A 68806-nucleotide genomic window follows, 5' to 3' on the forward strand; every position below is an offset into this window, starting at 1 on the left:
CGCGAGCAGGACCACCCCGACACCATGCGGGCTCAGAGCAACGCGCCACGCTCCGCCGGCACCCCGTGCCCGGCTGTTGGTACAGAGTCCCTGGCTGGGGACCTGTCTAACTTAAGCCTGGGCAAGGGAAAGACGCCGATGGCGCACGACGACGCCCCGTCATCAAGCTCTGTCCCGCCACCTCCTGAGGAGTCAGCTCTGGCGGAGCGAAACCCGGCGATAGCACCATCCCCGTACCCCTTCGGGTTGATCAATGCAGCCGTCGCCTTAGCTTCCGCCTACGCTTCCGCTCATGCGGAGCCCTCAGGACGCCCTCAGGACGACAAGGATGACGGGTTCCCTGAGGTTCACAATGCCTTCATGATCTTTGGCGGGCCCTCGGCGTGCCTCATGGCGCGTCAACGAAAGAGGGAGCGCCGGGAGGTCTTCTCGGTCAAGGTGGCCACTCCCCGGTACCTCGAATGGTCTTGGGAGGCGATCACCTTTGATCGGGATGACCACCCCGATTATGTCCCAAACCCCGGGCAGTACCCACTCGTCGTCGACCCGATCGTCGGCAACACCCGGCTCACCAAGGTGCTTATGGACGGAGGCAGCGGCCTCAACATCCTCTACGTCAACACCCTGGAGCTCCTGGAGCTCAATCAGTCATGGCTCCGAGGCGGTGGTGCACCCTTCCACGGCGTCGTGCCCGGAAAGCGCACGCGACCCCTCGGGCGCATCGACTTGCCCGTCTGCTTTGGCACTCCCTCCAACTACCACAAGGAGGTCCTCACCTTCAAAGTGGTTGGGTTCAAGGGGGCCTATCACGCCATCTTGGGGCGCCCGTGCTACGCCAAGTTCATGGCGGTCCCCAACTACACCTACTTCAAGCTCAAGATACCGGGTCCCAATGGCGTCATCATTGTCGAGTCCATGTACGAGCATGCATACGACTGCGACGTCGAATGCATCGAGTACGCCGAGGCTCTCATGGAGGCCGAGACCCTCATCGTCAACCTCGACCAGCTTGGCAGCGAGGCGCCCGACACCAAGCATCGTGCCGGGACTTTCGAGCCCGCAGCGGCCGTCAAGCTCGTCCCGATCGACCCCGCTTGCCCCGACGGCTGAGCGCTGAAGGTCAGTGCCACCCTCGACAGCAAATAGGAAGACGTGCTCATCGACTTTCTTCGCGTGAACGTCGACATGTTCGTGTGGAGTCCCTCGAACATGTCGGGCATACCGAGGGAGGTCGCCGAGCACGCCTTGGACATCCGGGCTGGCTCCAGGCCGGTAAGGCAGCGCCTGCGCCGATTCGACGAGGAGAAGTGCAGGGCCATCGGCGAAGAGGTACAGAAGCTTTTGGCGGCCAGATTCATCAAGGAAGTGTTCCATCCAGAGTGGTTAGCTAATCCTGTATTAGTTAAGAAGAAAAGTGGCAGGTGGAGGATGTGTGTGGACTACACCGGTTTGAATAAAGCATGTCCGAAAGTTCCATTCCCACTACCTCGAATCGACCAAATCGTCGACTCCACTACGGGATGCGAAACCCTTTCCTTCCTTGATGCGTATTTCGGTTACCAGCAAATCAAGATGAAAGAATCCGACCAGCTCACGACTTCTTTTATTACTCCATTCAGCATGTACTGCTATGTGACTATGTCGTTCGGCCTCAGGAACGCAGGGTCCACGTACCAGCGGTGCATGACCTAGGTCTTTGGCGAGCACATCGGGCGAACTGTCGAGACCTACGTGGATGACATCGTGGTCAAGTCTAGGAAGGCCAACGATCTCGTCGGTGACTTGGAAGTAGCCTTCAAGTGCCTCAGGGAGAAGGGCATTAAGCTCAACCCCGAGAAGTGTGTCTTCGGGGTCCCCTGATGCATGCTCTTGGGATTCATAGTCTCAGAGCACGGCATCAAGGCCAACCTAGAGAAGGTCTCGGCCGTGACCAACATGGGACCAATTCGAGACCTCAAAGGAGTGTAGACGGTCATGGGATGCCTTGCGGTCCTGAGCCGCTTCATCTCGCGCCTTGGCGAAAAGGGCTTGCCTCTGTACCGCCTCTTGAGGAAATCCGAACACTTTTCTTGGACCCCCGAGGCCGAAGAAGCCCTCACCTAGCTCAAGGCACTGCTCTCCAATCCTCCCGTCTTGGTACCGCCAACTAGGGCGGAGGCCCTCTTACTCTATGTTGCCACAACAACCCAAGTGGTCAGCGCGGCCATAGTGGTCGAGAGGCGAGAAGAGGGGCATGCTCTACCCGTCCAATGACCTGTCTACTTCATCAGCGAAGAGCTCTCCGAGACCAAGACGCGCTACCCCCATGTCCAGAAGTTGGTGAAAGCTCTAGTTTGGTTTTGGTTAATTGATGAAACCCTAAGTGCTAACCTAGTTTATCAAAGTAATTATGAGATAGGTAGCACTACTCCAAGTGATGAAGCAATGGCGAAGATCATGACGATGGTGATGGCATGGTGATGATCAAATGCTTAAACTTGGAAAAGAAGAAAGAGAAAAACAAAAGACTCAAGGCAAATGTATATTTGATAGGAGCTATTTTGTTTTAGTGATCAAGACACTTAGTGAGTGTGATCACATTTAGAATTGATAGCCATACTATTAAGAGGGATAAAACTCATATCGAAATGCGGTTGACAAAGTGCCACTAGATGCTCTAACTCATTGCATATGCATTTAGGATCTAGTGGAATACTAACACCCTTGAAATTGTTTGTGAAATTATGCTAACACATGTGCACAAGGTGATACACTTGGTGGTTGGCACATTTGAGCAAGGGTGGAGAAGTTAGAAGTGAAAAGGAGTTGGTCGTGAAGACGCTGGCATCGGTCAACTGACCGGACGCTGGGTCTGAAAGCACCGGACGCTGAATGCCTGCGTCCGGTCGCGCTGACCAGGCGGTACAGTGCCTAGGGTTAACCACATGATGCTGGACTGTGTCCGGCCGAGGAGGACCGGACGCGTCCGGTCGAAGAAAAATGGCTTTTGACCCTTACTGTACTCGACCGGACGCTGGGGCTTCAGCGTCCGATCAGTTTAGCCGGAGTGTCCGGTCAGCACTTAGCCGTTGAGATCTGATGGTTTAGTTTTAACTCAAAGTGACACGTGGCAAAAATCAGTGGACCGGACGCTAAGTCCAGGGTCTGGTCAGAGCGCATTTTGCCTAGTGAAGGGGTATAACGGCTCTATTTCGTGGGGGCTTCTATTTAAGCCCCATGGCCGGCTCAAGCTCACTTCTGTTGCACATTTTTATTGACATAGCAACCTTGTGAGCTTAGCCAAAGCCCTCCCACTCATCTCCATCATTGATTCATCATCTTTGTGAGATTGGGAGAGAATTCAAGTGCATTGCTTGAGTGATTGCATTTAGATGCAGTTGGCATTCGTGTTGCGCTGTGGGTTTTGCTTGTTTCTCTTGGTGGTTGCCACCACCTAGATGGTTGGAGCAGCGGTGGAGGATCGGCATGAATTGGTGATTGTTTGTGGCCGTCTCCGGTAATTGTGAGGGGAGTTGTACCTTCCCGGCGGAGCACCGAAAGGTAACTCTAGTAAATTGCTCGTGTCATTGAGTTACCTCACTTGTGGGTCGGTTCTTGCGGTGTCTTATTGTGTGGACGAGGTTTGTGAAACATCTCTTAGCCGCCGAACCACCAAGTGTTGGTTGACACAACGGGGACGTAGCGTGTTGGCAAGCACGTGAACCTCGGGAGAAAATCGATTGTCTCTTGTCTTTGGTATTCTCCCGGTGATTGGCTATATATTCATCTTGTGATTGATTCATCCCCTACACGGCGGTATAATCACCCTACTCTTTTATTTACATTCTTGCAAACTAGTTGATACAAGCTCTTTAGTGTAATTAGAATTGAGAGCTTGCTTTATTATTTACATTCATCTAGTTGAGCTCTTTAGAGTAGCAAGATTGAGAGCTCTTAGTGAGTAGTTACATAGCAAATTTGTGTGCCTAAGTAATCATTGCAACTAGAATTGTTGGATAGGTGGTTTGCAATCCTTGTAGAGCTAGAGCAAGTTCGCATTACGCTATTTGTCATACTAATCAAATTGCTCTAGTTTATTTATAGATTTTAAATAGGCTATTCACCCCCCTCTAGCCATATTAGGACCTTTCGAGTGGTATCGGAGCCGTGGTCACCGTTTGATTAAAGGCATAACAACCTCGGTGTCAAATTATGGCTCAAGTTGTGTTCAACCATGTGGGGGTAAACCACCGTTCTTTGATGGCACAAGCTATATGATTATTGGAAGAGAAAGATAAGGGTTTGTAACACCCAAAATTCTACTACAAATTAGCAATTAAATTCTTGCCCTTTTAATACATTTTCTAGGTATTTCTAACTTAGGCCAAATAATAAATATTGTATAAATAAAATAAACTATAAGTTTAGAAACTTGTTTGTTGCATTCATGCCGAATCATATGGTTTTTGATTGAGTGTAGGGCGAGATGATTTGAAATTGAATTCAAATCTTATTTGCATTTGGCTTAAAAGTGAAAATCGAGAAAATAGATTTGGAAAAAGGAATTTATTTTGAAAAATCCATCTCATTCCCTTTTGAGCCCAATCGAAATCAGCCCAGCCCCTTCCTCCTTTCTTTTTTTTCCCGCGCTGGCCTCTCTCGGCGGCCCGTCTCGACGGCCTGCCCCGCACCAGCGCACTGGCCCGCGGCCTTTTTCCTACTGCTGCGCGTGGCCCAGCCTGCTGCCGGCCTGCCTTGTTTTCCTCCCGCACGCGCGCCGCACAGCTCGGCGGCCTAGCCAGGAGCACCGGCCTGCCCAGCCTTCATCGTCGAAGCGCCGTCCGCTCTCTCTCACTGCGCCCTGTCCCCACCCGTCAGCGTCTTCTCCCTCCTTTCCTTTCTTCTTCCTCAGCCTTCCGTTCTTCACCGCCGGCGCCTTCCTTTCTCTCCGGTCACCACCGATGGAAAGCCATCCGCGCCGTCGCCCGCTTATGGAAGGCGGCCAATCTGCTGCTTCCCTTCCCTATTTCCCCCACCGGCTGGCCTATATAACCCCGAGCAGAGCCCTGCCTCGACCTCCCATCCTCTGTCTTCGTTTTTTCGCAGCTGCCGCCGTAGGTTCCATCGCCCGCGCCTCAATCGCTGACGCCGACACGACCTAGAGCTTCGCTGTACTTCCCCGCAGCCAAAGGTACCTCCATCTCGTCAATTTGATGACCCCATGTTCGGATTCGACCTCAACCGCCGGCTTTCTCTCTCTCCAGAGCTCCGCCGTCGTCGACCAAGCTTCTAGACCCGCCCCGAACGCCAAGATCATCTCGAACGGACTCACGGTGAGCTCCTGACCATGCCCGTACCCTCCGTTCATGATTTGGTGCCCTGGAAAGCCGTACCGGCGACTCCAGTTCACGCTGGCCATGGCGCCGCCGGCTTACCCTTCTTCCCCGGTGACCCGCTGCCCTGCTCTCACCCTACGCCGTTGGATTCGCGTGGACGGTCCAGATTAGCTGGTACCGATTCGGTCCACAGCGAACCGTGGACTCGGTCCACCGTGGCTACGTCAGCGCCCATGTTAGCGCGCCCACGCCTGCGTGGTGCACCGCGCCTATCAGCAGCCGCCACGTGGCCGCCCAGTCAACAGCCGCAGTCAAGCCGAGCACTTTTGCGTTTTAGCCCCTCTGTTTTCTCAGATTCAACCCGCGGTACTCATCAGTTCAAATTAATTTCTATTCAGTCCTGTTTTTATTCAATTTAGACCCTGTACTTTTTAGATTTAATGCCCGCAGTCCTGCAACCGTGGTAATTTATATTTTTAATTGTTTTAATTCAAAAATAGGTTCAGTTTATTTACAGAATTGCCATTACAACTTATTTCATGCATAACTTTCACGTTTTAAGTCCGATTTGAGTGATTCTTTCGCTCACGTGTTCGTAGCAATGCGTAGAATAGTTTTGTAAGCTTTTCAACTTATGTTTTCACTGTTTGGTGTACTTTTCTAATGGAAGTCTATCTTGTATGCATGTAATGATTGGTATGATGCTTGATTGATGATTGGATCACGATTAGAGGGTGAGCCATTTGAGGTGACTGAGGACCCCCAGCAGGATCAGCAGTACTCCTAGGATGACTTTGAGGAAGGCAAGTGTACCAAAGGCCCCTTGTTACCTATGAATTACTATCACTTACATTCATGCATGTGTTTAAATTGAAATGCCTTTAAGGACTTTACCTAGATGATTCCTTGTACCACATATCCTTGATACCTGGGATTATCGGGTAGGCATTTTGGATAGATGCTGCAGCGCTTAACATGAAGTAATTATTAAACATGATTAAAGGCTATATGCAATGTGATAAAATAGAGCTTTTTAGCAACAGATAGGGGGCTGGAGTACGGGTTGAGTACTCTAGTGCCTCTCCATAAGGACTTAATCCTGAAGCGGCAACCTAGGAGGGACCGTACAACCCTGAGTGTCACATGGCTCTGACTTTAACCTATTAACTAGTTTGTACTAGCTCGTCTGTAGCTCTTTAGGGGTAAGAGGGTATCTTTCCTTTTTCTGTTAGGGTGTGCACCGTGCTGCGATGCCCACGTGTGCCATTCCTTTGTAGCTATGACCTGTTAGTGCAACTAGCTAAGGGTTTTATAGTGAAACTCTACCACACTTCCTGGGAAGAGGTGTAGTGGGTCTCACGAACCCCGACATTGGGAATCACAGCTCGATGGGTAAAGATGTACAATTTTTTTAGAAATAATTAACCTGTTATAACAGCCGTGCTCACGGATATGAGCGGTCTGGATCCTTCGAGATTAATGGTTACTGTGGATGATGGATGGTTGGGAATTGAGATAAAACTTGATGATGCTTTAATATCACTTGGGAATTGGGACTGTTCATTAAAGTAGTGATTCAGGATGCTAAAATTTGATCAACTAAAATTGCGAACCGCAGTCAAACAGTGTCAAGACTTTTTGAGCCTCATAGATCCCTTTGTTATACTTGCTAAGCATGGTGAGCTTACACTTGCTTTACATCCAATGAAAATCCCGGATGGGTAACAGATAATGGATATGAAGAGTTTCCGGAGGATGTCCAGGATTACTAGGGAGACGTTCACCAGTTGGAGTCCCTGTGGCAGTTGGGCTAAATATTCCGCTGTGATTGTAATAATATTGCCTTTGAGCAAACTTTGTATTTATTTTATGATGAGATATGCGATGTAATAAGTACTTTACTTTGATACTATTGCAATTTGTGATATATGTGTGTGATTGGACATCCTAGGCGCACATATATGAGTACTTGGTTTTGCTACGCAAAATTGGGTGCGACAAATTGGTATCAAAGCTATAACTGACTGTAGGACGAACAACCTAATTAGAAATGGACGTTTCTAGGATTTCATTACCTTTATTTTACTACTTTTAATTTGCTATAAAATTTATGCTTATATTCTGTTCTTTATCTATTGTCAAAAATTATTTTGTTCTAATACTCAACATTTTCGTTCTTGTAGATGGCCCGTACCAAGCAGACCCCGCGCAAGAGGACCATCCTGATGCCCACTAGGAGGACCAGGTTCACTTTGGGCAAGCGTATCCCGACACACCTGGTGGAGGCTCTGAGGACCCTAGAGGAGGAACCGTCTGTGGAGGTGTCCATGGAGGAACCTCTGGAGAACTTGCTGGAGCATCCAATGGATGAAGAAATAGAAGAGGGACCTGTGTTCGAGGAGCCCATTGAGATAGAGGAATCTGAGGAGGATCCTATGGAGGAGCAGGAACAAGGTGGCCAGGAGGGAGCTGGTGACCCCGACGATGGAGATGGCTCTGATGATTCTGATGCTGATGATGATGATGATGGAGACTGTGAAGATGGTGGTGATGATGGAGGAGACAGTGGGAATGGGGGTGATGACAGTGATGATGATCATAATGCACTATTGGCTCAGGGATGGACCGCGGAGATCCACTATGACTTGGAGGGTGATGGCTACTACCACCCCAGGCTTCTCGCACTTGTGCATCGCTACCACCCCGGAGGCACTGTTCAGTATGGGACGGAGCATTGGACCCACCCCGACTACACCGGCTTCTGGGAGACAGAAGTGTACATTCGAGAGGGGACTCGGGTGCGCTACATCCACCGCGCCACCACTGCACGCCTCACACGTGCGGCCGTCATCAGGGATGCAGCTCGACAGGCGTTGATGGTCAACCGCGACCGTCACTTCAACGACATCGCCTGGGAGGATGACCGTTATCTTCCCCGCCGTCGGAGCGGACAGTCTACGTGCAACATCGCTGCACCACTTGGAGAGGCGAACCTGAGGCTGAGGCCTACCTTGTTATGCTTGGCTGAGACCCACACTGACTTGGATCAGGCCCTGGACGAGCTCGATGTCATGGGGAGGGCCTACATGCAGCTGGCTCGTGAGCACGCTACACTGAAGCAGCAGCTAGGAGGTCCAGATGTGAAAGATTCAGGAGTACCCGCTCAGTCGCCCCCGAGGACCAGAGGAGAGTTTGGAGACCCCAGCACCAGCACCAACATCGACCCGTACCCATAGAAGAGTTTTAAAAATATGTAATAGGCACGCGTAGTTACGCGAGAGAGTATTTAGTTTCTTTCTTTTAATGGTTGGACAAGTGTTAGTTGCATGGTTGGATGTTTATCATTATGAATAATGTTTGATTTGGATCTTTGATATGATTGTGATGACTTGTGGGCATGTCCATGGTCATTTAGATAGGGTTAAGGTTTAAGGATATTATGAATAAATAGTTGGGTTTCGTTTTATCATGCTATCCATTCTGTATTATTTGGAGTAGTATGTCTTTATCAGTTCATATCTCATAATCTAGATGTCCAATGATCATAAAATTTTTATGAAGATAAGTAGACTTCAACATCTTTCTTTTGGCTCTGGAATCACCTCAATACCTATTATAAATTGTGAGATACATCTGTTGTAAGTTGAGGTTTCTGTGCTGTCAGAATTCCGGAACAGTACTGCTTGTTGTCTGTGTTCGACTAAGTAAACGTCAGAATCTGGAAAAGTGTTCTAAATGAAAGTTGTAGAGAATTTCATAAGCTTTCCAGAAAGGTAAAATACGCAATCATATGATAAACGGAGATTGAGATATGCTCGTTTTACAGCACTGCTGTTGTCCAACTCGCTGGAAAAGTTCAGAACAAAAATCTTCCTGCATACCCTACATTTATCTCTGTCTACACCTACTCTTGTTACACCAGTATCTTGTAAGAGTTATATGCTTGAACATGTGAGACTTATATGATGCATCTATAGATGGTGAACACCAGGAGGAACAACCAGGGAGGCGAGGAACTGCCACCACCACCCCCAGTCACCATGGAGCAGCTGATGATGATGCAGACCTAGTTGCTTCAGCAGATGGCCCAGAATATGCAGAACATAGGGCAAGGGAATGGGAATGCACCCCCTCATGTCAGAGATAAGAGAGGAGAGTTCCTGAAAGGATACCCACCTGTATTCAAGCACTCTGCTGACCCACTCCAAGCTGATGATTGGCTATGTGCCATTGAGAGGCAACTGGAGATTGCCCAGTGTGAAGATAAAGAGAAGGTTTTATATGCTTCGGGACAGTTGTAAGGAGCTACACTGGATTGGTGGGACTCATTCCGCTTCGGCCGTACCGAAGCTAATCCCATCACTTGGGCTGAGTTCCGCAGTGCCTTTCGCACTCACCACGTGCCTGCAGGACTGATGAAGCTGAAGGAGTTCTTGGCTCTCAAGCAGGGGAGCATGACTGTTGCTGAATATCGTGACAAGTTTATACAATTGTCACGGTATGCACCGACTGAGGTAGATGAGGATGGAAAGAGGCAGGAGCTGTTTATGGAGGGCTTGAATGATGGTCTCCAGTACCAGCTGTTGTCTCATACCTTTGCTAACTTCCAACAGCTGGTGGACAAAGCTTTAGTGATTGAGAACAAGTACCGCCAGATGGAGGACAAAAAGAGGAAATTTCAAGGACAACAATCCGGGAGCAATTCTCGCTTCTATACCAACCCTCAACAAGCTCAACCTCAGCAGCGCTATCAAGGTCAGACAGGCCCCAACCGCAACCAGCAGCAGCGTGCACAGCAGCAACAGTATAAGGCACCAGCTCAGCGCCAGCAGTAGCCCAATAACGTACTGGTGAGGAATAATGCCCCTAATGCTCCGTAGAGGAATGGTGCACCAAAAGCGCCAAATGCAGTTAATGACAACAAATGCTTCAATTGTGGAGAGCCGGGACATTACTCCAATAGATGCCCCAAGATGATGGCTAACTCACAGCAGAACTATGTTCAGGGAAAGGTGAACCACATGACTGCTGAAACAGCTCAGGAGGCACCGGATGTGGTGATCGGTACGTTTCCGGTCAACTCAAAGTCAGCTACAATACTTTTTGATTCTGGTGCTTCGCATTCCTTCATAACATATATATTCATAAAGAAGCATGGTATTCCAGTAAGTGTTATGAAGAAACACATGTTAGTAAGCTCACCTGGTGGGGTAATGAAAGCAGAGTGGATATGCTTAGCTGCTAGTCTCGGCATAAGGGGGGTAGAATTTCAAGCAAATCTTGTAGTCATAAATTCCACCGGTATCGATGTCATCTTGGGTATAGATTGGCTAAGGTTGCAGAAAGCAGTTATTAATTGTGGTAATAGTTCTGTGAATCTTATCACTTCATCTGGAGAAGAAGTGGTGTATGTGGCAACTCAGTCAGCTGCAGAAATCTGCCGGATTAATCAGTTGGAGGGCACAACCTTAGAAGATATAAGGATAGTAAATGAGTACCTAGATGTCTTCCCTGAGGAATTGCCAGGTATGCCACCTGACCGAGACATCGAGTTTATAATTGAACTTTTACCTGGAACTGCACCCATAGCTAAGAGACCCTATAGAATGGGAGTGAATGAATTAGCAGAACTTAAGAAACAATTAAGGGAATTGTTAGATAAGGGTTATGTTCAACCTAGTTCATCACCTTAGGGTGCACCAGTACTGTTTGTAGAAAAGAAGGATGGTACACAAAGGATATGCATAGACTACAGGTCACTTAATGAGGTCACAATTAAGAACAAGTACCCATTACCTAGAATTGATGACCTATTTGACCAATTAAAAGGGGCTTGTGTGTTTTCCAAGATTGACCTTTGATCTGGATACCATCAGTTGAGGATAAGACATACTGACATCCCCAAGACCACTTTTGTGACCCAATATGGACTATATGAGTTCACAGTCATGTCTTTTGGTCTGACTAATGCACCTGCTTACTTTATGTATCTGATGAACAAAGTGTTTATGGAGTACCTTGACAAGTTTGTCATCGTGTTCATTGATGACATACTAGTGTACTCTAAGAATGAAGAAGAACATGAAGGACATTTGAGGTTGGTGTTGCAGAAGCTTAGAGAACATCAGCTTTATGCCAAGCTCAGCAAATGTGAGTTCTAGCTAAAAGAAGTATCTTTCCTTGGTCACATAATCTCTAATGGAGGAGTAGCAGTAGATCCCAAGAAGGTTAGATATGTGTTGAGTTGGAAGCCACCTAAGGATGTTAGTGAGATTTGGAGTTTTCTGGGTATGGCTGGGTATTATAGGAGATTCATCGAGGGATTTTCTAAGTTAGCCAAGCCCATGACTGCTTTGTTAGAGAAGAATGCCAAATTTGTATGGACTAAGCAATGTCAGGATAGTTTTGAGGAGTTGAAGAAGAGATTGACTTCTGCCCCAGTGCTTATCTTACCTGATCTCACCAAAAGCTTCTCTATCTACTGTGATGCCTCACGGCAAGGACTAGGTGGTGTTCTTATGCAAGAAGGTAGAGTTGTTGCCTACACATCCAGACAGCTGAGAAAACATGAGTTAAATTATCCGACTCATGATCTGGAATTGGCAGCTGTGGTGCATGCTCTTAAGATTTGGAGGCACTACTTGATTGGTCATAAGTGTGAGATTTATACGGACCATAAAAGTTTGAAGTACATATTCACGCAGTCAGATCTAAATCTGAGGTAGTGTAGATGGTTAGAGTTAATCAAGGATTATGATTTGGATATCTACTATCACCCAGGAAAGGCTAATGTTGTAGCAGACGCCTTGAGTAGGAGTTATGTGAACATGGCCTATACAACATAACTACCTGAAGAGTTGTGTGAGGAGTTCAAATACCAAAATTTGGGTATTGTGGCCAACACCATGGAGTTAGAGGTAGAATCCACTCTAGAACAAGAGATTCGTAAGGGACAGCTGAATGATGAGAGGATCAAGGATATTGCAGAGCGTATAGTGATTGGTAAAGCCCCAGGATTCCACATGGATGATCAAGGGACGGTATGGTTTTGTAAAAGGATTTGTGTGCTAGAAGTAAAATCTATTAGGGAGTCTATCTTGAGGGAAGCTCATGACTCAGCCTATTCCATACACCCAGGAAGTACTAAAATGTATCTTGATCTTAAAGAGAGATACTGGTGGTATGGACTAAAGAGAGATGTAGCTGAACATGTGGCCATATGTGATACGTGCCAAAGAGTGAAAGTAGAACATCAGAGGCCAGCAGGTTTGCTACAGCCTATGAAGATACCCAAGTGGAAATGGGAAGAAGTTGGAATGGACTTTATAGTTGGATTACCCCATACACAGAGAGGATTTGACTCTATCTGGGTGATTGTCGACCGTCTGACAAAAGTGGCACATTTCATTCCGGTCAAGGTAACTTATTCGAGTGCAAAGTTAGTAGAGTTATATATGGAAAGGATTGTATGCTTACATGGTGTACCAAAGAAGATTGTTTCGAATAGGGGTACCCAGTTCACATCACATTTTTGGCAGAAATTGCATGAGTCCATGGATACGAAGTTGAACTTTAGCTCAGCTTACCATCCTCAAACAGATGGACATACCGATAGAACAAATCAGATCTTAGAAGATATGCTAAGAGCTTGTGCTCTGCAGTATGGGACAAGTTGGGATAAGAGTTTACCTTATGCCGAATTCTCCTATAATAATAGCTACCAAAAGAGTCTCAAGATGGCACCGTTTGAGGCATTGTATGGCAGGAAGTGCATAACCCCATTGTTTTGGAATCAAACGGGGGAAAGTCAAGTTTTTGGACCAGATGTTCTGCAACTGGTAGAAAAACAAGTACAAACAATAAGGTAAAACCTAAAGGTTGCACAGTCCCGACAGAAAAGCTATGCGGACACGAGAAGAAGAGATTTGGCGTTTGAAATCGGTGACTTTGTCTATCTCAGTTTCACCTATGAAAGGAGTAAAGAGATTTCATACCAAGAGAAAGTTGTCACCCAGGTATGTGGGACCATTCAAGATCATCAATAGGAGAGAAGTTGCTTACCAGCTAGAGTTACCGGAGCAGCTCTCAGGTGTTCATGATGTTTTTCATGTGTCACAACTTAAGAAATGTTTGAGAGTACCTGAGGAACAACTACCTTTGGAAGAACTGGATATCCGAGGGGATCTATCATACAAAGAATATCCAGTAAGAATCCTAGAAACAGCGGAGAGAATCACAAGGAGCAAAATAATAAGAATGTGCAAGGTTCAGTGGAACAGACACTCAGTGGATGAGGCAACTTGGGAAAGAGAGGAAGATCTGAGAACTGACTATCTCAATCTCTTTGAACCATCCAAATCTCGAGGACAAGATTCATCTTAAGGGGGGTAGGTTTGTAACACCCAAAATTCTACTACAAATTAGCAATTAAATTCTTGCCCTTTTAATACATTTTCTAGGTATTTCTAACTTAGGCCAAATAATAAATATTGTATAAATAAAATAAACTATAAGTTTAGAAACTTGTTTGTTGCATTCATGCCGAATCATATGGTTTTTGATTGAGTGTAGGGCGAGATGATTTGAAATTGAATTCAAATCTTATTTGCATTTGGCTTAAAAGTGAAAATAGAGAAAATAGATTTGGAAAAAGGAATTTATTTTGAAAAATCCATCTCATTCCCTTTTCAGCCCAATCGAAATCAGCCCAGCCCCTTCCTCCTTTCTTTTTTTCCCGCGCTGGCCTCTCTCGGTGGCCTTTCTCGGCGGCCTGCCCCGCACCAGCGCACTGGCCCACGACCTTTTTCCTGCTGCTGCGCGTGGCCCAGTGATGAGTACAGGCCCGATCTTCCGAGAGGTAGCCGATAAGTTCGATTTCGTGGAGATCTCGACATTGGTGATCCGGCTTCAAATCAGACGTGATTCGAACCCTGCAACTGTTACACCACTGCTCCGTTGGTTATCAACCAAGCACAACTTGATTGACCTCGCCAAGAAGGCTTTTCCTGCAAGCGAATCGAAGAGCACAAGCAAGAAGGTAAAACACGCAATCTGAAATTGCAAATATGAATGACGCGAATATCAATAGAGGATTCAAGAACTCGGTTCCAAAGGACTAATCGACACAGTGGAGGAGATCAAGAACAGGGGCCCTGGATCACTGTAAAAGGATTTGTCACCACAGTTACAATGAACGATTCAGTTTCTCGATGGAAAACTAAACTCTAAACAAAAACCTAATTGTGTAGCAGCGGCAGCGGCTGTGTTTATAGTCTAAGACTCGACCTAGGGTTGGGGACGGCCAGGGGTTGGGCACCCACAACTTGGGCTTAAGGCCCAACACGATACATGGCCAAGTTGGCCCAAATAGGTGATGCAGCACCTTGCTGTGGTCACACAGAATGATCCACGGACCTTCTGGAGCTGGGACCAGATCCAAAACGACAGCGTCGTCGTCCCCTTTCCAACGCATCCAAGAACGGCCCGTTTCGATATCGTATGAGAAAGTTATGACCAAAACAGTGACGACGTGTCTGCTGAATCCGAGGGCGACGTGGCAGCTGAGTTGGGAACAAATTGCAACTTGGGGAAGACCATGGCGTCGGTGTGTCCAGCGTGGCGATGTCCTCATCATCCTCCCCTTCTCAAATTGGAGTTGTCCTCGACTCCATCTTGGCAATGTCCTCATCATCCCCTCCTTCTAGAATTGGAGTCGTCCTCGACTCCATCCCATCATCAGCGAACTCCTACAAAAGGTTAGTGACAGCAGGCAATGCACTAGACATAAAAGGTTGACAAAATATAGTATAACATGGTGCATCAGGATTATCACATAACTCAGCAGTAGTAGAAGTTATAGCAAGAAAAACACCTCCTTTTAACTTAATCCCATTATTTTTAGCAATGTCTGTTGGAGGTTTATTTTTGATCTCATTAGCATGTTTAATAATATCCGTAGGAGACAAAGGCAGCAATATAATTTTCTTGTCCTTATGTATGATAGTGTATGTATTAGTTCTACCATGGTGTAAAGCATCATTATCAAATTCCCATGGGCGACCTAACAAAATGGAGCAAGCTTGCATAGGGACAACATCAAAATCAGCAGTATCATGATAAGAGCCTATGAAAAAGCTAATGCGTGCTGATTTAGTTACCTTAGTCTTACCACTATTATTGAACCATTGAAGTTTATATGGATACGAATGTTGTCGTGTGGTCAAGCCAAGCTTGTCAACCAAATCTGAACTCACCAAGTTGTTGCAACTCCCGCTATCAATGATAGTGAGAACACGACAACCCTGCACAATGAGATACATGTGGAACAAATTGTGGTGTTGGATCTTTATCTCTTCTTCATGTCCCACATGTGTACTCAACACACGCTGCACAAGAAGGCTAGGGTAGTCCGCGGCAGCAGCCACGGAGTCAATGGTGATGGCCTCCTTGTCTTGATCGTCCTCGGTGGGATCTGCATCAATGTTAGCAGCAAGGGCTAAATCATCTTCAACATCACTAGCACTTACATATCCATCCTCGGTAGCAATGAAAGCGCGACGACTAGGGCAATCCTTCCTGACATGTCCCATGCCTTTGCATCGGTGGCAAATGATTTTAGAGCTGGACGAGGAGGAGCTAGTAGAAGCACCCGAAGTGCCACCTTTCTTCAGCTGTGGAAACTGCACATTAGACAATTTACTTACCCCGGAAGAAAATGGAGGTGTAGATGGCTGTGGTGCAACAGGAAGCTTGGGCGTCTCTGGCTCGGAACGCTGCTGAAAATTCCTCCCATTGTTAGACCTAAAAGGCTGGTGTTGTTTGCATCCCTGTACTTCTCGTTCTGCCTTAATAGCAAGATGATACAATTGGAAAAAATTGCGCCATTCTTTGTAATCAAGTATGTTCCGTATATCATGGTTTAAACCACCAAAAAATCTAGCACTAGCATCATGATCATCTTCATTTATACCACAACGTGCTAAACCAATAAGCAATTCTTGATAGTATGCTTCTACTCCTTTATCACCTTGTTTTAAAGTTTGTAGTTTCAAACATAAATCACGTTGGTAATAAGGAGGAACAAAACGAGATTTTATACGTTGCTTTAAAACATTCCAAGTTTGAGGCACAGCAGCAGCATTATTGGCATTGCAAAGATCACTCCACCAGAACAAAGCAAAATTAGTAAACTCACTAGTAGCAAGTCTAACTCTATGCTCAGCAGGAACATTATGAGAATCAAATTTTTGTTGAACAGCAAGCTCCCAATCTAAATATGCCTCTGGATCAACATTACCAGCAAAAGGAGGTAGACTAAATTTAATTTTAGCAAAAGGATCATTATTACCATGATTATTACCTTCCATACCGTGACGATTGAAGTTGAGGCGGCGACGGGCACCACCATCAGCATACGCATCTTCATCACCAAAAGCATCCGTATCTTCATCATCAGCACGATAAGGTGGAGGGCGTTGCTCAAGCTGTTCAATGTGGGTGACCAGATTGTTCACGTTGCGCGTCAGCTCGGTCATAAGATTGTGTTGTTCAGTCATGAACGTTGTAAGCTCGCCCTTGGACACACATTCATTGAAGTCCATCGGAGTTCCTGCCATGGTTAGAAGATAGCAAAAGACAACACCAAAGTATTATCCCTATCAACTAAAAGGAAACAAGTGGTGGTGGTGGTGATGGTGGTGAAAGTGGAATGCAAAATCACAAGCGGCTTACCACCGTCTTGCCTGTATTCTTACCAACGCCAAACAGGAGCAAAACCAAAGTGGCAAAGCAATCTATTGTTGAGCGTGGATAACAGTTGCAAGATGAACCTGTGCTGACAGAAGAATATGTGGAGCTATGGGTAGGCACACAATATGACAGCAAGGATTAGCAATTAACGAGTGCAGAGTAACGATTGTTCAATCTGGATCCAAAGTATAAATCACAGGTGCTGGCTAAGACGTGTCGAGACGTAGCGCAACAAGGTGAAAACAAAGGACGATCGAAAGAACTCACAGAACAAGCAAATAGCCCGGACTTCTCCTTTTTTCCTGAATTTTTTTCCCAGATTTTTCCAAAAGGCACTAGTAGGAAACAAACTTTTTTTATTTTTTTCACTATTTTTTATATACTTTTCTCTGAACAAGGATCACAAAAGATGCAACCACAAAAATTGGCACCTACAACTGAGGTGGGATGTGGTCTACAGAAATTCAGCACGTTCTCTGAAAAGCGTGCAAAAACTTTGACAATTTTTTTTTCTATATTTTCCCGAATTTTTTTGGCAATTCTGATGAAACCAAACAGGGCGTAGCCGAGTTTGGGTCGGCTCCAAATGGTGTCAAGAAGCTGCTGTAAAAATTTTAGATTTTTCTGATAAACGAGCGAAAAGTTATGCCTGTTTTACCGAAGGTATCTCAAGGTATATTTTCCGGAAGGCACAACACGGCGGCGGCAGTTAGGGCAAAGCGTCCCTAAACTCTAACACCAATCACAGGATCGTCGCTGTGACTAACAGCAGTAGGTATTCGCCTGATGATGTAAGGAGGGCTACGATGCAGGCAAAATAAGAGCGGCTGGCAACCTATCTAGGGTTTGCGCGGCGGCGAGAAGTTACACAAGGCGGCTAGCGGAGCAAGTCGAGTAATGTGGTGGCTTTGACTTGTTGTTTGGGAACGGTGGATGGGATAGCGGCGGAAAACAAAAATCACAGCAACGGGCGATTGAACTACGACCACGAACACAATCCTAAACCAGCAACAAGACTCGACCACGGACACAAACTCAACAACACGAATCTGAAACAAAATTGCAAAGGCACAAAGGGCGATAGGACAGTGGAAATTGAAATATTTTTGGGCTTTTTGTGGACTCTAGGTAATGAACAAATATGAATCTAAGGCAAACGAGATTATACCTCGCGGTAAACCAGAAATATCTGATACCAATTGATGAGTACAGGCCCGATCTTCTGAGAGGTAGCCGATAAGTTTGATTTCGTGGAGATCTCGACGTTGGCGATCTGGCTTCAAATCAGACGCGATTCGAACCCTGCAACCATTACACCACTGCTCCGTTGGTTATCAACCAAGCACAACTTGATTGACCTCACCAAGAAGGCTTTTCCTGCAAGCGAATCGAAGAGCACAAGCAAGAAGGTAAAACACGCAATCTGAAATTGCAAATATGAATGACGTGAATATCAATAGAGGATTCAAGAACTTGGTTCCAAAGGACTAATCGACACAGTGGAGGAGATCAAGAATGGGGGCCCTGGATCACTGTAAAAGGATTTGTCACCACAGTTACAATGAACGATTCAGTTTCTCGATGGAAAACTAAAGTCTAAACAAAAACCCAACTGTGTAGCAGCGGCAGCGGCTGTGTTTATAGTCTAAGACTCGACCTAGGGTTGGGGACGGCCAGGGGTTGGGCGCCCACAACTTGGGCTTAAGGCCCGACACGATACATGGCCAAGTTGGCCCAAATAGGTGACGCAGCACCTTGCCGTGGTCACACAGAATGATCCACGGACCTTCTGGAGCTAGGACCAGATCCAAAACGACGGCGTCGTCGCCCCCTTCCAGCGTGGCGATGTCCTCATCACCCAGCCTGCTGCCGGCCTGCCTTGTTTTCCTCCCGCGCGCGCCGCACGGCTCGGCGGCCCAGCCAGGCACACCGGCCTGCCCGGCCTTCATCGCCGAAGCGCTGTTCGCTCTCTCACACTGTGCCCTGTCCCCACCCGTCAGCGTCTTCTCCCTTCTTTCCTTTCTTCTTCCTCAGCCTTCCGTTCTTCACCGCCGGCGCCTTCCTTTCTCTCCGGTCACCACCGATGGAAAGCCATCCGCGCCGTCGCCCACTTATGGAAGGCGGCCAATCCACCGCTTCCCTTCCCTATTTTCCCCACCGGCTGGCCTATATAACCCCGAGCAGAGCCCTGCCTCGACCTCCCATCCTCTGTCTTCGTTTTTCCACAGCCGCCGCCGTAGGTTCCATCGCCCGCGCCTCAATCGCTGACGCTGACGCGACCTAGAGCTTCGCCGTACTTCCCCGCAGCCAAAGGTACCTCCATCTTGTCGATTTGATGACCCCATGTTCGGATTCGACCTCAACCGCTGGCTTTCTCTCTCTCCAGAGCTCCGCCGTCGTCGACCAAACTTTGGGACCCGCCTCGAACGCCGAGATCATCTCCAACGGACTCCCAGTGAGCTCCTAACCATGCCCGTACCCTCCGTTCACGATTTGGCACCCTAGAAAGCCGTACCGACGACTCCAGTTCACGCCGGCCATGGTGCCGCCGGCTTACCCTTCTTCCCCAGCGACCCGCTGCCCTGCTCTCACCCTGCGCCATTGGATTTGCGTGGACGGTCCAGATTAGCTGGTACCGGTTCGGTCCACGGCGAACCGTGGACTCGGTCCACCATGGCTGCGTCAGCGCCCACATCAGCGCGCCCACGCCTGCGTGGTGCACCGCGCCTATCAGCAGCCGCCACGTGGCCGCCCAGTCAACAGCCGCAGTCAAGCCGAGCACTTTTGCGTTTTAGCCCCTCTATTTTCTCAGATTCAACCCGCAGTACTCATTAGTTCAAATTAATTTCTATTCAGTCCTGTTTTTATTCAATTTAGACCCTGTACTTTTCAGATTTAATGCCCGCAGTCCTGTAACCGTGGTAATTTATATTTTTAATTGTTTTAATTCAAAAATAGGTTCAGTTTATTTACAGAATTGCCATTACAACTTATTTCATGCATAACTTTCACGTTTTAAGTCCGATTTGAGTGATTCTTTCACTCACGTGTTCGTAGCAATGCGTAGAATAGTTTTGTAAGCTTTTCAACTTATGTTTTCACTGTTTGGTGTACTATTCTAATGGAAGTCTATCTTGTATGCATGTAATGATTGGTATGATGCTTGATTGATGATTGGATCACGATTAGAGGTTGAGCCATTTGAGGTGACTGAGGACCCCTAGCAGGATCAGCAGTACTCCCAGGACAACTTTGAGAAAGGCAAGTGTACCAAAGGCCCCTTGTTACATATGAATTACTATCACTTACATTCATGCATGTGTTTAAATTGAAATGTCTTGAAGGACTTTACCTAGATGATTCCTTGTACCACATATCCTTGATACCTGGGATTATTGGGTAGGCATTTTGGATAGATGCTGCAGCGTTTAACATGAAGTAATTATTAAACATGATTAAAGGCTATATGCAATGTGATAAAATAGAGCTTTTTAGCAACAGATAGGGGGCTAGAGTACGGGGTTGAGTACTCTAGTGCCTCTCCATAAAGACTTAATCCTGAAGCGGCAACCTAGGAGGGACCGTACAACCCTGAGTGTCACATGGCTCTGACTTTAACCTATTAACTAGTTTGTACTAGCTCGTCTGTAGCTCTAGTAAGGGGTAAGAGGGTATCTTTCCTTTTTCTGTTAGGGTGTGCACCGTGCTGCGATGCCCACGCGTGCCATTCCTTTGTAGCTACGACCTATTAGTGCAACTAGCTAAGGGTTTCATAGTGAAACTCTGCCACACTTCCTGGGAAGAGGTGTAGTGGGTCTCACGAACCCCGGCATTGGGAATCATGGCTCGGTGGGTAAAGATGTACAATTTCTGCAGAAATAATTAACCTATTATAACAGCCGTGCTCACGGATATGAGCGGTCTAGATCCTTCGAGATTAGTGGTTACTGTGGATGATGGATGGTTGGGAATTGAGATAAAACTTGATGATGCTTTAATATCACTTGGGAATTGGGACTGTTCATTAAAGTAGTGATTCAGGTTGCTAAAATTTGATCAACTAAAATTGTGAACGCAGTCAAACAGTGTCAAGCCTTTTTGAGCCTCATAGATCCCTTTGTTATACTTGCTAAGCATGGTGAGCTTACACTTGCTTTACATCTAATGAAAATCCCGGATGGGTAACAGATAATGGATATGAAGAGTTTCCAGAGGATGTCCAGGATTACTAGGGAGACGTTCACCAGTTGGAGTCCCTATGGTAGTTGGGCTAAATATTCCGCTGTGATTGTAATAATATTGCCTTTGAGCAAACTTTGTATTTATTTTATGATGAGATATGCGATGTAATAAGTACTTTACTTTGATACTATTGCAATTTGTGATATATGTGTGTGATTGGACATCCTGGGCGCACATATATGAGTACTTGGTTTTGCTACACAAAATTGGGTGCGATAGGGTGTATCTTGGTTCAATCAATAATCAAGTATGGGATGTAACCGAGAATGATTATGCTATCATTGATCCCGACAATCCCACCAACCAAGATAAGTCTAACAAGCAATGCAATACAATGGCTCTCAACACCTTATACAATGCCCTTGATCCAAAGGTGTTTGAGCAAATCAAGGATTGTGAAAGAGCAAATGAAGTGTGGAGGAGATTGGAGGAAACCTATGAGGGCACACCGGAGGTGAAGAGTGCCAAGTTATATATTCTCAAGGACAAGTTGATAGGTTTCAAGATGAAAGATGATGAGAGCATATCGGAGATGTTTCATCGTTTGCAAGTCATTGTCAATTATTTGAAGGCTTTGGGAGAAAAGATCAAGAATGATGATGTCTCTTATCGGTTCTTGATGAGTCTACCTCCAAGGTTTGAAATGTTGAGATTGCTAATCATAAGAGGAGGATTAAAGGAGATCACCCCAACCAAGTACTAGGTGAAATCATGACACAAGAGACATACCGTGTGGAAAGGGAGGGGGATGAAAAGGAAGACAAGAAGGAAGATGAGGACAAGAAGAAGAAGAGTGTAGCATTCAAGGCTAGCTCATCATCATACAAGAACAAGGGCGAGTCAAAGAAAGAGTCAAGTGATGATGAGGATCTTAGTGATATTGATGATGAAGCTATGGCTCTCTTTGTGCGCAAGATGGGCAAGTTCATGAAGAAGAAGGGCTATGGTGCAAGAAAAAGAAGAGATCATACCAAGAGCAAAGAATATGTGAGAAGATGTTACAATTGCAAGAGTCCCGATCATGTAGTAGCTAATTGTCCTTACAATAGTGACAATGATGAAGATGAGAAGAACAAACACAATAAGGACAAGAAAGAAAAGGAGAAGAAGGAGAAGAGGATGACCTTCCAAAAGAAGAAGAAGGGTGGAGGCTATGTGGTCACTTGGGATAGTGATGGCTCATCGGATAGTGATGACTCTAGCGATGGTGGCAAGAAATCAATTAAGAAAGCACTAGCAAGCATCGCCATCAACGACAAGCCCTCCATCTTCGACACTCCATCAACATGCCTCATGACTAAGCCTACCAAGGTAAAATTTGATGAGAGTGATGATGATGAATGTGAAAGTGACTCTTGTAGGGATGATAATGATGATGATGACGATGATGAGTACTCCAAGGAGGAGCTCATGGACATGTGTGAGCAAGTGCATGCTTGCAATGAGATGAAGAGAAAGGAGTGTAAAGAATTGCACAAGAGAGTAAAATTTCTTGAGCAATCCTTTGATGAGCTCAATGCCACTCATGAGGGGCTAATGGATGCCCATGAGAAGCTTGGCAAAGCTCACTCAAAGCTTGAAAAAGCTCACTCCTCTCTCATTGAGCAAGTCAAGAAGGAGGAAGCCAAGAAGGAGCAAGTGATAGTTACATGTGATGTGGGACTAACATGTGATCTTATTGATGAATCTACTTATAAGCCTATTGCTATTGCTCCCACTAACACTTCTTATAGCACTACCACTTCCACTCCACCTATGAATGATACATCACTAGTGGTGAAAAATGAGACCCTCAAGAAGGAGGTGAATGAGCTCACTCGTGCCTTAGGCAATGCCTATGGTGGAGATGCCCGCTTGCTAAAGTGTTTGGGTAGCCAAAGATTTTCTCTCAACAAAGAGGGATTGTGCTATACCCCCAAGAAATGCAAAGCGGCCTTTGTCACTCCCAAAGCTAGCTTTGTGAAGGGCAATGGTCGGTTTTGCAATAGATGCAAGCAAGTTGGGCATATAGAGCAACATTGCAAGATTAACAAGAACAAGCTACCTAATATATCCTCAATCAAATTTGATTCTTGTTACATGCTTTATAAGGGTGCCAATTGTGTGAAGGCTAAGTTCATTGGTACACCAATTGTGGGCCCAAAGAAGAAGGCCATTTGGGTACCAAAGACCTTGGTAACTAACCTACTAGGACCCAAGCAAGTTTGGGTACCTAAAAAGAATTGATCTTCTTTTGTAGGTAAATTATAAAGCCGGAGGAAGGCATTCGGTGCTTGATAGTGGGTGCACACAACACATGACCGGTGATTCAAGAATGTTCAATTCAATCAATGAAAGCAAGAGCAATGGGATTGATAGTATCACATTTGGTGACAATGGCAAAGGCAAGGTTAAAGGACTTGGTAAGATTGCAATATCCAATGACTTGAGCATTTTTAATGTGCTACTAGTAGAGAGCTTGAACTTCAACCTATTGTCGGTAGCTCAATTGTGTGATCTTGGTTTTAAGTGCATCTTTGGTGTGGATGATGTAGAAATCATAAGTGTAGATGGCTCTAATTTGATATTCAAAGGATTTAGATATGAGAATCTATACTTGGTTGATTTTAATGCTAGAGAAGCTCAATTGTCAACTTGTTTGATCACTAAGTCTAGCATGGGTTGGTTATGGCATAGAAGGCTTGGTCATGTTGGAATGAAATAATTGAACAAGTTAATCAAGCATGACTTAGTTAGAGGCTTGAAGGATGTCACTTTTGAGAAAGATAAGCTATGTAGTGCATGTCAAGCCGGAAAGCAAGTTGGTAATACACATCCTAAGAAGAGTATGATGAGTACATCTAAGGCATTTGAGTTGATGCACATGGACTTGTTTGGACCAACCACATACACTAGCATTGGTGGAAACAAATATGGATTTGTCATTGTGGATGATTTCACTAGATACACATGGGTCTTCTTTCTTGTTGACAAGAGTGATGTGTTTGCAACATTTAAATCATTTGTCAAGAGCATTCACAATGAGTTTGAAACAACAATCAAGAAAGTAAGAAGTGACAATGATAGTGAATTTAAGAACACTAGAATTGATGAGTTATGTGATGAATTTGGACTTAGACATCAATTCTCGGCCAAGTATACTCCTCAATCAAATGGCTTAGTTGAAAGAAAGAATAGAACTTTGATTGATATGGCAAGATCAATGTTGAGTGAGTACAATGTGAGTCATTCTTTTTGGGCCGAAGCAATCAACACGGCTTGCTACTATAGCAACCGACTCTATTGTTACCCCATGATGGAGAAGACTCCCTGTGAGCTATTGAATGGAAGAAAGCCAAACATAGCATACTTTTGGGTTTTTGGTTGTAAATGCTACATATTGAAGAGAGGCACTAGATTGAGTAAATTTGAGAAGAAATGTGATGAAGGATTCTTGCTTGGTTACTCCACTACTAGCAAGGCTTATAGAGTTTGGAATTTGGCTAGTGGTACTCTTGAGGAAGTTCATGATGTAGAGTTTGATGAAACAAATAGTTCCCAAGAGGAAGATGAGAATCTAGATGATGTGAAAGGCACTCCATTGATCAATGCAATGAAGCACATGGACATTGATGATATAAGGCCTAGAGAGGTGATTGATATTGAAGATGACAAGAATCAAGTGCTCTCTAACTCAAATGTGCAAGCTAGTGGTTCTCATGGTCAAATTCAAGCAAATACTAGTGATGACAATGTGCAAGATCAACAAGTGGCTAGTTCATCATCTCAACCAAGTGTTCAACCAAATGCTAGCAATCAAGTGCAAGTGCTTCAACCAACCAATGTTGCAAGAGATCATCCATTGGACACTATCATTAGTGATATTTCAAGGGGAGTGCAAACTAGATCAAGATTGGCATCATTTTGTGAGTACTTCTCATTTGTGTCATCCATTGAGCCTAAAAAGATAGATAAAGCTTTGAATGATGTTGATTGGGTCAATGCTATGCATGAAGAGCTAAACAACTTCACAAGAAACCAAGTATGGGAGTTAGTTGAGAGGCCCAAGGATCATAATGTGATTGGAACTAAGTGGGTCGTTTGGAACAAGCAAGATCAAGATGGGATAGTAATAAGGAACAAAGCAAGATTAGTGGCTCAAGGTTACACTCAAGTTAAAGGTCTTGACTTTGGATAAACATATGCCCCGGTTGCAAGATTGGAAGCAATTAGGATCTTGCTAGCCTATGCTTATGCCCACAACATCAAGTTGTACCAAATGGATATGAAGAGTGCATTTCTAAATGGGTACAACAATGAGCTTGTGTATGTTGAGCAACCTCCCGGATTTGAAGATGACAAGAAACCCAACCATGTATACAAGTTGAGAAAGGCTTTGTATGGATTGAAACAAGCACCTAGAGCATGGTATGAGAGATTGAGGGATTTCCTACTCTCTAAGGGATTTAAGATGGGAAAGATTGACACCACTCTCTTTACTAAGAAGCTTGGAAATGACTTGTTTATGATGCAAATCTATGTTGATGATATCATCTTTGGATCAACAAATCAAGAATTTTGTGAAGAGTTTGGGAAAATGATGGCAAATGAGTTTGAAATGTCTATGATTGGAGAGCTTAGCTACTTCCTTGGTCTTTAAAACAAGCAAATGAAGAATGGAACATTTGTGAGTCAAGGCAAGTACATCAAGGACATGATCAAGAAATTTGGAATGGATGATGCTAAAGCTATTAGTACACCAATGGGGACAAGTGGAAGCTTGGATAGTGATGCAAGTGGCAACATGGTGGACCAAAAGATGTATCGGTCTATGATTGGAAGCTTACTCTATGTGACCGCATCAAGGCCGGATGTGCTGTTTAGTGTATGCATGTGTGCTAGATTTCAAGCCTCACCAAGAGAAAGTCACTTGAAGGCAACAAAGAGAATATTGAGGTACTTGAAGCATACACAACATATTGGATTATGGTATCCCAAAGGAGCAAGATTTGAGTTGATTGGATATTCGAACTCCAATTATGCAGGATGCAAAGTTGAGAGAAAGAGCACATCGGGCACATGTCAACTATTGGGAAGATCACTTGTGTCTTGGTCATCAAAGAAGCAAAATAGTGTAGCACTTTCAACCGCCGAAGCGGAGTATATTTCGGCCGGTAGTTGTTGTGCTCAATTACTTTGGATGAAGGCTACTTTGAGTGATTTTGGAATCAAATTCAAGCAAGTGCCATTGCTATGTGACAATGAAAGTGCCGTCAAGCTCACCAACAACCCGGTTCAACACTCAAGAACAAAGCATATAGATGTCCGCCATCATTTCATAAGAGATCACCAATAAAAAGGGGACATTTACATAGAGAGTGTGGGCACCGAAGATCAACTTGCCGACATATTCACCAAGCCACTTGATGAGAAGAGGTTTTGCAAGCTAAGGAATGAATTGAACATACTTGACTTCTCCAATATGTGTTGATGCACCCCCATTATATGATATGCCTCCCCTTCGAGCAATTCAAGGTATAAATTGATTGGCATGACATACATCTTTGCTAAGGACATGTTTAGTGCATCTAGTCATAATTCATATTCAATAGGCTCATTCATGAAAATCAAAATGAATTTGATGCTTGTATGGTACCACTATTGCTTGTATGTTTAAAATGATCTATTGGTAGCATATGACATGTTTGTGGGCTTGTAAACCTAGTGTTTAATCTAGAAAATGAGTTATAAGTGTTTAACTCAACATGGTACAAGATAACCCTTAATTGGAGGTGTGAAGAAGCTTGTCCTTGGATCAAACCGAGTTAAATATCTTTTGCAAGTAATCTAGATTGAACCAAATTGGGAAAATGATCATCATTACACATGGTTTCACCCCAACCTATCTATAACTTGTGATAAGCCTTTGTGGTCATTGATGACAAAGGGAGAGAAATTAGTGTACAAAGATAATGAAAGGATGAGAATTCAAAGATAGTAAAAAGAGAAGAAATATGACAAAGGAAAGTGGATCAAAATTTTGAGCACACAAGTAGGTGGAGCAAGCTCATGAACTTGTATGATACATTTGAAGTATGCTAGTCATAGGATTGAATGATGAAATGAAAACCTTGCGATTTATTTCTAAAGTAATATTTCCAAGTGGTATTTAGCTAATCATGATGTTTCAAGTATATCCAAGTGGTATCTAGCTAGCAATGATGCTGAGGATGGTACAATGGTGCACTCCGATTGGTATCACGCTTCAAAGGTCCATCTCTTATACCTTAGCATCACTTGGTAAAAATTGTCCCCTATATTACCTATTCAATCATATGTGCAAGCTACAATCCAAACTCTTAGAACATATGTAGGGGGAGCAATTGCTACCATATAGAGTTCATGAAACTTGTCCATATCCTTTACACATGGTAAATATGCTTGGGCAAGCAACATGGATTCAAATGAACTTCAATTCACATCTTTGTATAAGGGTTGTCATCAATTACCAAAAAGGGGGAGATTGAAAGCTCTAGTTTGGTTTTGGTTAATTGATGAAATCCTAAGTGCTAACCTGGTTTATCAAAGTAATTATGAGATAGGTAGCACTACTCCAAGTGATGAAGCAATGGCAAAGATCATGACGATGGTGATGGCATGGTGATGATCAAATGCTTAAACTTGGAAAAGAAGAAAGAGAAAAACAAAAGGCTCAAGGCAAAGGTATATTTGATAGGAGCCATTTTGTTTTAGTGATCAAGACACTTAGTGAGTGTGATCACATTTAGGATTGATAGCCGTACTATTAAGAGGGGTAAAACTCGTATCGAAATGCGGTTGTCAAAGTGCCACTAGATGCTCTAACTCATTGCATATGCATTTAGGATCTAGTAGAATACTAACACCCTTGAAATTGTTTATGAAATTATGCTAACACATGTGCACAAGGTGATACACTTGGTGGTTGGCACATTTGAGTAAGGGTAGAGAAGTTAGAAGTGAAAAGGAGTTGGTCGTGAAGACGCTGGCGTCGGTCAACTGACCGGACGCTGGGTCTGAAAGCACCGGACGCTGAATGCCTGTGTCCAGTCGCGCTGACCAGGCGGTACAGTGCCTAGGGTTAACCACCGGACGCTGGACTGTGTCCGGTCAAGGAGGACCGGACGCGTCCGGTCGAAGAAAAACGGTTTTTGACCCTTACTGTACTCGACCGGACGCTGGGGCTTCAGCGTCCGGTCAGTTTAGCCAGAGCGTCCGGTCAGCACTTAGCCATTGAGATCTGACGGTTTAGTTTTAACTCAAAGTGACACGTGGCAAAAATCAGTGGACCGGACGCTAAGTCCAGGGTCTGGTCAGTATGACCGGACCGTCCGGTCAGAGCGCGTTTTGCCCAGTGAAGGGGTATAACGGCTCTATTTCATGGGGGCTTCTATTTAAGCCCCATGGCCGGCTCAAGCTCACTTCTCTTGCACATTTTCATTGACATAGCAACCTTGTGAGCTTAGCCAAAGCCCTCCCACTCATCTCCATCATTGATTCATTATCTTTGTGAGATTGGGAGAGAATCCAAGTGCATTGCTTGAGTGATTGCATTTAGAGGCACTTGGCATTCGTGTTGCGCTGTGGGTTTTGCTTGTTTCTCTTGGTGGTTGCCACCACCTAGACGGTTGGAGCAGCGGTGGAGGATCGGCACGAGTTGGTGATTGTTCGTGGTCGTCTCCAGTGATTGTGAGGAGAGTTGTACCTTCCCCGACGGAGCGCCGAAAGGTAACTCTAGTAAATTACTCGTGTCATTGAGTTACCTCACTTGTGGGTTGGTTCTTGCGGTGTCTTATTGTGTGGACGAGGTTTGTGAAACACCTCTTAGCCGCCGAACCACCAAGTGTTGGTCGACACAATGGGGACGTAGCGTGTTGGCAAGCACGTGAACCTCAGGAGAAAATCGATTGTCTCTTGTCTTTGGCATTCTCCCAGTGATTGGCTATATATTCATCTTGTGATTGATTCATCCCCTACACGGCGGTATAATCACCCTACTCTCTTATTTACATTCTTGCAAACTAGTTGATACAAGCTCTTTCGTGTAATTAGAATTGAGAGCTTGCTTTATTATTTACATTCATCTAGTTGAGCTCTTTAGAGTAGCAAGATTGAGAGCTCTTAGTGAGTAGTTACATAGCAAATTTGTGTGCCTAAGTAATCATTGCAACTAGAATTATTGGATAGGTGGCTTGCAACCCTTGTAGAGCTAGAGCCAGTTTGCATTATGCTATTTGTCATACTAATCAAATTGCTCTAGTTGATTTGTAGATTTTAAATAGGCTATTCACCCCCCCCCCCCCCTCTAGCCATATTAGGACCTTTCAGCTGGTTTACGCCATAGTCCTGGCTCGACGCAAGCTGCGTCACTACTTCGAGTCTCACCCAGTGACCGTGGTGTCATCTTTCCCCTTAGGAGAGACAATCCAAAACCAGGAGGCCTCGGGTAGAATAGCCAAGTGGGCTGTTGAACTCATGGGGGAAGCCCTATCTTTTGCGCCTCAGAAAGCAATTAAATCCTAGGTCTTGGCCGACTTTGTGGCTGAATGGACCGACACCCAACTGCCACCTGCTCAAATCCAGGCGGAATGCTGGACCATGTACTTCGACGGGTCTCTGACGAAGACCAGGGTAGGCGCGGGTCTGCTCTTTGTCTCGCCCCTCGGAGTACACATGCGCTACATGATCCGGCTTCACTTCGCCGCCTCCAACAACGTGGTCGAGTACGAGGCCCTCGTCAACGGCTTACAGATCGCCATCGAACTTGGAGTACGGTGCCTCGACGTACGAGGCAATTCGTAGCTCATCGTCGATCAAGTGATGAAGGAGTCAAACTTCCATGACCCTAAAATGGAAGCGTACTGCAAGTTGGTACGTCGCCTAGAAGACAAGTTCGACGGCCTCGAACTCAACCACATTGCGCGAAGATTCAACGAGGCCGTGGATGAACTGGCAAAGATGGCGTCGGCATGGGCCCCGGTCTCCCCGAACATCTTTGCTAGAGACCTCCACAAGCCTTCCATCGACTACGTCTCGGCGGCGGAGTAGGGCCCACCGGTCGAGCCCACCGAAGGGCCTGAGGCCCCCTCTGCCACCGAGACCCCTGCGGCCGAGCCCAAAGTCATGGAAATCAACACGGAGCCTCCCGAGGCCGACCAGGGTATGGACTGGCGAGTCCCGTTCCTTGATTGCCTCATTCGAGGAGAGCTTTCTGCAGATAGGACCAAAGCCCGATAGCTTGTGCGGCGAGCCAAAACTTACGTCCTCTGCAATGGCGAGTTGTACAGGTGAAGCCCATCTGGCGTTCTCCAACGGTGCATCACCACTGAGGTAGGCCAAGCCCTACTTTGGGACTTGCACGCGGGAGCCTACGGGCGCCATGCAGCACCTCGGACGCTCGTCGGAAATGCCTTCCGCCAAGGGTTCTACTGGCCAACGGCGGTTGCCGACGCCACCAAGCTAGTACGCTCCTAGGAGGGATGTCAGTACTATGCGCGGCAGACGCAACTCTCGGCCCAAGCCCTCCAAACCATCCCCATCACATGGCCATTCGCCGTGTGGGGTCTAGACATGGTTGGGCCTCTGCAGAAGGCCCCCGGGGGCTATACCCACTTGCTGGTAGCAATCGACAAGTTCTCCAAGTGGATCAAGGCTCGTCCGATCACTCGAATCAAATCCGAGCAAGCGGCGCTGTTCTTCACTGATATCATCCATAGGTTCGGGGTCCCAAACACCATCATCACTGACAATGGGACACAATTCACCGGCCACAAGCTCCTGACGTTCTGCGATGACCACCACATCCGTGTGGCCTGGTCAACCGTAGGACACCCTAGGACAAACGGTCAAGTAGAACGTGCCAACGGCATGATCCTATAGGGCCTCAAGCTAAGAATATATAACCGGTTGAAGAAATTTGGCAAGAAATGGCTTACCGAACTCCCATCAGTCATCTGGAACCTAAGGAACAATCTGAGCTGAGCCACGGGGTTCACACTGTTCTTCCTAGTCTATGGAGCCAAGGCCATCCTCCCCACTAACTTAGAATACGGTTCCCCAAGGCTACAAGCCTACAACGAGCAAAGCAACCGCACCACCCGTGAGGACGCCCTCGACCAACTGGAAGAAGCCCGAGATGTCGCGCTGCTACACTTAGCCAGGTACCAGCAAGCCCTACGACGCTACCAAGCCCGACGCATTCGGAGCCGAGACCTGAAAGTGGGTGACCTGGTGCTGAGACTGAGGCAGAGCAACAAGGGCCGCCACAAGCTGACCCCACCATAGGAAGGGCCGTACATCGTCACCCAAGTGCTAAAGCCCAGAACCTACAAGCTAGCCAACGAAAAGGGAGAAATCCTCACCAACGCTTGGAACATAGAACAGCTACGTCGTTTCTACCCTTAAATTTCCAAGCATTGTATACTTTGTTTCTCGAAACACGTTAAAGAAGCATTCTTTAGTTGTTCTAATTTTTCGAGAAACCCCCCATCAACGGGACTCTGTCATGTACTACGACAAATCGATTGTAAAAAAACTAAGGACCAAAGGTTCACCTCGAAGGTAAAAGGTCGGCCGAGTTGCGAGACAGCCTACGCCTCTGGGCTACGGCAGCTCCCTCACCACCTTTCGCCCGAAGGTCAGCTTAGGCTCCGAGGAAGTTTTTTGCAAAGGACTTGTCTAAAAACGGGACAGAGGGCAAATGCTTTATGATAATGCTTCAAGCGAGACTCGGCTCTGCATTTGCAGAATCAAGCCTCCCTCGGGGGCTAGGAAGGGGGAACCCCCCTAAGTCCTAGACACCATTTTTTAATCGTTTTTCGAATGAATAAATTTCTACGCCAAACCCTCTAGCATGCTCTGACAGATCGATTGTGAAAAAACCTAAGGACCAAAAGTCTGTCTCAGGGCCAAAAGGCTAGCCGAGCCGCGAGAATGACCTACGCCTCCAGGCTACGGCAACTCCCTCACCACCTTTTACCCAAGGGGCAGCTTAGGCTCCAAGGAAGTTTTCTGCAAATGATATGATCGGAGGTGAGACAGAGGGCTGAGGCTCGGAAATACAAAAAAACGATTAAAAAGCGTATACACATGAGTACTGAAAAGGCCTCGACGACCACGAGCGTTATGGCACAACGGCGCAAAATCCTAATCTGTTACATGGCCCTTTTTGGCCCAGGTCAAGGCTCAGGGTCTCCTGCGTTGGCGGATGGCGAGGGAGGAACCACCTCCTCCTTGAACAAACTGGCCAGTGCCGTGCTAGGGGCCTCAGCCGCCTCCTCTAGCTTCATGACCTCCTCCTTGGCCTCCCTGGCATCCTTGGCCAAGACATAACTGTCACTGATGGCTTCGAGGTCGACGCCAGCGTAGTGCGAAGAGACAATGGCCAGGGCGCGCTTGACACCTGTGTGTAACACCCCTCGGAGTCGCTAGCGCGCTTGGCCGATCAACGCAGTCAGGTAGCTCCTAAGGGAGCTGCCTAATTCGACCCCCTCTACCTCTAGGGCCTCGCAGACGGTACGGGCGGCGCTCTGCAATGTGTCGTGCTCACTGATCTCGGCCTCGAGCACCAACTACATAGCAACAGAGGCCTCGGTTAACCGGGAGACCTCCTCCTCCAACCCTGTGCCAAAACAAGTAGGATGGGGTTAAGCGTCAAAGAAAATAAGCCAAACAGGGGCGAGAGGCCTATGGGACTCACCCTTGGCTTTCTCTTCCCAGCGTCGGACCTCAACCCGAGAGACCTCGGCCTTCTCCTTCCAACACTGGACCTCGACCCGAGAGGCCTTGGCTGCTCTGGAAGCCTCCTTCTCCAGTTCTGCATCACGACAGGAAGTTAGGGGTCGAACGCATGAAAAACAAATAAAACAAGGGGAATAGGGCTCACCCTCGGCCTTTTCTTCCATTTTAGGGCCTCGACCCGGGAGGCCTCGGCCACCTTGAGGGCCTCGACCTGGGCACCCTTCGTCAGCAGGTGCGCGCTCTGCTCTGCACCCAGCTGCCTAGCAATGGCCTTGGCGTTGGCCGTCGCTTCTGCAGCCTGGGACCTAAAGGCATCCTGATCACTAGCCACCCGGGTTAGCTCCTCCTCCAACTCCTTGACCCGCGCCATGTCCACCTCGGCCTTCACATCAGCACAGCGAAGGCGGAGGTCCTCTGCCTCCGCGCTCTACGCCGACAGAAGCTCGTTGGCATGGGCAAGCAGCTCCCTCTACCGCTAGAGCTGATCCCAGACGTCCCTCTCCCCCCGAAGGAACAACGACTTCCCGAGGGACCGGGCCTCGAGCTCCTGGATAGGCAAAATAGGAGTCAAGCACTGCGAGAAAACTTGGAGAGAGACGACACCGCACGAGAAAAGAAGGTGCATACCTGGGCAACCCCGGGCAGTTCGTCGGCCATGATGGACAGCGCTGTCCGCAGCGACCGCTCCGCCAGACGGCGGTATTGCTCGAAGGTGTCCCAACAACCCCCCTCGGCCACGTCCTCGAGGGCGAACAGGGGCTCCCCCTCGGGGTCGTCCCGGCTCTGCCACAAGACATGCGGGTGATCCCACCCGCGGGGCTCGGGTTGTACTCGCACAAGGGCTGCGCTTCCCTCGCCAGAGGTCAGAGACGGCTGCTCCACGGTGCTGGCCACCCTAGCATCGGCCACCTCCTTCCCCCGGGAAGTTTCATCGGAGGAGATCGAGCGGACCTCCACTTCTAGGGCGCTCTCCTGCAACGGCAGCGCGCCTTGGACCGGCGGCGGTATGGAGGCTTCCCTTGCCTCTGTCTCCGCTTCCTGGGCCGCTGGCTTCGCCGTGCTCACGCCGGCCCCCGCCACCCCAGCCTCGGCGGTCTTGGGGGCTCCAGTCCCCACCACTTCGGCCCTGGTGGTCCCGGGCGCCTCGGCCTCCATTGCCTTGGCCTCGAAAGTTTGGGGGGCCTCGACCTCGCCCTCGGTGGCCTCGGCAACTAAGGGTGCCTCGGCCTTGCGGGGCGCAGGCTCCCCCTCCTCTGCTTGCTCTGTGGCCACCTCGGTAGCCCCTCCCCGGACGACCAGCTCCTACGCCTCCACCACCCCTTGGGCGGTGGAGTCGGTGCCCACCTTGAGCGACTTACGCGGCGCCAGGGCGGGCACTTCCGCCTGACGCTTCCGACTGAAGGCAAAGCATGGTCAGCATACGACCAAAGGATGAGCGGGAGATGCTAAAAACTTCACTGACAAAATACTCACCTCGAGTGGATGATCAACCGCTTCATCACCGTGTCCCTCCTCCGCAACAGCGGCGGTGGCACGGCCCCCGTGTCTGCCGGTGTCGGCCAGCCCTCGCCAGACTCCGGCGAACCTTCGACCCTCTGCGGAAGCAGTCGAGTCGCCTTCGCCATTGCCCGTTCCACATCCGCTGTTGAGCCCACCAGGCTGACGGCACGCTTCCCTAACACCCATGCCTCGGGTGTGTTAGCCTCGGCCCCGGGGCGGGCGATCGCTGGGCCGCTCGCCGACGCCCCGGGTGCTATCTCCCTGATGTCAGGGAGACGGTCTAGGGGACCCTGCCCCACCTCGCTGTCGTCATCATCGCTCGAAGAGTCCACCGACGACGATGATGGAGACGGCTCCACCGAGAGACCCTCGTGCCTCTACTTCCGGCGACGTCTCTCCAACTCTTCGCGCTCAAGGTTCTTCCTCTTGCGCTTTGCCTCCTCGGCATCCTTCCGCTTCTTCTGTGCCATGGCATGCGCCCTGTTCGCCGCCTGCTGCTCTACGTCCTCGGGAACAGGCGACGGGGAGGCTCGCACGTCCCTCATCCCCTGTAGAAACGGCGAATACAAATAAGGGAATAGGCAACGAGGAGGAACGAGGAGGCCTCGGGGGCCACAGCGGCGCGTGACTCACCAAAGAAAGGTACCCCGGTGACGACCGCATCAGGAACAGGGACAGGCCACTAATCTTCAGTCGCCCCTCGACCACCTCTCTCACCCGGCGCAGAACCTCTTCATCGGAGACGACTGCGGCAGACATCCAGATGCCATCGATTGGCTCGTCCGGCGACATCTCGAACAGATGCCGCTGCCACGCCATTAGCAGCAGCACCCTCCAGTGATGGAAGGCCGCCACAACCACAGTCGCCGTAAGGCTGTGGCCGCACAGCCTCTCCAGCGCCTCCAGAAGCGGCCGCAGCTTGGGCTGATCCTCTTTTGGGACGCCATACCGCCACTGCTTCGGCTGGCTCTCCACGACCTGCCTAGTGTAGGGGGAAGTCCGCCATCGTCATTGCGGAGGTAGAACCAGCTGGTGTGCCAGCGGCGATTGGATGACGCGAGCTGGGCCAGGACATAAAGGTGCTGCCAATCTTGGCGCACTTGAAGAGTGCAGCCACCGGCCCTCGTCGCCTTCCTCGTGCCCGTCGACTTGGTAGTGTGCCCCGCCCAAAAGAGGTGAAGCCACAGCTCCCAATGGGGAGCGATGCCTAGGTACCCCTCGTAGACGGCGACAAAGATTGCCGTCTGCGCAATGGAGTTGGAGCTGAAGTTGTGAAGCTCCACGCCATAGTAGTGCGGGAGCGCCCACATGAACTGGTCCATCGGCAGGCCGAAACCGCGCTCATGAAAGGACACGAAGCTCACGACGTAGCCATCGCGTGGCCTCGGCTCTGGCTCGCCCCCCGGAGCAATCCACTCTGGCCTGCTGGGGTCGGTAACCGGGTAGAGGAGGCCATCGTTGACAAGCAACTGCAGCACCTCCACGGTTACGTCGGACCGCTCCCAAGGATCCACCTAGAGGAGAACGATGCCGGCCATGAGTGCGGTGGAGAATGCGACTACGGCGGTAAGGCTCGCTCTCTCCCTCTCTTCCTCCCCCTTCTCCCTTCTTCTCCCCGATGCTCTCTGTTCTTAGCAATGGCTCGAGGGCAGCAAAAGCGGATGCAGGTAGGGTAAGGAGGAGAGGGGGACGAGGCTCGTCACTTATTTATTATGCAGGAAGGGGGCGAAATAGATGGGCGACGAAATCGGGGAAGTTTCCCTCAAATCGGATACAGTTATCTAGATTCGATTTTACCGCCCACGCATCCACCTTTTCCTCATTAATCACATGCATAGTTATGTCCTGTCCGCTGACACCGCATCATGTCCGACAGCAGCAGCAGCAGGCGCCGTTTCACCTCCCCGAAAAAACCGTCTCAAAAGGTGCGCCTGCCGTTGTCAGCCGACGGGAGGGAAATATCCCCCACCCGACTCCTTTCAGACGAAGGAACTAGGCACCGAGCCCGCTACGGTCCAGGGGTTCGAAGGCTAGGCCCTCGAGGGTTTCGACAGCCGTCCTAGGACAACAGAGTCAAGGACAACTATGGGCAAGCCCGTACATGGCCAAGGCCTGAGCAAGCGATCGCTCGGGATGCCCTAAGTCGTGTTCGAGACCGGCTAGGAGGTCTCCGAATGGGATCCCACCGTAGGGAGGCATCGAGCCCCCAGGGTCAATCGAACGGCCCTGGGACCCACTAGAGAAGCCCTCTGGTACTTTTGGAGTGCGTCTCTGGACCGCTAGCCGACCCCTATCGAATGGGGCACGGGCCTCCACTCGGACTTACCCGATAACAGCTCACCGAAAGTGTCACCGCTCGTGCCCACCGAGGGTAGCCTGGCATATTCCACCTCTCCTTCTGAACGAAAAGGATGCGTGAGGGTTGCACAAAAAGCTAGGGGAACTCCTGATCGCCCTCTTGCTCCGTGCAGAGGCTCGGGGGCTCTTCCTGCAACCTTGCTAAGACCTAGCGACCCAGACTCGCACTCGAGGGTCCGGCAAACAATCCCTCCTTCCAAACGAAAAGGATGCGCGAGGGTCGCACAAAAAGCCAGGAGAACTCCTGATCGCCCTCTCACTCCATGCGGAGGCTCGGGGGCTCTTCCTGCAACCTTGCCGAGACCCAGCGACCCAGGCTCGCGCTCAAGGGTCTGGCGAACAACCCCTCCTTCCGAACGAAAAGGATGCGCGAGGGTCGCACAAAAATAGGGAGAGCTCCAGATCGCCCTCTTGCTCCGTGCAGAGGGGGGCTCTTCCTGCAACCATGCCGAGACCCAGCGACCCATGCTTGCACCCGAGGGCTCTACATACAACCCCTCCTTTTGAAAAGGATATGCGAGGGTTGCATAAAAACTGCACCCAGGACAAAGACAAGCAACCCAATCCCGTGCTCAAAAGCTCGGAAAAACGCGATGAAGGGCACCGAGCCCGTTACGGTCTAGGGGTTCGAAGGCTGGGCCCCCCAAGGTTTTGACAGCCGCCCCAGGACAACAGAGTCAGGGATGACTATGGGCGAGCCCGTACATGGTCGAGGCCCGAGCAAGCGATTGCTTGGGATGCCCTAAGTCGTATCCGAGACTAGCAGGGAGGTCTCCGAATGGGATCCCACCGTAGGGAGGCATCGAGCCCCTAGGGCTACTCGAACGGCCCTGGGACCCACTAGAGAAGCCCTCTGGTACTTTTGGAGTGCGTCTCTGGACTGCTAGCCAACCCCTATCGAATGGGGCACGGGCCTCCACTCAGACTTACCTGATAACAGCTCATCGGAGGTGTCATTGCTCGCGCCCATCGAGGGTAACCTGGCATACTCCACCCCTCCTTCCAAATGAAAAGAATGCACGAGGGCCGTACAAAAAGCCAGGGGAATTCCTGATCACCCTCTAGCTCCGCGTAGAGGCTCGGGGGCTCTTCCTACACCGAGCCAAGACCCAGCGATCCAAACTCGCACTCAGGGGCTCGGTAAACGCGATAAAACCCCTCACTCGAAAGGGAAAAAGCCCTTGAAGGAATGAAACCACTCCTCCAGGGCCTCGGGGGCTACACCCGGCGGGTGCGCTCGCGCGCACCTCTCGAAGCCTCGAGTATGAAACACCATCCCACTAGGAACTACCGCGAGCTAAGTCTCATTAAAACCTCAGGGAGAGTGCTCACACTCCCCCCGAGGCTCGGGGGCTACTGTCGGATACCATAAAAAGGGGTACCCTAAGCAAGAACCAAAAAAACTGCTTAGACCTTGTAAATATCGAAGCCAACTAACAACCACGGGCCTCGGTCGATTCTCCAATTCACTCGAGGCCCCCTCGCCACAAGGCCTCGACGAGGTACCAACCCCCCGCCTCGGCCGAGGCCCCCTCGATCGAGGCCCCAAACCGCAAGGCCTCGGACGAGTTGCCAGTTCTCTGATTCACCCGAGGCCCCGCGCATAGGGCCTCAGACAAAGCACCGATTCTCCGCCTCGCGCGAGGCCGGCTCGGCAACAACCCCGCCGCCTCCGCCTTGACCAACTCTGCTGACAAAACGTCACACGTCCAACCACCACCACAACACCATCCACATGTTGGCGTAGTACAGCGGAGTGGCCGACAGGATGGGAGACAAGACTGGGCAGGGGTTACCGGCCACTGTGCTCGGCATTGTGCCCATAACTAACGTCTGTACCACACTGTGCCACTAACTCTTGCTCCGAGAACAGCACGGCATGGGGAGCCGCGTCCGGGTAACTGTAGTCTTGGAATCAATGCTCAGGACCAACTGCTCCCTCCAAGCCTTGGTAATCCGCTTCAGGGTCTCAGCAGCCTCGGGATTCACGTCCGCCGAGCCCCCCACGATGGCTTGGCCTCGGCACTGGCTGAGCCTCTGCTCTTTACATCGTCAACGCATAGCGACCGGCACGTCCCCCACCATGCCCTGCATCAAGTAGTCACTGGAGCTCCCACGTCACACAGGATCGGGTGTGACCGGCGCGTTGCTCCAGTACATCAAGGACAGGGCCGCTCCATCGACCATACCACCACAGTAGCAAGCTACAGGGCTCGGACATGCCATCTCCGCTTACAGGATGCTGCATACCAAACACATGAATCACCCTGGTCCCTCCTACAACTATAAAAGGGAGTGACCGGGGCCATTTCTAGACACGAACACATGCATAGACGGGTAGAAGGATAGGCGAGATAGACAAACACACGCTCGTCCCCCTATATCACACACACTTCCCTGTTGCCTAAGATCAACATCTCAAGCAATCCACACCGTTTCACGCAGAGACCTGGGACTAGCTCCCTCTCTCGCTGTGCTTGTAAACCCCTACTACGAGCACCTCGATGCAAGGAATACGAGATCGCTTTTTCAGACTGGACGTAGGGCACCTCTTGCCCGAACCAGTATAAACCTTGTGTCTCTTTGCATCACCATCTGAGATTAGAGGCACGCAGTATAAATTCACTCATTGGTTGAGGACCCCCCGGTCCAAAACACCGACAGTTGGCGCATCAGGTAGGGGATATACTACGTGTTAGCATCATCATCCCAACAAGTTCTGGATGGCAGACCCCGTGCGACCACTACATCTCGGCACGGTGATCTGGTTCGGGAGCCTAGAGTTCATGTCTCTAGGATATGGGTACAACATGGTACTTCTCACACCCCGAGCCCCAGCAACCGAGGACAACATCATAGACCCGCAGCCCAGGCGCAGGCAGTGCCCGGACCACGGCTCTCGTCGCGCTCGCCAGGCACGATGCGAGCAGGACCACCCCGACACCACGCGGGCTCAGAGCAACGCGCCACGCTCCGTCGGCACCCCGTGCCCGGATGTTGGTAAAGAGTCCCTAGCTGGGGACCTGTCTAACTTAAGCCTGGGCAAGGGAAAGACGCCTATGGCGCACGACGACGCCCCATCATCAAGCTCTGTCCCGCCACCTCCTGAGGAGTCAGCTCTGGTGGAGCGAAACCCGACGATAGCACCATCCCCGTACCCCTTCAGGTTGATCAATGCAGCCGCCGTCTTCGCTTCCGCCTATGCTTCCGCTCACGCGAAGCCCTCAGGATGCCCTCAGGATGACAAGGATGACGGGTTCCCCGAGGTTCACAACGCCTTCATGATCTTTGGCGGGCCCTCGACGTGCCTCACGGCGCGTCAGCGAAAGAGGGAGCGCCGGGAGGTCTTCTCGGTCAAGGTGGCCACTCCCCGATACCTTGAATGGTCTCGGGAGGCGATCACCTTTGATCGGGATGACCACCCCGATTATGTCCCAAACCCCGGGCAGTATCGACTCGTCGTTGACCCTATCGTTGGCAACACCCAGCTCACCAAGGTGCTTATGGATGGAGGCAGCGGCCTCAACATCCTCTACATCAACACCCTAGAGCTCCTGGAGCTCGATCAGTCACGGCTTCGAGGCGGTGGCGCACCCTTCCACGGCGTCATGCCGGGGAAGCGCACGCGACCCCTTGGGCGCATCGACTTACCCGTCTGCTTCGGCACTCCCTCCAACTACCGCAAGGAGGTCCTCACCTTCGAATTGGTTGGGTTCAAGGGGGCCTATCACGCCATCTTGGGGCGCCCGTGCTACGCCAAGTTCATGGCAGTCCCCAACTACACCTACCTCAAGCTCAAGATACCGGGTCCCAACGGCGTCATCACTGTCGAGTCCACGTACGAGCATGCATACGACTGCGACATCGAATGCATCGAGTATGCCGAGGCTCTCGTGGAGGCCGAGACCCTCATCGTCAACTTCGACCAGCTTGGCAGCGAGGCGCCCGACACCAAGCATCGTGCCGGGACTTTTGAGCCCGCAGCGGTTGTCAAGCTCGTCCCGATCGACCCCGCTTGCCCCGACGGCCGAGCGCTGAAGGTCAGCGCCACCCTCGACAGCAAATAGGAAGCCGTGCTCGTCGACTTTCTCCGCGCGAACGTCGACATGTTCGCGTGGAGTCCCTCGGACATGCCGGGCATACCGAGGGAGGTCGCTGAGCACGCCTTGGACATCCGGGCTGGCTCCAGGCTGGTAAGGCAGCGCCTACGCCGATTCGACGAGGAGAAGCGTAGGGCCATCGACGAAGAGGTACAGAAGCTTTTGGTGGCCGGATTCATCAAGGAAGTGTCCCATCCAGAGTGGTTAGCTAATCCTGTATTAGTTAAGAAGAAAAGTGGCAGGTGGAGGATGTGTGTGGACTACACCAGTTTGAATAAAGCATGTCCGAAAGTTCCATTCCCACTACCTCGAATCGACCAAATCATCGACTCCACTGCGGGATGCGAAACCCTTTCCTTCCTTGATGCGTATTCCGGTTACCATCAAATCAAGATGAAAGAATTCGACCAGCTCATGACTTCTTTTATTACTCCATTCGGCATGTACTGCTATGTGACTATGTCGTTCAGCCTCAGGAACGCAGGGGCCACGTACCAGCGGTGCATGACCCAGGTCTTTGGCGAGCACATCGGGTGAACTGTCGAGGCCTATGTGGATGACATCATGGTCAAGTCTAGGAAGGCCAACGATCTCGTCGGCGACTTGGAAGTAGCCTTCAAGTGCCTCAGGGAGAAGGGTATCAAGCTCAACCCCGAGAAGTGTGTCTTCGGGGTCCCCCGATGCATGCTCTTGGGATTCATAGTCTCAGAGCGCGGCATCGAGGCCAACCCAGAGAAGGTCTCGGCCGTGACCAACTTGGGACCAATTTGAGACCTCAAAGGAGTGCAGAGGGTCATGGGATGCCTTGCGGCCCTGAGCCGCTTCATCTCGCGCCTTGGCGAAAAGGGCTTGCCTCTGTATCGCCTCTTGAGAAAATCCGAACACTTTTCTTGGACCCTCGAGGCCGAAGAAGCCCTCACCCAGCTCAAGGCACTGCTCTCTAATCCTCCCGTCCTGGTACCGCCAACTAGGGCAGAGGCCCTCTTACTCTACGTCGCCGCAACAACCCAAGTGGTCAGCGCGGCCATAGTGGTCGAGAGGCGGGAAGAGGGGCATGCTCTACCCATCCAACGACCTGTCTACTTCATCAGCGAAGTGCTCTCCGAGACCAAGACGCGCTACCCCCACGTCTAGAAGCTGGTTTACGCCATAGTCCTGGCTCGACGCAAGCTGCGTCACTACTTCGAGTCCCACCCGGTGACCATGGTGTCATCTTTCCCCTTGGGAGAGATAATCCAAAACCGGGAGGCCTCGGGTAGAATAGCCAAGTGGGCTGTTGAACTCATGGGGGAAGCCCTGTCTTTTGCGCCTCGAAAAGCAATTAAATCCTAGGTCTTGGCCGACTTTGTGGCTGAATGGACCGACACCCAACTGTCACCTGCTCAAATCTAGGCGGAATGCTGGACTGTGTACTTCGACAGGTCTCTGACGAAGACCGGGGCAGGCGCGGGTCTGCTCTTTGTCTTGCCCCTCGGAGTACACATGTGCTACATGATCCGGCTTCACTTCGCCGCCTCCAACAACGTGGCCGAGTACGAGGCCCTCGTCAATGGCTTGCAGATCACCATCGAACTTGGAGTACGGCGCCTCAACGTACGAGGCGATTCGCAGCTCGTCGTCGATCAAGTGATGAACGAGTCGAACTGCCATGACCCCAAAATGGAAGCGTACTGCAAGTTAGTACGTCGCCTAGAAGACAAGTTCAACGGCCTCGAACTCAACCACATTGCGCGAAGATTCAATGAGGCCGTGGACGAACTGGCGAAGATGGCGTCGGCACGGGCCCCGGTCCCCCCGAACATCTTTGCTAGAGACCTCCACAAGCCTTCCATCGACTACGTCTCGGCGGCGGAGGAGGGCCCACCGGTCGAGCCCATCAAAGGGCCCGAGGGCCCCTCTGCCACCGAGACCCCTGCGGCCGAGCCTGAAGTCATGGAAATCAACACGGAGCCTCCCAAGGCTAACCAGGGTATGGACTGGCGAGTCCCGTTCCTTGATTGCCTCGTTCGAGGAGAGCTTCCTGCAAACAGGACCAAAGCCCGACAGCTTGCGCGGCGAGCCAAAACTTACGTCCTCTGCAACGACGAGTTGCACAGGCGAAGCCCATCTGGCGTTCTCCAATGGTGCATCACCACTGAGGCAGGCCAAGCCCTACTTTGGGACTTGCACGCGGGAGCCTGCGGGCACCATGCAACGCCTCGGACGCTCGTCGAAAACGCCTTCCACCAAGGGTTCTACTGGCCAACGGCGGTTGCCGACGCCTCCAAGCTAGTACGCTCCTGCGAGGGATGCCAATACTATACACGGCAGACGCACCTCCCGGCCCAAGCCCTCCAAACCATCCCCGTCACATGGTCATTCGCCGTGTGGGGTCTGGACATGGTTGGGCCTCTACAGAAGGCCCTCGGGGGCTATACCCACTTGCTGGTAGCAATCGACAAGTTCTCCAAGTGGATCGAGGCTCGTTCGATCACTCGAATCAAATCCGAGCAAGCGGTGCTGTTCTTCACTGATATCATCCATAGGTTCGGGGTCCCAGACACCATCATCACTGACAATGGGACACAATTCACCGGCCACAAGGTCCTGACGTTCTGCGACGACCACCACATCCGTGTGCCCTGGTCAGCCGTAGGACACCCTAGGACAAACGGTCAAGTAGAACGTGCCAACGGCATGATCCTACAGGGCCTCAAGCCAAGAATATATAACCGGTTGAAGAAATTTGGCAAGAAATGGTTTGCCAAACTCCCATCAGTCATCTGGGGCCTAAGGAACACTCCGAGCCAAGCCACGGGGTTCACACCGTTCTTCCTGGTCTATGGAGCCGAGGCCATCCTCCCCACTGACTTAGAATACGGTTCCCCGAGGCTACAAGCCTACAACGAGCAAAGCAACCGCACCGCTTCCGTCAGATTTGGCTCTAACGGTGTCATACTGCGGGTGTGAAAAATAAAAAATACTCTCAGGTCTAAATATGCAATTAATTTTTTTGAGCATCTTAACCATCTCAAATTAAAAAACTCAAAACTAGAAAGTTGTAGATCTCGTCGAGATCTACAATATTTATATAAAAATTATCTTCAATCGATTTCGTATAAAAAATATGATTTTTCTAAGACATATTAATCATATCAAATCATATCTTTTTTTATGAAATTAAATGAAGATAATTTTTATACAAAAATTATAGATATTATTGAGGTTTATAACTTTCTAGTTTTGAGTTTTTTTTCATTTAAGCTCATTAAGATGCTCAAAAATTAATTACATATTTAGACCTAGGAGTATTTTGACTTTTTACACTCATGATTTAACACCGTTAGAGATAAATCTGACGAAAATGATGTGAAGGATAAAAAAGTTCATAGCAGTGGCACATGTAAGAACATAAAATGACTTATGTATAACAGGAATACTATACAACACATATGTTTTAGCGAAAAAAAACACATGAAATTTTTTCTCTCTCTCTATTTTCAACTGTCTTCTCGGTCACCGTCTGTCATTGTCTGCACGTTTGCTTGCTGCTGGCTGCTGCATACGTGCATGTGTGTGCATGAGCATGGGGGAAAGGTGATCTATACGAAGAGCCAGCAGAATGACCGCCCGTTCTATACATGTATACGCGTGCGGCTAGAGGATCTGTCCTTTTATCTTTGTATAGTAAAAAAATTATTTTTTATAATTTATGGATATATGATCTTATGATTTGTAATCTTCTAGAGTTTAAAGAAGACCGGAGGTTTCTGGATCTTAATTCTACGATACAGAAAAATTCATATGTTATAATTACTTTTTTTTTCACGGTAGACAGACTCATGTATAATTACTTTTTTTTAATGGCACGCGCGTAAAAGTCTCGAGGAAAAACGGAAGAAACCGAGACTAACTTCCCTGTCCGTCCGTCCGTGGTCCCTCTAATCTCTCCTCTCTGCAGACTGCAATCAAACTCCGGTCACAAAGGGCCAACCCCGGAGCGGCGGCGGGCGAAACGCGCGACGCAGCGCAGCGTAACACTAGGCCGCCGGTCCGCTCCACGGATCCTCCTCTCCCCTTCTCGCCGGAGATCCACCACCGGGGCGGCCTTTTTTCCCTTCCTCAATCAAGTCGGTGAGTAATCCCAGCTCGATTGCGTGGGTGGATTCCCTTCTCTCGACCAATCATTCAACCAGATCCAATTTCGTGCGCTGATCGGACTCTCCTTCTTCTCCGCCAGCGCTCGAGATCGACGGACGCTACTTGCAGCAATTCTTCGTTCGTTGCCGTGCGGCCGAGAAGAAAATAAGGCTCAGGCATGAGCTTTCGGGACCAGGAGAGTGGCGGGGAGGATGGGGGAAGGACGTCCTCCGCCACCGACCTGCGGAAGCCGCTCCTGAACACCGGAAGCTGGTACCGCATGCCGCCGGCGGGTGGCATGATGGGCTCGCGCCAATCTAGCCTCATGGAGCGTCTAGGCTCCTCTGCCTTCTCCCTGCGCGACGTCGCTATCTCGGCGACGCTCTGCACGCTCATTGTCGCTCTAGGTCCCATCCAGTTCGGTTTCACCTGCGGTTACTCCTCTCCCACGCAGGACGCCATCATTGCTGACCTCGGCCTCTCCCTCTCCGAGGTGACGTTGTTTTCTCGGTTGATGCGTTGCTTCCTTGTAATGGTTACACTTGCTTCATGCTGCTTGGCCGTGTCTTTTTTCTATGCAGTTCTCACTCTTCGGATCGTTATCAAACGTAGGGGCGATGGTAGGTGCCATCTCCAGTGGGCAACTTGCAGAGTATATCGGCCGCAAGGGGGTGAGACTACCATTTTACTTTGTGTCTGCTAGACCAGATCATGGAACACAATGCAATAGAACAGACTGAATCATCGTTTAAGCGTGCGCAGTATTGGTATTAAGTACTGTAGGAGGTTAAAAAGTGGCAGCTAGTTTAAGCGTGCACAGTATCAGTATCAATTACCGTAGGAGGTTAAAAAGTGTCAGCTTAGCTTTGTTACTGGGAACCTTGAAAGATCTGCTTGTGCACTGATTGAATTCTTTGGTTGGCCTTGCAGTCTCTCATGATTGCTGCAATTCCAAACATAATTGGGTGGCTTGCGATATCATTTGCAAAAGTAAGTTTTTAGCTACAGTCATTTTTCCATGCCCCTGCTGCTGATTTTCTTTGTTCATCAATATGATAATAATTTTTGTGTTTATTTACTTCTGATTTGGTGTATATTCAGGATTCCTCCTTCTTGTTTATGGGCCGTCTGCTAGAAGGATTTGGAGTGGGTGTAATATCTTATACAGTATGCAGCTCTTTTCTCCTCCCTCTTAGTAAAAACAAATTACTCTATACAGAAATAGTGGCATTTTCATGTTTATCGTCTTCTAACTGTTACAGATTACAGTTCTTTGGTATTTTTTAAAACAGAAAATTCTGCTTTTCATAATTCACGTCTTAAAAAGCCCATACAAACAAACAATCCCAAGCCCTGACGCATTCAAAACAAAGCAGTAAGCTCTAGTGGAAATGTAAACATACTAAGGCATATAGTTTGGTATGATGTAACAATATTAAATAACAAGTCAACTAACAAAAGTGCAAAGTTTATAGCTCTTAAATAAAAGGTTACTTCCTTAGGTAACATAACTAAATATTAATAATACTAGGCAAGAAAACTCATAAATCAAGGTCACTGACCCCTGTTCGGAATAATATGGTATGCTCATTTCACTGTCAAATGAGACTATTAGCACTTAGAAGTGACTGAAACCCTATGTCGAATACTGTTGCGGAATTGACTTCCTATATATACAATTTGTTGCATATTGTACAGTCAAGTTTTAATTTTCTATAAAGCCAGAATGATAATGGGTAAATTTCTTTGCATGGCAATAGCATACCTAGGTAGCCTTTCAACTCCAGTGTACCACTTGCTGGTGCAGGTTTTTGTGACAGGGCATTCCTGGTTAAACAATGCAGTTTTTAAGGACTTGTTAGCGACTTGGTTACTTATACTTTGATGTTTTTATGCCCAATGCTATCTTTATGATTGGAACTTCTATTTCATGGTTCCAGGTACCGGTTTATATTGCAGAAATTGCTCCTCAGGATCAGAGGGGAGCTCTTGGTTCTGTCAATCAGGTAGTTTTTTTTAGTAGTGAACGACAACAGTTTCATTATCGTTATTCATGTGTAGCATTTCTTCTGATCTGTCAATGTTGTTGTCAACTTCGAACCAATCCATAATTTCTTTTACAGCTCTCCGTCACAATTGGTATATTGCTTGCCTACCTGTTTGGCATGTTTGTTCCCTGGAGAATTCTTGCTGTTCTAGGTATGATGTAAAACTTTAGTCCATTGGTTTAGTATATGAAACGGCAATATGCTACATAGCACCCATCAGTTGACTGTTTCCGTTGTTTTATTTGTACAAAATCATCTTCCTAACTACTTTTCTGTTACTTCTACATGTTTTAGGCATTTTACCTTGTTCAATCCTGATTCCTGGACTGTTCTTTGTCCCTGAATCCCCAAGGTGGCTGGTAAGTATTCCATGGTATTATCTTTTCATAGCATTGAAAAGGAGGTAAGGAGGTAAGGCGATGGGACCGGATGGTATCCCAATCGAGGTGTGGAGATGCCTCGGGGACATAGCTGTAGTATGGTTAACCAAGCTGTTCAACCATATTTTTCGATCGAACAAGATGCCTGATGAGTGGAGGAGAAGTATATTGGTACCGATCTACAAGAATAAAGGGGATATTCAAAGTTGTACAAATTACCGGGGAATTAAGTTGATGAGCCATACTATGAAGCTATGGGAGAGAGTTATCGAGCATCGCTTAAGAGCAATAACGCGGGTCTCTATGAACCAATTTGGTTTCATGCCCGGAAGGTCAACCATGGAAGCCATTTTCTTAATTAGACAAGTTATGGAGCGGTATAGGGAGAAGAAGAAGGACCTACATATGGTTTTTATTGACTTGGAGAAGGCTTATGATAAAATACCAAGGAATGTTATGTGGTGGGCTTTGGACAAACATAAAGTCCCAACGAAGTACGTCGGGCTCATTAAGGACATGTACAGCAATGTTGTGACTAGAGTTCGAACAAGCGATGGAGACACGGATGACTTCCCGATTAGGATAGGACTACATCAAGGGTCAGCTTTGAGCCCTTATTTGTTTGCTTTAGTAATGGATGAGGTCACAAGGGACATACAAGGGGACATCCCTTGGTGTATGCTTTTCGCGGACGATGTAGTGCTAGTTGATGAAAGCCGGACAGGAGTGAATCAGAAACTGGAGTTATGGCGGGAGACTTTGGAGTCCAAAGGTTTTAGACTTAGTAGAACTAAAACTGAGTATATGAGATGTGACTTCGGCACTACTACTCGGGAGGAGGAAGATGTTAGTTTGGAAGGTCAAGTAGTGCCTAGGAAGGATACCTTTCGATATTTAGGATCAATGCTACAGAGGGACGGGGATATTGATGAAGATGTTAGCCATAGAATTAAAGCAGGGTGGATGAAGTGGCGGCAAACGTCTGGTGTCCTATGTGACAAAAGGGTACCACAGAAGCTAAAAGGCAAGTTTTATAGGACGGCGATTAGACCTGCTATGTTGTATGGTGCAGAATGTTGGCCTACGAAAAGACGACATATTCAACAGCTAAGTGTCGTGGAAATGCGTATGTTGCGTTGGATTTGCGGTCATACAAGAAGGGATCGAGTTCGGAACGATGATATACGTGAGAGATTAGGGGTAGCATCAATTGAAGAAAAGCTTGTCCAACACCGGTTGAGATGGTTTGGACATGTGCAACGGAGACCTCCAGATGCACCGGTGCGTAGTGGAATCCTAAGTCAGGATAGTAACGTGAAGAGAGGCAGAGGAAGACCGAAGTTGACTTGGGTAGAGGCAATAAAAGGAGACTTGAAAGGATGGAATATACCCAAAGACTTAGCCTTAGATAGGAGTGCTTGGAAGACAGCTATTCACGTGCCTGAACCTTGATTGCTTCTGTTGGGTTTCAACTCTAGCCTACCCCAACTTGTTTGGGACTTAAAGGCTTTGTTGTTGTTGTTGTTGTTGTTGTTGTATCTTTTCATAGCATTAATGGCAGGACCTGAGTACAACAGATTGTTTGTTTCAGGCAAAAATGGGGAAGATGGAGGATTTTGAATATTCACTGCAAGTTCTGCGAGGATTTCAGACGGACATAACAGCAGAAGTAAATGAAATAAAGGTAATCAATAGTGGAATTCCAGTTTAGCTATAATAGAGATAGAGATATACATTTTTTCCTCAGACACGCAGGAGAGCTGTGTACTTACAAACATACACATACAACACACTCAGTCCAACATTTTAGTTTTAGGAAGACGAACACGCCCTTATACAGAATAAAACTCGACCACGACCTAAACTCAACTACACCTAGTGCAAGGGACATGAGATGAGATAAGAAATACTTCGAGCCGCTGGCATTGGAGATGCCCCATCAAAAACACACCGATTACGATGACACCACAAGGTCCAGGCTCCAAGATAGATATATATTTCGTTAATCTTGTTCTCAATGGTACACTGGTGCAGCTGTCAATGCGTTGCTCTCAGAAGCTGGTGTAGAATTTCTCTTATTTTTTGCAGTATAATGTACCATAGGAGATGTGAATTACATAGTTATCTTCCATTTTCACACAGAGATCAGTAGCATCATCAAGGAGGAGGACAACCATAAGATTTGCTGATATCAAGCAGAAGAGATACAGTGTTCCCCTTGTGGTTGGTGCCTTGCTATTTGTTACTCTCTGTTTACATATTAATGTTTACTCTTTTGCAGTTTTGCTAATTGGCTTGTTTTTAGATAGGAATCGGTCTCCTTGTCCTGCAGCAGCTAAGTGGTGTCAATGGCATTCTATTTTATGCTGCAAGCATCTTCAAAGCTGCTGGTACATTCTCCAAAACACGGTCAATCTCTGTTTCTAGATTCTAATGCAATTGAGATATGCTTTCTGGCTTGCATATTTTGGAACTTGTCCAGGAAATGAAAGTTACCTTGTTTCGGTTCGATTCATGCTTTGTATGGATACCACAATGCTTCATTTAATATGTAAAAAAGGGGAAGAACAGTTCTAGAACCTAGACTTCCAAATCTGTTATCTTACTGAATTCTCTTCCTGAACAGGTATTACAAACAGTAATCTAGCAACCTTTGGTTTGGGGGCTGTTCAGGTATATTTGTTTTAAAGTTGTTACGTCCCTTGTTTCTTGGACAAACTTTGAGCAGATGTGGGCTTGGCACTGCATACTTAATGGGATCTTATCATTTCAGGTGATTGCTACTGGAGTGACAACCTGGTTGACTGACAAAGCTGGTCGAAGGCTTCTTCTCATTGTTAGTTTCCAACTTTCCATCAGAATTGTTTATTGGACATGATTATCCAGTTATGTTAATTGAGCTGTCTTTTCAGATTTCTACCACAGGAATGGTCATTACTCTTGTTATTGTTTCTGTGTCATTTTTTGTGAAGGTAATGTCACTTAAAAAATAGTAGCATGCTATTGTTTACAGCGCACTCTACCGAAATAATCGTATTGCTTAAAGTCTATCGACATTGTCATTCCTTTCTGAAACATTCTTGCTTCAATTCTGGAACAGGACAACATAACTGCTGGTTCTCACTTATACTCTGCAATGAGTATGCTTTCACTGGCTGGACTTGTGGTTAGTCGCAGTACTATTACATATTATTTGTTCCCCTTGTTGAGAGAAGCTTGTTTGAGGCCTTATTTTTTGCTCTCCAGGCATTTGTGATTGCATTTTCTCTTGGCTTGGGAGCAATTCCCTGGATCATTATGTCTGAGGTATAGTTTACTCTTGCTTTTTATATTATACAGAGCTTTTAATTCACTAATGTTTCTTTGCTTTTTTATCTTTATGTAATTATTATGAGTGCCACTTAGCACTTTTGCTCCGAGTCCCCAGCTTTGAATTTCATGCACTCTGAGATACTGCAACCCCAAATCCACAACCTCTCAACATAGCTATAGCTTTTTAAAATGGTGCAAACTCTTGTTATTTATAAACTGTAGTTGCTCCTTCAAATTGCATGGGAAACTGCATTATTTTCTCTAGCCAGAGGACAGCTATGCCTACCTCAAAATACTGAAACTAGCAGGGAGCCCCGCGCTTTGCGCGGGCAATAGTGGTGAAAAAAAGGTTTGTATTGCGTTTAAAAAAAATATGTATAGGGTGGTAGTGCTTATTAACGGGTGTAGTACTGTTCACCGTACCCGTTAGTGTTTTAAAAAAACACCGACGTTGTTACTGGTTATGAAACACGTTACTGTACCCCCGACCCGTTACTGTTTATAAAAACCGTTACTGTTCATTGCGCGTTGCCTGTTACCGGAACAGTGATATGTGAGAGCGGTCGGAGATCCCAGGCTGCACGTCTTTTATAGATATGTATAGATTACCTCATTGAGTAGTTATTAATTAAAACACGAATGACAGCGAGCATCTTATCTAGCTGCCCAATGTGCATGCGTAATGAAATGCCTAGAGATACTGCATCTGCAAACTTGAAGGGAGATTTTTGAATTTACGTTGTTTTCCTTTCAGATTCTTCCTGTTAACATCAAGAGCCTTGCTGGAAGTGTTGCGACCCTGGCGAACTGGCTGACAGCATGGGCCATTACAATGACGGCAAGCCTAATGTTGAACTGGAGCAGTGGAGGTCTCTTTCTTTGTCCTTCCCTCCCTTCAAGAACGTGTTTTCCCTTGCGACATTGGGATCTTACCATGTCTTGTTTTGCTCAGGAACCTTTGCTATCTATGCTGCTGTGTCTACCATGGCCCTCATTTTCGTGTGCTTGTGGGTGCCGGAGACCAAGGGAAGGACGCTAGAGGAAATCGCATTCTCATTCCGCTGACATGTCATGATCTAGGTATCAGAAGCCACCATGTGTTATTTGAGTCATGCCGCAGGGCCATTCAGTTCATGGATTCTGCAGCGATCTTGCAGCCAGTCTTTGCTTGAATGTACCATCTTCAGTGTTCATATGAATGTACATTGTACAATACGAGGCCATAGCAGAAGGCAAGTGTGTTTATATATGTATAAGGTACGATGGAATAGTAGCAGAAGGCACTCAACCCTTGCACGGCTTGCGGAGGGGAGCAATTTATTTGTTGTATTCATCAGCTATAATATGTCCGGTTCAATACCGGGCACACGTTAGAATTTTGAAACAATAAATTTTAAGCAAATTTGTACCCGTGGTATTTGCAGTGCTGCCAGCTCCATGCGTCTGCCTGCATGCGGTTGGAGTCACTGATCATGAACTAGACATGGATCCTAAATATGTAGGCATGATTTTGTTTTTGAAAGAAGTAATTTTATTCTGCAACCTTGGCATGATAATGCAGCGGCAAACTTAACTGGTGAGGGGAAACCGGAATTGTGTACCTTTTGAAGTGTTGTTTGAAATCGGCGTCAGACTCGCGCCAGGCGTCACCATCTCTGTCGACTACCATCTCAGCGGCGGCGATGGCGGACACCGGACAGCAGGAGCTTCATCCGCCGCCGCGTCTGCCTCCCCATGCCGTTGGCGCCTTCATGCGAAGCCTTGGCGTGCGATGCATGGTTGTGTGTAAGCCGTGGCATGTGAGGTCATCTCCGTCGACCTCAGATGGTGGACGCGGGACGGCTGTGGTTTCATCCGCCGCCGTGTCTGTCTCCCCATGCCGTTGGCATCTTCATGCGAAGGCGGAGATCAGGAATCCATGCGTTGCTCACCGTGCGTCCGTGCCCAGTCAACACTCTGCAGGCCACCAACTTCGGAACCCTGTTGTGGCAAGCGAAGCACGGTCAACTTCACTAACCATGCGACTGCGAGAAAAGGCCCTTCAGGTCCAACTCAGCTGGAGGAAAGCAACTCAATGTCTAGTCTGTTTGGCCCGTCGGCTAGACATTTTGTTTCTTTTCTTTTGCGAAAAAGTTTAGACATTTTGTTGAACCCAAAACTAGGAAACCGAAGCAAAAAATTAATAACAAAAAAAATCTCATCATTAATAATAATGGTAATAAAAATAATATGAAAATATAATAAAATATCATACTTATTATTGTTAATAACAATAATTAATTAACTATTAATAACAAAAATTAATTAATTATTAATAACAAAAGGTAATTAATTAACTAGTTATTATTAATTAACCATTAGTTAATTATTAATTTTAATAATTAATCAAAACAAGAAAAACTTAATAATTAGGATTGGTAGGGGCTGCGCAGACGCGTACCCCCTTTGACATAAATTATGACGTCTACTCTCCTACTTGGGGAGATGGTAAGCCAGCACTCCTCCCAAGTGCAATAGAGACAGCTAACTTAGGCCCATGGCTCTTCTTATCAACCATAGACCCCGTCCAGGTAAGTATGGATCAAGGTTGCACATGTGGTTCACTTTGTAGTCCTTCTCAAAAGGCAAGCAAGATTGGGAAACCGATATGGGACTAATTAACTATACTAAACCCCTGTCATGTCCTCCCTGCAGTGCAGGGACGCTAAGCACCCAGAAACTAATACTACTAGTATATTGTCCGTGCTAACGCTACGGTATCGTCTAGAAAAAATAATTCACTATGGCTGCCACTATGTATGTTTGGAAGGGATTATGCTGGTAGAAAATTACAAACGACGATGACTTCATGTAGTTTGAGATACCATGGTTCATACATGGATTGTTCAATTTACAAACAAACAAAAACACCTAATTTTAGATGGTAATAAGTCCTACTACTCGAAGGGTGGGTTCAACTGACAGTGATTCTTACAACTAAACCATTTGAAGACATACACCACAAAGAAGCACTTAAATTTCTGTCACTATTATCCTTACAACACATATACCATAAGAAATTAGAAGTTTAATTCAGGTCAATGACCTGGAAGGCCAAACAGAAAACAATCCTTAAGACAATGAATAGCTTGGCGTATGCAGCATGCAAAGACTTACTTTTGTAGTTATTACCGATGCTGGAGTTCTCCATCAAACTTTGCTACAAGCTGACATAATTTGGCTAGTGTACCTCGAATGCAGGGACTGAACTCTTCAGCTATCAGCAGTACTATGAAGGGCACTAAGAACTTTTGGTACAAACAATCTCTTACTCCATACATCAATTTTATCATCCGGATCACTTTGAAATACAAAGAACAGCGGTGTCAAAATTTTATTCATCCCTTGTGTGCATCTTATTCCACCATTCATCTTGACAGAGATTAACAATACATTTTTTAAAGACTCCTTGTAAGAAAAATAAAAGAGAAGATAGGACAGGGATCGGACAACAGTGTTTAAACTCAGTGTGTGTGAAGATTTACCTGATTGGACTGTGCCATCATTATCACTTTCATCACCTTTACCATCGACCTCTGATTCTGAACCTTTATCCTCTACCTCTGCGCTCTGCATGATTATCCTCTCCCTCACTCTCTGAACAGTCTTCGCCACAATCCTACAAGGTCAGGCATTAGGTTCAACTTCAACCACAAACCTTAAGACTTCTAATGTATGGGGCAGATTATATTACATATGGTGCTAGAACACTGCTGTCCAGAACCAATAATGGTGCACACAACTCATTGGCAAGAGCCCTCACAAATCTCTCGCGGTAGAGTTTAGTCCCTGCATTATAGCAACCAAGAAAAATCTCAACATCCATATAAGCAGATGGAAACATAAGCTCCATTCTCGACCAGCACCTGGCAAGCTCTGGAGCAATATCCTCCCACTGGAGGACTGCAGCCCTGACTCGTACTCCAGAGCTACATCCTTGTGCCGCAGGTGCGATGCCACGCACTCGCTCAGTAGCTGCCTCGCATTCTGACTCACAGGACAAAGGACACAATGCATCTGAGTTAACCTCGTCATGCACAAAACAACAAACAGGATAATGCCCATGCTAACGCTACGGTAAAACCCAAAACATGATCGAATTCATGTGATAATTTTCATATGTACACTTTTCAGATAAACTAACATAATTACAACAACAACAATAACAAAGCCTTTAAGTCACAAACAAGTTGGGATAGGCTAGGGTTGAAACCCATCAGAAGCAATCAAGGTTCAGACACGTGAATAGTTGTCTTCCAAGCACTCCTATCTAAGGCTAAGTCTTTGGGTATATTCCATCCTTTCAAGTCTCCTTTTATTGCCTCTACCCAAGTCAACTTCGGTCTTCCTCTGCCTCTCTTCACGTTACTATCCTGGCTTAGGATTCCACAAATATAATTCCCAACTTTTTACACTGCACCTACAGCTCAATGAAATGTCCTTTGCCTCAGCAGAGCAAAGCTCCATACTGGATATATATACATAAAGCTCTCAAGCTCATGTGAACACATTATTTACAAGCACAGTGGTTGTTTAAACGAACTTAGTGCATCTCTGGTGGCAGCGAGGCCTTGGATAGGATATTCAGCCTGCTGGTGCTTCTAGCATCCTTGTGACGCGAATCCAAGTGTCATTCTTCCTTGTCTGCAACTCAGGGACGGCGCTGACCTGGAACGAGTGCAGATCAGGCCCAGCAGGATCAAGCCTCCAGTGATCAGTCCCTACAGGCAACAAGGCACAACAAAAGAAAATTATTCAACCCAATGCTCACTGAAGCAAAACCACAAACAGCTGAAAGATGAGAGCAGATAGATGCCCACCGTCCAGCTGCAGAGCACAATGTTGATTCATATATACCCATCGATTCCCAATGTACCTGCAGATTAGCACAATGAAGAAGTTGATCCACAGCTCAAACCAACTACCTTTATGTACATCTACTAAAATTTAGACAGTTCGTACCAAAAGAAGGGCTCTTCCACTCTTATCCATGAGAAGGGGCCCAAAGAATGGATCCTGCAATTCCTGTTCCTGCAAAACATAACTGTTATCTCAGCGTTACAAGGTTTGGTGTACTAATGCATGGAACAGAAATAAAATTAGGCAAAAGGTAACCAGAGCTCATCATTATTACCTTACTTTTGAGATCAAAGAGCTGATCAAGTAACATTTGATTCTGCAAACATATCAACCCTTGTCAAATGCAAGCCAAAACAGTGTACTGTAAAAATATATAAACCACACAGTCAGGTTTTCTACCTTTTTGACCTGATATGCTTCAGAGATACCTCTAGGTTCTCCACCGCACCGGGCTCCCACGACGCCCGCCGCCGGCTGGGGAACAACAATGGAGGAAACAGATCTCTAAGGAATAAGGATAACATAGTAAGAAAAACCACATGATAAAAGATGCACCAAGGGTACAACTACTGCATACTGAATAAGATTACTGTTTACTAATGACCAATTTTATTTGATGAACTGATAGTATTTTTTAATGCTCAAACTTCTAACAGATTAAGACTGAACAATCGACAACTTTGATATTTTTAGAAGAACAAGAAAATCTGAAACACAATTTTATTTATTTTATGTGCAGCTACATGTCCTAAATCCTAACCATACAGCACTTCATATTGATACACAGGTGTAGGTACGAATTCATTAGTAACAAAACATTCGAACACTCTGCATCATGAATCAGGGATCACTGTAGAAGAGTATGCTTCCAATCTAAATGTATCACAACACAAACTGATTTTATATGGACTGCCAATTGTGCACCACTAAGATACACGAGGAAGACATTTCATGATTCACGGTATAAAATGGGCAAACAAATAAAACATAGAGAATACCCCACGGAAACAGGAGAAAGTCCCCTATTAACGGCAACTTGTAAACACCACTTTAACCAAAATGGATCAGGACTAACCTAATAATTTTAAGCGGAATCTCTTGTACAAATGACTTGAAGTATCAACTTTGAAGAATGGTCAGCTAAGCAACAAACACTACAGGAGTTCATATGCTGCCAGCAGATCCTGAGAAAATTTCAGCGGGTCAAGAAAACCATCATTTGGGCACGCCAACTCAGAAATCTCCTTCAAAGCTTCTAATGCTTCTGAAAAAAGCAACATGGGTAAAATTCTTTTATAGTAGATGAAAAGATACATGTTCTCTTTCCAAGAAAAGAGAGTTCAGGCCTTCAAGAGATTTGTGTTCTAATCTCATGAGATAAGCAACTATGATGAAAGAACTGCAGTAAATTTGAAATAACGATGAATAAATAAACATACAAAGATGCAAAAGGGAGTTGGTGAACAGTCTTGTTCTAACCAATTTACTAAATAGAGACACTACATGGGTAAAGTCAAATTCCAATTTGCAAATTTCAAGCAGGCAGCAGCCTACTCCAAGTGGTTTGTGTCACAAACATTCAGTTTCATCGCATGCACTACAAATTGGTTTGGTCAAATTTCACACCTTCAAAGCAAATTGGTACTGCTATGCTATTACTACCACACCCAATCTAATTCCATTGCTAAACATGACTGTTCCGAAGAAGTGATCCTAACTTTACCCACAAAACGAAATCGAAAATGGCAACGCTCCAGACGCCTACCTCCTCGACACCCCAGCAAAGCAATGGACGAGGACACCGTCTTGATGACCGACGTGGACGCCGTCTCGGAGGGGGCCTAGGAAGGGGAGGCGGAGGAGGACGTGGCGAGCGTCGGAACGGCCGCCCCGTGGCGGCGCCGGCGGCAGGGGAGGGGCCGCCGCGGCAGACAGGGCCGGCGCCCATCGTGGGGAAACGGGTCGAGATCGGATTACGGTTCCGCCCCGAGCGGCGGCGATTCGGCGCGGATCGGGGAGGGGCGCGCCGGATTCAGACGGGGGTGCCGGCATTCGGGCGAGCGGAGGGAGGAGCAGCGCGAGCGAGCGAGCAGCGCGGTCGGAGGGAGGAGCTCCGCCTGTGGCAGCGTGGTGCCCGGCCGTCCGGGCGTCCAGCGCTCGCGGCCTCACGCTCGGCGCCTAGTAGCCTGCGCGGCTGCGCCCCTGCCCATCTACCGCCCGGAGCGGCAGCGCGTCTGCGGATCGGCGGTGCCGCGGAGGCTGCAGGCGGTCTGCCGCACGCGCCGGCACGCCCTACCCCTGCGCCCCTTCGCCCGCCTCGACACTCGGGGGTTTTTTTTTTTTTTGGCGTCTTTCTTTGTTCCCCGTAGATAGCGGGGTTCGAACCTGGACTCTCGGGGTTGGGTTTGCGGATGCCGCGCGCTGAAGCACCGGCAGATGGCGGCCGGAACCCGAACGGCTGCCACCTCCCCAGATTACGTGGCTCCGATATCGGCGCCGACGTATTTGGCGCCGAGCTGGACACTACGTATTCTAACGTTGAGCCACCGGCCACGTCAACGTCATCTAGAATGGCCTGCTGTGTACGGCTAGGCACCTCGAAGCCAAAATATATGGCGTCGAGACGTGTTACATCGGCACTATGAGTCACATCGGCGTCATGAGTCCTGGCGCCGACCCCTAGAGTCCAAAGATAAGTTTACGTCTCACAGTAAGTCAAACGTAAATTTTCTTCAAAAAAATGTCAAATTGTAAAAAATTAGGTATACTGGGTACTAGGGCCCGTGAGGGTGAGGGGTCTCGGTCGCCGGGGGCAATTGCAGATCAACGAAGGAGAACGGTCGGATACGGCTAAGCAAGGAGAGATGATGAGTGGGAGTTAATCTGGTGTGTATGTTTTTAACATGGTTTATTTCTGTGTGTGTTTTGTGGGATGGACGTAGTTTAGTTTGTTACCGTAGAGGTGGGATTTGTTTGGTGACCGTAGGATAATTTAAAGTAGTATATTATATGGGTAAAGATAAAGAAAAGATAAAGATAAAGATAAAGATTCTGTCATAAAATAAGGCCTGGGCTGGGTAAAGCCCCTGTTTTGTATTCTCCTCCCTTCGGCCTGATTGACGAACAAGCCGAAGACATGGGTTTTTTCAAGCACGAATGGGCCAAAATAGTTGCCCCAATTGACCAACTAAAAAAAAGAAGTTGGGAGCATCAGTCCAGAGAGCAACTCAATGCCTAGTTTGTTTGACATGTTCCGTGACGACACATTTGTAGAACTCAAATTCGGAATCCACAAGCAGCAAACAAAGTTCAGAATTGTGAGATTTCTTGCTTGTCTCCTTAAGTTCCATTGTTAGCGGAAATCGATGTAGAATTATAGGGCTCCATTGTTAATCTCCAAGTTCCAGTGTTAGTGGAAATCGACGTAGAATCCTAGTGCTTCATTGTTAATAATATAAGTTGGGCACAGATGGATAAACTTTATTCTATCATGCAAAACACCTATAATTTGAGTAAGAGAAAAGAAAACATACAACAACACTATATATTATATACTAACAAGTCTCAATCATATACTTACTAGAATAAAATAATTATAATTATAATTACAAAACTTAATCTTATATTGATAGGGGCCGCACGAACACGTACCCCTGGACTATAAATTATGACGTCCACTCTTCTACTTGAGAAGATGCTAAGCTAGCACTCCTCCCAAAGTGCAATGGAGGCTGCTAACCTAGGCCATTGCTCTTTTTGATCAGCAATTGACCTCGCCCAGGTAAGTAAGGTTCAAGGTTGATGCGGGAGTTATTTTGTACTCCCTTCTAGGCGCACGCAAGATTAGGGGACTAATCTGATGTTACTGATACCTGTCTGTTTCTGAGCGAGACGAAGCCGCCCATCTCATGCAATGCGTTTATTAGGCCACGTCAGATGAGTTCCTAGAGGTGATGGTGCCTAGAGGCACGGAGCTGCCTACTGGAATTTGGGTATGGGCTGGTACGGGGGTGTACAGTTCTCAAGCCGACTTGCAGAGATCTCTCTCATACACCCCGCCGGATCTTCTCTGCCTTCGCAGTTACGAGCAGTTTCGTAAAAAATGAATCGATTTTATGTGAAATTCCTATGTAATTTCTATAAAATTTATGTGTTCCAAAGGTGCTCTATAAATAATACAATCCTCTATTAGTTGTGTGAATACTTATAGCATATGTATCAGCCTACTTATATACAGTGCGCGGAGCCACAGGGTGCGAGACCGGCGGCAACGGGTTTACGTAGTCGTATGTATACGCCGTATTCGTAAAAAAAAATCTAGATCGCATTACGCCATCACGGGAGGATGCGGCCCACGCGGCAATAGGCAAGTCCAGGTACGTGATGTTTCCGGTTCTAATTAATTAATCTATAATCTGAACATGAGGACTGAGGACACGCACACCGCCTGACGGCTGAACCCCTAACGCACAGATGCCCTGGTGCCCTGCCGCAGTGCCACTGCCGCCCTCCGCCCTGGACGCTGGATTGGATCGGAGGCCGCTGTCCATGTCTCATCTCATCTGTAGTCTGCACGGCCACACAACAGTAAGGCTTACCGTCTTAATTCGCTATTTCATTTAGGTAAAATTTAATCTTTGCTCTTCGGTGTCTTCTGCTCTTCATCTTTCTACAGAAAATTGTCGTTTATTTTTCATAGCTATTTGCTAACATCACAAATAGCAAATTGTTTAATTATTTAGCAATGTGTTTTTTTAATATTTATGCAGCTATGAAAAGAAACTCGGATATTGCATCTCTTTATTTTAAGTGCTTTACCAACATATGTAGGGTAGTAAAAAATAGAATTTAACCCGTTTATGCTTACTATAACTAGTTATTTCGGTTTTCTATCCGCTGCTTTAACTACAACACTAGCTCTATTTATTGGCTTGCTTATTTGAAATGAATTGAATGAATAGAAGGATCTTTCTTTTGGATTGGATTCCTGGTATTCTAGACTTTTAACTATCAGTATGACTTTTTAACTGTTTATATTGTAAAGCGTTGAATAAAATAGCCAGAAAATAGCATTATAAGTCAGTGGTACCCTTTTATGCCTATATTTCAATTATCAGTATGACTTTTGAACTATATATATTCTATTTAGTGGATGGTTTCAACTTAATCCATGAATTTAAGCCTTATCGTGTTACTTAGTGCATATATACCGAATCACGTTGTCAATTTTTATAATTATTACTGAATTGCTATAATAGATTTACCGAATTGGATATGAAAATTTTTGGACGGCATACCCTAAACTAAAATCCTGGATTCGCCACTCCTTATAGCCCACCTATAACCATTCACTGTACTTACTCTTAGCACAACTTTACTGTATAAGGATAAGTCAAACAATATAAAAAGAGCTATTTCCTCAGTCTAAAATAAGTGCAATTCTATATTTTTTTATTGGATAAATCAATAATAAAAAATTACATATACTTAGCCCCGTTTGGCAGGGCTTCTCTACCGACTTCAGGAGCCGTTGGAGCCGTTTTCTGCCAAACGGGGTAAAGTGAAGTGGTTTCACTAGTGAAGCCCCTAAAAACATGCTCTCACAGTAATTTTGGGTGGGATGGAGCAAAAAAAAGTGGCTTCTCCTGGCTCATCCCCCAGGCCCCTAAAAATTATGGTAGAACCGTCTAATCTAATGCCCTTCCAAGAGTATTTGTCTTCCATTAGACACTAAGTACCCAAGAGAGTGCACTAAATCGTGATGTTCCGTTGAGCACACCCCAAGGAAGAATTTGAAAATCCATATTCTTCCATCAGGATCATAAATGAGAGAATAAAGTTTACAACATTCTTAATAATTTCTTACATCACTTTATTACAACGTCAGAGTACTTAAGCAAGTTGAATGCAATAGCGAAATTAAGACAATTTTACATGTAAAAAAGTTTATACATTTTAGGTTTACATTTTTATCTTGCAGCGGAGAACAACATATGATTAGAATTACAGCGGAAATAAAGATTAAGGGTGAATCATAAAAAAAATTAAAAACTTTTAGTAAGGGTTATAAATAAACACTATGGTCGTAGCATGAAAGGAATCCTCTCTGAGCCCACCAGGAGTTTTCCACACACAAACGTCATCTACCATCCATCGGTCACCTGCAACAGGGGGAATAAAACCCTAAATACTCGATTGTACTCTACAAGACTAACCTGACAGGAGGAAAATAAAAGACTCAAGGATATGCAAGGCTTATTTGGCTTGTGGGTTATTGCATCTATGGAAGCATTATTAAACGTGCATCCTTATATTAAATTTTCTTAGCAATCATCATTAGTCCATTAACTATCCATTCTATGTAAGCACATATGCTACTTTCAAGCAGGTGGTAAGCAATCAGAACTATTTTACCACGTTTCATATTCTAGTTCTTACTATGGTGCTAGACCATAGCCAAGTCGGTATCGTCTCACAGAAAACGGCGATTCGTGAATCAATGTATTCCAACTGGGTACCCCGAAACACACGCCCCGTTTGTACCCCAGGCACAAATAAGACCAACCCATTTCACTTTTGTCGAGGGGTCCAGGTCCCCGTCCAAACTTGGACTCCAAGCCCCCACACTTGAGACCCGGTCTCAGCATGGTGCTTAGACCTCCACATTTCCCCGCCTCCAATCAGTCGGTCCGGAAAGAGCCAGAACCCACGATAAGAGCACAACGAGCCTTCCTGCTCCCATAAGTAGGTATGTGCTCATGATAATAAGTTTGTGACCTGACTATAATCCACAGCAACGGACGGTCCTCAATCGACACAGGCGGAACAAGTGCAATCCTAGCCTCGCTCGAATGCCTAACCAAGTCCAGATACAAAATACCATTCTGCCTGGTCTTCAATTATACTCCATATCTATTCCATGTGATAGTAATATAATAACAACAATAATATCTTTCCTATCTCTCGCGAGTGACAGGTAATCACTCGACTTCTACCAGATCCTATAGCATAGCAATCTACACAATCCTGACATACTAGTAGGACTCATAGGATAAGGATATATATATATATGCAAGTGGTTTTCATTCAACTCCTTAAAACTTAATGCACAAGAATAAAATAAAGTGCAGAATAATATGGGTTATGCACCGGGGCTTGCCTGGGCAAGAGGTAACCAAGGATTAGCATTCCATCGTGGTAACACGATCACCAAGGCACCATCTTTTTTGCTACTCTAGTCGACTCCATGATCCATCGTTGTTCCTATTATAATATACGTAGATGCAACACAGAAAACGTAATTAACCCACAACAACCACAACTCTAAGAACACGATTATGCCTCGCAAGCTAACAAGCTAGCTCTAACGACTAGCATACTAGGCTACGTATCCACGCCATCGGGTAAGGCTTTATTTCTAGAAAAATGTTTTAGTCCTACAATCCCAAGGTGTTTTGGCTTCTTATTGATTAAATTTATATATTCGAACTAGGACTCATTTAGTTACCTTAACAATTTAATTATTATGGAGCTACAAAAATTACAATGAGCATCTAATAATGTTAGGAATTTTCTATAAAAATTCCAAAGCCAACACTACTACCAATTCCCCACAATAATTCTTACAAGTTGATGTTTTAATAATATTAAGTGCTTCCAATTAATTAGATTACTCTTGAAATTTCCATGAAACTATGTGAAAAATACACTAATAGGTAGATCATTATTTTAGGAACTGAACAAAATTGGTCTCACAATTTTTGGTCAGCTACATAAATTTCTATTGAATTTACAAGTTTGGTTTTAGAAACTACTTTAGAAAATGTTTTAGAAAAGAAAAGGGCCGGTGGTGACTTAATCGGCCTAGCAGCCTAGCGCGGGTGCGGCCACGCGCGCGTCACGATGGCCCAGCGCAACCCAAGACCAGAAGGCCCGCGCGCGCATTTTGCAAAAGAACCCCCGGACTAACCGGTTATTACGCGGCGCCTCTAATCACTATTGCACGAGAGACGTGTTTTACATTAAGGACCTTGGAACATGTTACCTTCATAACGGGGCAGTCCCCGACGTACCTGCGCGCGACGGCGCGGCACACCGGCGGTTACGCCGGGCGAGCTAGACCCGCTGCGACAGGAATAAAGGGCTGACCACCATCTATGGCTAAACCCGCAAGCATGGATGGCGGTTGGGAACTCAGCGATGTACTGCCGGGAGATGCAGCGGCGAGCGGCTAGCCACGGCGTCGGTGTGCCTGTTCCGACGAACCTATGCACTCTCAGAAGGGTAGAGGTGGCGGAGAAGCATCAGTAGCTCACCGCGGTGCACGCTCCAATGACGGTTGAAACATGGGAGCGCTGGCGCGGTCTGGCCACGTGCGATCGAGCGGGCTGCGGCTCTCTAAGCGCGGCGCTGTCACATCACCACACCCACGGCAAGAAACCAATAAACCAACCTATCATGAGCGCCAGCTAGAGTGGATCAACACGAGTCCAGAAACGCCACCAATTGGGTTCTTTCCCCACGAATTGGGACTTACCCCCGATCCACTGGCTGCGACGGCGCCCATGGCCGGTGGCGAGCAAAACGCTAAATTGGCGGTCGGTAGCGCTTGACCGGGCATGGGGAAGATGGGACGCCTAGTTACCTTCTTATGCCACCTACTGGTACGAGGAATCGAACTGTGAAGCCCTAAGCTAGGCGAATTGCAGGGCGAAAAGGCATAGCTCTATCCATGATCATGCCGTGGAGAGTGCACCCGAGCATGGGCGAGCGGATTAAGATGGGGCGGCTCCATTTGATAGCGGTAGCTTGAACACGTGCGCACATGTGACGGTTCATGGGCTTCGCACGACATGCTTGAATGGAGCGGCAAGACCCGAGCGGGGGCTCACGGGCGTCGGCTAGCGGGCGAGGTAAATAAACAGCTCGTCACCACTGTGACCGGGGTCATCGACCTAGGCGCGGCTACAGCGGCACACGTCCAGAGACTCGACGCGGTAGGTAGGATGAAAGGTGGGGCGAGCGCCACGACGGCAAGGCGATGACAGCCGCAGCTCCGCCACGACCCCGTACATGGCTCGGTGGCTGGCGTTGGCGTGCGCACACCGCGGCCGGGTGACCAGACCACTGCCAGCCAGGTCAGGCCACGCAAGACCTGAGCGCAGCACGGCATAGGCATGGCGCACGATCGGGCCGATGACCGTGGCTTGGTCATGATGTGACCCCTACGCCACCACACTGTGCCCACGGTGACCGCAACCCCAGTCTGAATGGCTACCCTAGCTGACGTGCACACATTTCAAAGTGTAACAAAAGTCACTAACGATCACAGTTGAGGTTCAACTAACTCCCCTATCGTAAAGTCCATATTGCCAACAACCTAGCAACGCCATCGTCATGACCAGAGGACCACCAGGGAAGGAGGTAGATGCATGCCAATGTGAGCTCGTCGCTCTGAACATTAGTTCGTGAACAGAGCGCCAATGACACGACTTTGACACGTTTTAACGAGGTTCGGGCAATTTTTGCGAGGGTATCGTGACACCCAACACCACTACCACCTAAGCCATGCTCAAGTACTCACTTAGAGGCAACCAACAGTACGAGAACATGAAGTTAGTGTTTAAACAATTTGGTTAGAATTTGAGTGCCAAAACGGCATTGTCTACTATCATTTTCAGACTTAGAAGAGGGCAAGGTTCGGTTAGAACTAACAACAGTTAGCACTTTTTGTTGCAATTTTTAATATGTCTAAACCTTATTAATTTCAACCAATGAATATTTCACTCAATAGCACATACTACATACTAACCTATAGGAGCAAAACACTTAAGCATCTTTTAACTATTTTGCTCAATATAATTCACCAAAAATGACGTTGGTAACCTAAGTTCAATTTCTTGTCGATTCAACGGAAAGTTCTAGTTTAAATTTCGGATTCGATTTTTGAGCTCCCAAAACCCTAGTTAACAATATTCACTTTCCAAAATTAAAATTGTATTCTTATCTACACTATCTGCTCACCATTTTTACATAACCACTATACATACGTTATATTTTGTTTTTGTTTACAGAAATTGTTTTTCATTGCCTGTGTGTTTTAACTTGTTAAAATTCAAAAACTCGTTCGGCTAGATTCTTCGAGGCCTTAACCTAGGTGCTAAGCAGGTTCATAACACCAGAGGTGTTACAAAAACATGCTCTCACAGGGAAGCCGTTTTGCCAAATGGTTTATCAAAACGGCTTCAGCTCCATCGGTGGCGCTATTCGTAGGGCTGAAGCAAAAAAAAAAGCTTCACTAGTGAAGTGAAGCCCTGCCAAACAGGGCATCCATGTACAAAAGTTGCTTCACATGTAATAATTGCACCCCGGAAACATAGAATGCTAAGAAAACTACTAAAGTTAGCAAGTCCTATAGCGGGATGCACAATTATTTTGGAATAATTTTGAAATACTGTAAGTGCACTTATTATGAAACAGATGGAGTACCTTATAAAATATATTTTATTGAGTACAAAAGAGAGATAATGATAATAAAGAAGCTCTTCATGACTAGCTGAGCTCATACACTTTCCTAAGATTCATGTGTCTATGCTCATACTTGTTATACTAGTATTTTAGATTAGTCTATCTTTATTTTTTTAAAGTTCATATGAGTTGACAAGTTGACTCTATTGTTAAGGGTATCCTACAGGCATCTTCGATGGTACGAGCTAGCATGCACTAGCTCTAAGTTGATAAATACGTAGGAGCGAGACAACATCAAGAGACCTAAACATTATGTCGTGACAGAGGGATGCATCGTATATGAGTATCTCTTAAACCCAGACTAAGCTCTTGTCGTTATGACTATTAAGAGCTTTGAAGAATTTGCTAAGCTAGATAGATCGGCTACTGGTTCTACAGTTTTTTCCCGCTGTAACATATAACCTCTCTTGGACGGAGATAAGATATGTCCGTTTATTATATTGTAGAGAACACATGTCATGCAGCAAGAAGTCAACAACTAGCCCTGATGTTGCAGCTAATAACATTGTATTCTACGCACGGGTTGCCTAAGACCCTTTTGGATCCTCCAAATTTTAAGAATCCAGATAGACAAAATCACACGGTCCTAGATTAATTCTTATCCAAACAGGCTAGATTTTATATAGATTTTAATTTATAGATTTTTAGAATCTTAAAATCCAATAAAACTATTGGGAATCCTTTTATCATGTTCCTCAAAAATCTCTTGGGATCCAAATGACACCTAAATAAGCCACAGGTGCTAACAGGTTCTAGTCTAGAACTTGACCTCCAATGTATCACCTGTCTTTTTTAGTTTCTCTATTATGCTTACAACTTTGAAGGGCGGGCCTGGTACAAGCGGTAGAGTCTTACTGCCTGTGACCAGAAGGTCCCGGGTTCGAGTCGCGGTCTCCTCGCATTGCACACGCGAGGGTAAAACTTGCCACTGACACCCTTCCCCAAACCCCGCACAGAGCGGGAGCTCTCTGCACTGGGTACGCCCTTTATTCTGCTTGCAACTTTGAGCCTGTTTGGTATCGCTCTACCTTTAGCTAAAATAGCTCCGGTTACAACTTCTTTGGTGAAGCATCTTAATTGTAGAAGAAGGTTTAGTAAAACTTTTTGTAATAGATAAAATGCATAAAATGTCCATATGCCCTTCTATTTTTTCCTTTTTTTATATTTTCTTTTAATTTTATTTCCTTCTTCTCTCTCTCTTCCTCCCGTCGCCCTCCTATCACTCTTCCCCACGCCTCCCCAGCCGTCGCCTCGCCCCTGCCTCGCACCTCCCCGCCCGACGCTCGTCTCCGGGTCATCTTCCTTGCGCACGTGCTTGTCTCCGGCTCCGACGTGCATGCGCCTGCACCCCACGCCCGGAGCAAGCCCTTACACAAAATCACTTATGATTTTTAGAGGCTCCAAAAGTATGTTTGCTTGTTTAGTGTCGGTGCCTCAGTGAGAACAGCTGCTTCAGGTACTTGTACTACTGTGAACAGAAAGATCACCATGCATGACAAGCAGGGACGGATCCAACGGTAGGGCAGGCGGTGCTCTAGCCCCCCTTACCCCGCCCCCCCCCCCCCCCCCCCCCCCCCCCCCCCCCCCCTAGAATTTTTTGTCATGGATGCACTTTAAGGAGAGGCTGAAACTGTTTGGAGGTTGAAGAAGTCTGCCCTAGACATTATTCTAGATCCGTCCCTGATGACAAGTGTATCGCCTCATGGTCATGGCTCATCCTTGAGGACATTCATTTTGGCTCCTACTATATGTTGTGCCACAGCTTTGTGTGTGTTGCATGAGACATCGACGCATGCAATGTTAAACTCGGTACCAGCTCCTGCATGCAAGGGTACAAAGAGGACACTGCAACTGCATGCTGCTGAAACCCATCTCAAAAGATGCCCTTGATACATCTCTCGTGCTTAGCGCGCCAAAGCCTTCTTAAAGCAATCTCGAGGGACTTTTTAGGCGACGACAGCCTTTTGAACACACTATGCTAGTTACATTACTACTAGTATACTCCTACAATAATCTCTCCATCTCCTTGGGCGAACCAATCTGCATGCACCAGGTAGGAACAAAGAACAAACAATGCGTGGATGCTATTATTCTACTGATCCGAACTGACAAATCCATTGATCCGCTGAATGTTTTAGCCGTCACACGTGCAAGCCCTAGTGACACGTGCAAGCCCTAGTGACTGTCATGCTGGAGGCTGGAGCTGATCACTAAACAACTGCTAGCTAGTAGCCTAGTACTATTGATGTCCCCCCACTAAATTTCACAATGCCCAAACTGTATTAAAATCAACACAATCTTTTTTAAAGAAAAAAGTTTGCGAATTTCAACAGATGAAGGTCGAGCTATAGCTAGCTAGCTCCAAGCAAGGCCAAGCATGGAGCATTTCTATGCATTACTCCTTGCTTTTCCTCGTGAATCTGAGCTCGCCCTCTTTAGTCTTTTTCCCTTGTTTGATTGACTCGAGGAGATCGGAACAAGGAAACAGTCATCGGCCGGTA

At 47.1% G+C, this 68806-nt stretch overlaps 3 protein-coding genes, 1 long non-coding RNA gene and 2 other non-coding genes across 11 annotated transcripts in view; 2 read left to right on the top strand and 4 right to left on the bottom strand.

The window, feature by feature from the left end:
- LOC136513837 (uncharacterized) overlaps nucleotides 1-8762 on the top strand; it is a 12002-nt gene extending 3240 nt beyond the window's left edge. The window contains exon 6 of the mRNA XM_066507811.1: nucleotides 7499-8762. Coding sequence (XP_066363908.1) covers nucleotides 7499-8551 — 1053 coding nt within the window. The 3' untranslated portion in view covers nucleotides 8552-8762. The remainder of the gene's footprint in view (nucleotides 1-7498) is intronic.
- Nucleotides 8763-44935: 36173 nt separating this feature from the next.
- Nucleotides 44936-52289, top strand: LOC136511739 (sugar transporter ERD6-like 4). The gene is made up of 18 exons (XM_066505779.1): nucleotides 44936-45133; nucleotides 45240-45632; nucleotides 45721-45810; nucleotides 46070-46129; nucleotides 46241-46306; nucleotides 47080-47145; nucleotides 47263-47338; nucleotides 47482-47546; nucleotides 49159-49251; nucleotides 49710-49790; nucleotides 49873-49957; nucleotides 50194-50240; nucleotides 50341-50403; nucleotides 50480-50539; nucleotides 50668-50733; nucleotides 50814-50873; nucleotides 51634-51748; nucleotides 51832-52289. The coding sequence occupies exons 2-18, from the start codon at nucleotides 45318-45320 to the stop codon at nucleotides 51942-51944; spliced, it is 1521 nt and encodes a 506-aa protein (XP_066361876.1). The 5' UTR covers nucleotides 44936-45133; nucleotides 45240-45317; the 3' UTR covers nucleotides 51945-52289.
- Nucleotides 52290-52781: 492 nt separating this feature from the next.
- Nucleotides 52782-54732, bottom strand: LOC136512909 (uncharacterized). The gene is made up of 3 exons (XR_010773244.1): nucleotides 54613-54732; nucleotides 54404-54537; nucleotides 52782-52859 (listed from the first exon to the last, which is right to left on the bottom strand). It is a non-coding gene; the product is annotated as an uncharacterized lncRNA (long non-coding RNA).
- On the bottom strand, nucleotides 53298-53457 carry LOC136514705 (U1 spliceosomal RNA). The gene has a single exon (XR_010773844.1). It is a non-coding gene; the product is annotated as a U1 spliceosomal RNA (small nuclear RNA).
- Nucleotides 54733-54991: 259 nt separating the features above from the next.
- LOC136512908 (uncharacterized) lies at nucleotides 54992-58137 on the bottom strand. 6 transcript variants are annotated; one of them, XR_010773243.1, is made up of 7 exons: nucleotides 57544-58137; nucleotides 56854-56962; nucleotides 56178-56282; nucleotides 56053-56094; nucleotides 55881-55949; nucleotides 55739-55794; nucleotides 54992-55639 (listed from the first exon to the last, which is right to left on the bottom strand). XR_010773243.1 is itself a non-coding variant. In XM_066506918.1 (6 exons), the coding sequence occupies exons 1-6, from the start codon at nucleotides 57828-57830 to the stop codon at nucleotides 55503-55505; spliced, it is 666 nt and encodes a 221-aa protein (XP_066363015.1). In that variant the 5' UTR covers nucleotides 57831-58137; the 3' UTR covers nucleotides 54992-55502. The 6 variants fall into 6 exon arrangements, 3 of the variants coding, with proteins under 3 accessions (XP_066363015.1, XP_066363014.1, XP_066363016.1); XR_010773242.1 differs by having other exon boundaries at nucleotides 56178-56252; nucleotides 56854-57042; XR_010773241.1 differs by having other exon boundaries at nucleotides 56854-57042.
- A 1270-nt stretch (nucleotides 58138-59407) lies between these two features.
- Nucleotides 59408-59567, bottom strand: LOC136514682 (U1 spliceosomal RNA). Its single transcript, XR_010773822.1, has one exon. It is a non-coding gene; the product is annotated as a U1 spliceosomal RNA (small nuclear RNA).
- Between the last annotated feature and the right edge of the window lie 9239 nt (nucleotides 59568-68806).

The sequence above is a fragment of the Miscanthus floridulus genome, chromosome 16 (assembly GCF_019320115.1).
Source record: "Miscanthus floridulus cultivar M001 chromosome 16, ASM1932011v1, whole genome shotgun sequence".
Taxonomy (NCBI): domain Eukaryota; kingdom Viridiplantae; phylum Streptophyta; class Magnoliopsida; order Poales; family Poaceae; genus Miscanthus; species Miscanthus floridulus.

Coding starts and splice junctions, on each gene's coding strand:
- LOC136511739 (XM_066505779.1), top strand. CDS start 45,318: ATGAGCTTTCGGGACCAGGAGAGTGGCGGGGAGGATGGGGGAAGGACG. Junction 49,252..49,709: donor CAGAAGTAAATGAAATAAAG/GTAATCAATAGT, acceptor ATTTTCACACAG/AGATCAGTAGCATCATCAAG. Junction 51,749..51,831: donor GTTGAACTGGAGCAGTGGAG/GTCTCTTTCTTT, acceptor TGTTTTGCTCAG/GAACCTTTGCTATCTATGCT.
- LOC136512908 (XM_066506917.1), bottom strand. CDS start 57,830: ATGCCGGCACCCCCGTCTGAATCCGGCGCGCCCCTCCCCGATCCGCGC. Junction 56,095..56,177: donor AAGCATATCAGGTCAAAAAG/GTAGAAAACCTG, acceptor ATATGTTTGCAG/AATCAAATGTTACTTGATCA. Junction 55,640..55,738: donor TTGTGCTCTGCAGCTGGACG/GTGGGCATCTAT, acceptor TGTTGCCTGTAG/GGACTGATCACTGGAGGCTT.